This window comes from Anopheles ziemanni, chromosome 3 (genome assembly GCF_943734765.1).
Source record: "Anopheles ziemanni chromosome 3, idAnoZiCoDA_A2_x.2, whole genome shotgun sequence".
Classification (NCBI taxonomy): Eukaryota; Metazoa; Arthropoda; class Insecta; order Diptera; family Culicidae; genus Anopheles; species Anopheles ziemanni.
The window spans coordinates 75,241,374-75,299,400 of record NC_080706.1 but is presented as its reverse complement, the minus strand read 5'-3'; the positions used below and the strand labels follow the sequence as shown (position 1 = coordinate 75,299,400).

The 58,027-nt window shown below is 42.1% G+C and overlaps 1 protein-coding gene across 1 annotated transcript; it reads right to left on the bottom strand.

Annotated features, from left to right (window-relative positions):
• Positions 1-4,191: 4,191 nt before the first annotated feature.
• Positions 4,192-54,366, bottom strand: LOC131289186 (receptor-type guanylate cyclase Gyc76C-like). The gene is made up of 14 exons (XM_058318395.1): positions 54,288-54,366; positions 21,359-22,050; positions 19,785-19,853; positions 16,861-17,070; positions 16,145-16,299; positions 15,326-15,545; positions 14,228-14,405; positions 13,938-14,134; positions 12,051-12,344; positions 10,100-10,432; positions 9,866-10,031; positions 9,471-9,780; positions 8,991-9,384; positions 4,192-6,662 (listed from the first exon to the last, which is right to left on the bottom strand). The coding sequence occupies exons 2-14, from the start codon at positions 21,995-21,997 to the stop codon at positions 4,926-4,928; spliced, it is 4,902 nt and encodes a 1,633-aa protein (XP_058174378.1). The 5' UTR covers positions 21,998-22,050; positions 54,288-54,366; the 3' UTR covers positions 4,192-4,925.
• Between the last annotated feature and the right edge of the window lie 3,661 nt (positions 54,367-58,027).

Genomic DNA, 58,027 nt, shown 5'->3' with positions numbered 1-58,027 from the left:
TTCACGAACGGACGCTTCCAAGGACTGAACGTTCGTACACGATTATTACTACGTCGGTGGTACTAACCTGCGATTGAGTCATGCTGGCGCTGGTATCCTCTCCGTCACTTACTTACAATGTTAAACTTTACAATCTGCCACGGACGATGATAGTACGGAACACTTGACTCGGAAGGCCACACAAGATATCTGCGGGTGCTGCCGTATGTGTGCCTGTGTGTATGCGTGCCAGTGACAGCTGGTTTTATTTTCCTTCTGGGGTGGATCATCAGCTGCACTTGAAGCTGCACTAGCCCGGATTACAAACTGCATTAGCTGCAGCGACGGGGTTCAGTTTCACCCGCGGAAAAACGCGTCACACTGTGTGAGTGGAGGAAAAAAGCGACTTAAAAAAAATGGAAACTCCCAAGCCCGACCAGCCGGCAACCGAGCGGAAGGCAATCTGTTCCGTCGTCCGTCGCCGGCACACTCGATTGGCCGTGGCCAGGGTCGCCGAGGGCTGATTGGATGAACGTCGCGTTTTTTGTGTTATTACGCCCTCTCCGTCGTAGCCTTGTTGACTCCGATGGGTTCGAGCCCGTATGCAAATATCGCAATTATCTGCGCCATTGGGAGGACAGAGGGAGAGAGGGATAGAGGGAGGGGACGGCATAGGTTAACGCGTGGAGAGTAGGGGAACCATCTTCAACCCTCGGCCCGGTTCCATTTCGTACGCAGCGATTCAATCAAAGCCAATATCGTCGATAAGCAGCAATTGATTTTCTACCCGGCTCATTTTCACACCACGTTTTCCCTCGCATTATCGGAGGGGATGCGTTTGATTGCCGGTCATAACCTAGCATGAAAGGAAGAAGCGAAAGGCGCGGGGAAAGCAACGCAAATCAAAACAAATAGAGAAAGTTTGCTATGGGATTATCATTTTCATCGAGGAGAGATTTTGCATCGCTTTCAAGACGAGTAGAGCCGAGGGCGGTATTTGATAAACGGGCTTAAACATTATTGGTAATACACTCGTTATACTTGCTCGAGAATTGAATTACAAAGCATATAAAGCATTTAGAAACATAAACAAAAAAACGTAAGCTTATAGCTCTAACTTATTCGGATGGACTTTTCATTCGAAAAAGTAAAACACCAGGCGCCTCCATTTGGAAAGAGGAAACACCATGCGTCTCCATTCGAAAATTACCGTCAAATGCAATCAGAGCATGTGTGGAATATTTTTTTCGATTATTTCAAAACTGACTTATTGATATTTCTATTAGTTGATGTCCTTTGTTGTCATAATTAATGTATAAGCTCTTGTAGAGAGTAAATCATTACAGAAGTTCTTAAGCAGGTTCATCCAGTTTTTTTTTCTAGTTTTCATTGCATTTAAATGTTTATGATCATAGCAAACGCTTTCAATCTATGCAAATTGCCCCAGATAAATAAAATGACTCTCTAGTGAAGCAAATTTATAAGGTTGGCTAAAAATATAAAAATATTTCAACCGGTTCAACAACAAACTTGTCGTGAAAGGTTAAAATATTTTATTCAAAATGAAGCATTCTAGGAATGAAGAATTCCAATGAAAATCAATTTACACTTAACTGTGGCTTCCAAACGCAACCGCATATTGCATAACGCTAGTCGTGCGAATGATTAACTTTGCCCCTTTTTCCTGACACGCCACAAACACGCATTTGTGAGCTTTCGGTGGAAAAAGGTTGAGGTTTCACCCCACTGGTTGCATGCTTTACCGGACCGCGGGTCGTACGATAACAGCAGGTTTCGATGGTGAGTGAATTATGACACTGTTGATCAGATTTATGGCTCGTGCAATAGGGTATCCAGTCGCATATGAGGGATGAGGCGGAAACTCGGATATATAATGACGAAGCGTAAGAATTATTGCTTGGGTTGGCAAAGTACGGTGTATCGTAGTTCAACCAGCGATTTTGATATAACTTATAAACCTTTTAAAATAATTGACATTGGTTCGATTTCGTTCGTCGTAAAAAAAAGAAACTAACTGATAGTATCTCAAATACCATATTTTAGACTTTGTTTTTATTTTCAATAAATATACATTTTTTGTACCCTTACTGAAGGGCACACTCGTATAACGTCCATACACTCTGCTCTATACAATGAATGATTTGATAGTTTAAAACCCGTTCTATGTAGTAAAACATATGTCCTAACGATACTTGCATCCTACCGTCAGGTTCCTCTTGTTCTCCCCCATTTCTCATCTTCACATTTGGTCTTTTCCCAAAACAAAACTAAAACTCACTATCACTACCAAAGTTTTGCATATGTTCTGAAGTATGATGATGCGGGTGCAATCCGGTTGCGGGCGATGTCCGGTTGTTTGTTTTCCTTCCTAAAGCTTCGAGCTGTATCGAACTGTATATTGCCAGTGGGTAAAAGATCCCTGCTCAATAAAACTCGCGCATTTTCAGGACTTTTCGTCCGGTTTTTCTTTTTTGTTGCTTTTGCACTTGAAACGGAAACTTTTCAAACCGTGAGATTCGTGTACAATTTAAGGCCACCCATGCGCATTTTTCATTGGGTCGTTTATTTTGTTTGTGTTCCTTTTGGCGGGCAAACTGCTGGTTTCATGTTGTCTTTAAATTTGTGTTCGTTTTGTTGTCTCTTCGCCACACCGCCAACGAAATGAAGATGAAGCAGTTTCACTTACTCTTTTGAAATCCTTAACAACAAAAATTCATGTTTTATCCACTTTTGTTTTTCCTAACCCTCTCTTTTTCTGGTTCTCCTACGACGGCCCAGGCCATTGTTTGCGTGAGCGCGCGTTTGCTCCCGCGTGAGTTAATTCTTCTCCAACGCGGCTTCGCTGTAGTATAGTATAACATTCATAAAACATTAAATTCATTCTACTAACGACGGTAACTTTAGCTGTTTCACCACGGTTCCAACCATACGTAACTCGCAGTAAATCTATGCGCACTTTTAGCGGCGCAACCCGCGGCGTGCTTCCTCCCGAGGACGCACACACACCTTCTGTAGGATGCGATATTATATTTTCTTACAAACACAAACACACCCCTCCTGTGGATCGCTTCTTTCAGCGTGCGTTGTGTCGGTTTGCTTTAATTGGTTTCATCTTCTAGATTACTGTTACTTTTGTTTAATTCTCTATCCATTTTAATTTATTTTAGATTTGTTATCCTGACTACATGTGTTTGTGTTTGTGTGTGCAAATGGGTTCCCTTTTATTCGCTATTCAATTGTTTAGTTAGCTGTTTGACACATTTATATCCCGTAACATATTTGAAACGCCACTTTAAAGTACATTATGCACAATAGACACGTACACACACACCCTGTTACGCGTGCCATGCAGCCTACATTGATAAACGGTGCGCACATCGATACATTGATGGAAACAGTTTTAAAAAACATCTCTGTATACTACATGCCTAGAAGATCACGATCGGAAGGACGATCATAAGGGACCGCGACAGTCTGGCTGGCTCGATGTGCTCGTTCAGAACATCACACGTATATGTATATGTATTTTATAGATGTATTTTTGAAGACATATTTTTCAGTTGTAAACGACCGTTCAAGACAATCCGATCGCTCCACTAAATAGTACAAAACGTTTTTTTTTACGAAATTTCTCAAAACGTTCAACTGGTGAACTTGTTTGTGCAACACATCTCGCAGTAGGAGAGAGACGGAGTAAAGGTTGGTGAAATTGTTGGCTTGGTGTACAAACTGGCCAAAACTTGTCCATCCAGTAAAACGCTAGAAAAACACATTCGCCAGCGCTCATCCCTTCACTTGCTTTCTTCCAAACCATTTTCTCTCTCACACATCTCTTCACAACATAAAATTCCTTTTTACAAACACGATTCCACTTTGTTGCAGCCGTAGTGCAGCGCGCTCAGTTAGCGGAAGCCAGAGCGGAAAATATGAACATTCGTAAAGTTGATTAACATCTATTTTCACAGCCTAGTTATTTTTTTCGTTCTCTCCGCCCGCTTCGTTTACTGATTTTTTGTTTTCTATTTCTTGTTTTGTTGTCGGAACCACTTCGTTTCAACCAGCTTCCTTTTCACCATTTGAGTTAACTTTACATCTTTGCTGTGCGGTTTACTGTTTGTGGTGGTGTGTTGGTTTGTGGTTTATTGTGTGCTTTTATTGAACAACACTTGTTTTGTTTGTTTGTTTGTTTGTTTGTCCCTTTTTGGCTGTTGAATCTTCTGCATGTGTACCATTATTGTATATAGTTTGTCTCCCTTGCTATACCGAACTACATCTTATTGGTTGGTGCTATTAAAATATATTTCTAAAAGCATTTGACACTGCCTGTTGCATGTTTGGCCGTTTCGTTCGGTTCGAAAAAAAAAGTGTACCCGTGTCCACATCCAGGCAACACTTTTCCTTATTTTTATTGTGCATCGCTGCACTCGCCATTTTGCCCCGGGGCGGGAATACCGAGTGGGTACACAAATACGAAAAATTAAAAAAAAACCGATCATAATTCGCACTGAGAACACTTTGTCCACGGATGCGATCTTTGTCGGATTGGTTTCTTGTTGAACAGATCGGTCTCTTTTACGGACACTTTAATTGCGCACATAAAATAAAAAAAACAAGCATGGCACTCGGATTACAATCAGGCTACACGGAGAAGAAACTAAAATGAGGAAAGGATTTTTACAATTAAAAAAAAAACGGTTGTATAAATAAAAACCCGCGACGTCCTATGAAACGGGAAGGTTCTTGTTGGTATGCCGCCCGTTCCGTCGATTGCCAACGAAACACCGTTCGGGACGTTAAAATAAAACTTGCTACTCGTTGGTTTCGGTTGTGGGAAAAGGTTTGTGGTTCTAGCTTCTTGGTGACGGTGGTGGAGGTGGTGGTTGGTTGATTGGTGTCGAGGTTGCGGCCGGCAGTGGCAGACCGTTTCATACCATGCTTTCGTTTTCCTTCGACTGCAGCTCACCGAAGCCCGTTACGCCACCGACCGGCGCGGGCAGTACGCCGACCTTACGCAGCGAACTGTCGCTCGATTTGAACCCGTTGCCCTGGATGAACCCGAACAGCCAGGACTTGATGGAGCCGCGCGTGAGCGACTTCTTGCTGCAGGCGTCCTCGTCCCCGTCCGGCCCACCGACGTGCTCGAGTGAGTACCACCGTTTGCTGCCGCTGTTTGCGTTCGTGTGCAGCCCGCTGAGACAGTCCTCCGGCTGCGGCGTGGTGAGGGACGTTTGGCGCGTTAGCAGCGGACAGTTCGGTTGCTCCTGCTGCTCGGCGGAGTTGTTGCCACCGATCGAGCCGTTGCAGTTGTTGTTGTGCAGATACTTGCTGTACGCCTCGCAGGCCGCATGGCTGTTCGGTGGTGGTGGCGCTCCTTTCGGATGGTTCGAGTTGGTGAGGGCGAGCAGCTTCTGAGGTGAATAGTGTTCGGGCTGCTGCTGATGGTGGTGGTGCTGTTGGTGGTAGGAGTCGTCGTGATTGTTGATCGACTCGTGACTGATCGTCGCTACGGGAGCCGTTGCCATGAATGACTGAGATCCGGTTCGTGACGGTGTCGCCGCGTTACTCCGAACGATTCGTGGAGCGCGCTTCGTTAACACCTGGTCACCGCCAAGAAGTCGACTACTGGCGCTCTTTCGGCTCGGTTCGGTCGTGACCGGGAAGGGATCAAGCGATCGGCTCTCGCGGAGAACGGCCGCCTCGGAAGATCGTCCACCTCCACCGCCACCACTGCCACCACCACCACCATCATCACATCCACCTCCGTTCGAGGACATCCGACAAAGCTGCTTATAATCGTCGGTGGACGTGATTGAACGCAGTTTGTGACTCCAGCGGCGACCGGGACTGCTTCCACCGAGCAGGACGCGCTTAAGGTTCTCACTGGAGGCGATCTTGCCGAGCATACTGGTGCGCTGGTCGAGCGTGCTCTGCGAATCATCATCATCATCGTTCGTGCCCGCCAGCAGGTTCTCCAACCGGTGGCTCTGGGAGCGTGGTGAATCCGCCCTCGTCACCACCATCGGCCCAAACATCGATCCCTGCAGGCTGTAGCTGCTTTCGTGATCCGCCCCTCCGCCAACACCGACCCGGTACGCGCACGACTGTCTTCTGCTACCCGGCATGTAGCTTCCACCCATGCCCATCATCATGACACCCCCGCCCGGCAGTCCGATGATGCTGGGATGGCGCGAGTCGTACGTCATCTTGGGACTGCGCCGCGGCCGGCAGAACAGTGGCGGCGGCAGATCCCGAGCGTCGACCGGAATCTTCTGGATGGCCTGCTCGGTGGCCGCCTCGAGCCAGTACGTCATCACCTCGCCCTTGCCCTTCATCGCGATTAAGCCGCGCTCGACGATCACGTACCCTCCGAGCGTGTCCAGCGCGTCCTTGCACTGCTGCGAGATGTGGATCTTTAGCGCCTCGCCGTTCGATTCCATGCGGGACGCCGTGTTCACCGTGTCACCGAACAGACAGTACCGGGGCATGGTGAGCCCGACGACTCCCGCCACCACCGGCCCCGTATGGATGCCGATGCGAAGCTTCAGCGTTTCGTTAGGCCGGTGCGCGATCCGGTGACTCCGGACGGCCTGCAGAAGCTCCAGTGCCATCGAAGCGATCTCTCCGACGTGTCGGTTACCGTTCGTGATGGGAAGACCCGAAACCTGATCGAGGAAATAGCAACAGAAAAGGTTAATTCAGTTTAGCGACGTGTGTACTGAGTAAAAATGAGTGAGTAAGTTGAATCTTATTGCTGAATTGGGTCATTTAAACTCGCACGGATACTAATTGTAGCCCCTTTTTAAATCGAATCCTTAAAAAAGATGCTAGTGGCCTAAGCAATTGCTCAGCAATCAGGAATTCGAATCTCAAAAAGGGACTCGAACCTATCAGAGTAATTAACAGAGTAAATAAACTAAAGAGAATGTGTTAAAGATGTTCTTGCATTTGATGTGGATTCTTATCCCTGTTTATGATTAAATTCCTTGTTACGGATTCAAATCTCTGTGGTGCCTAGTAACTCTTTCACTCACTCATAGGATACGAATCCTCACTTGTGATTCGAATATGTACTTGGGATTCGAAACCCTTGTTCGGGATTCGAATCGTTGCGGAGACTAGCAACTGTTTTAATCATTCAGCCACTCTTGAGATTCGAGTTCATATCTCTGTGACGACTACCGTAGAAGCACCATACTTGGCGCGGGTCCAAACTTGGCGCACTTTCTAATATTTTGTTCGATATTAGACTATTTCCAAATCATTTCAGCCTAAAATAGGGAGTTAAATATTTGTTTATGTTTGTACAATACATCCGCATCAAAACATGTTAATGGTTTTTAGTTATTGAATGTATATATAATTAAATGAAAAATTCCATCTCACAAGTGCGCCAATTTTTACTCGCGTTAGCAACGCTGCTAAGGAGTGGGTTCAACTGTTTCCAATAATTTATACGCAAAGGAAAAATTATTGGGGATTTTATTTATCAGAAACTGTAAAAAAGTAAGTATTTTCAATGAATCGTGGTTAGATTTGGCGCTTTTTGAGATTATTATGCTAATTTTGAAGTGAACAATTTTGCGCCAAGTTTGGCTCACAGTGTTCCTAATTATTCACCGTGAAGAATATGACTGTTTGCGCTACTAGATATTTTTGAATCATAGAAGGCTTTGATGAATGAGATTATAAAAGTTAGTGATGAGATAGTTTTATTTTCACGAGAGAAGCCAAAGTCCGCTGCAAAAACAGCTAAATTGGTTTTTAAATTGCTGTTGAAAAGTGTTTCTATTGTTTTAAGTTGACTTTTGAATATAGCTGTTGAATTCAATTAACTACATCCATTTTGTTTTAAGTGCACCAAATTAGGAACACATCGCGCCAAATAAGGAACATTGCAAAAACCATGCGCCAAGTTAGGAACATAATGTGCCACACAGAGTTTTTGAAACTTGAAGAAATAAGAATTTAATTTTCTCACTTATTTTTCTTATATTCTATGGTAGTTAGGCTAGCACTGTGCAAAAAATGGTATGATTTGACCGAACATTGATTTTGTTATTCAACTTTTTATGCAGAATTTTCTTAACTGCGCCAAATATGGTACATCTGCGGTATTATCTTATTTTTCACGTTTTAAATCACAAAAGAGTAACTAAACGATTCGAAACATGATTGTTCAAGCTGATTCAAGTTCGGGTTTTGTCTTGTCGTAAATCTTGTAGTCAATGTGTTGCTGCACCAACGTTGTGCTCGAGTCGCATGTAGATTGCGGCTCATCAAACAAACCTAAATCAGAACCTTTCGGGACAAATTGTAAACCTTTCGGTATCAGGTGCGATCGTGTGCCCAAATAAACACATAAAACGAAAGGGACACGATGCACCGGAAACGAGACGTTTAGGCATGCGTGGCACGATTGCGGTCCCACGCATGAAGCGAACGAAGGAAAATAATTAAGCGACAATTGTCACACCAAGAGGACTAGGATAATGAGTCCTATTCCTATTCCAATAAGAACAATGCACGTTCAATGCGTGGGAATTATCCGTCCCACACATATTATCACAATCTATGTAAACATTACTCCATACCAGGAAGAAATTCTGGTATAAAAGGAGCTACATTTTCGAAATAAATTTAGTGTTAACTCAAACTCCGACTAGAGTAACCTCGTTGGTTTTTATCCGTTCTCACTCACTGCCATATCCGAAAGTTCGAAACGATCAACTCTCCCCATCTGTTGCATAGGCCTCCGTCATAAGCTTGAGGCAACTAGCTTGATGGTAATAGAGAGTCAGAGACTTTGACAATTAGCCGGCAGAAACTTAACTTCCCGTTGCACACCGATAATCAAGCAAGGAGGTCTTCCTTCGCGGGATCTACTTGGTTAGACGTGCCGTAACACAATGAATCAATAAACCGACTATCGTAACGATCAATTTACAACGAAATGTAGTTTCTTTGTAGTTTCTAGTAAAGATCACACTTACCACCATGTACGCGTCACCGATCGTCTCCACCTTGTACACGTCGTAGCCCTTGATGATGCGATCAAACACCGTGTACAGGTCGTTCAGGAAGTTGACGACCTGCAGCGGCGTACTCTCTGCCGACATCGCTGTAAAACCAACAATGTCGCTGAAGTAGATCGTCACCGAGTCGTACGACACCGGCTCGACGCCGAGCCCTTTGGTCAGCTTCTCCGCGACCGGCTGCGGCAGCATCCGGTGCAGCAGGTCCTCCGTCTTGCGCTTCTCCTCGCACAGCAGCCGCGTCCGGTCCTGCACGATCTCCTCCAGATTGTTCGCGTACTTCTCCATCATCTCCATCATCTGGTCCATGATGTTCTTCGACTTGCCACCGCGCATGCGTTTCAGCCGATTGCTGCATGGGGTAGGAGAAAAGGGAGGAATCGAATGGTTTTTAACCGAAATCCCGAAACAAACGGCTTCTTGAGCTTCCACACGTACCGAATGCTAGGAAAGTCTGGCCGTAGGTCGGCGTTCTCGTCCCAGCATTCCCGGATGCACGTGATCACGTAGTCGGACACCTCCTCGTTGTCGATCACGCTCTCGATGTCGGGCCGGAACGGTTCCTTGCCCGGCTCGGGCGGCGTCTTTACGCGCTCGATGATCTCCTTCGGTTCGAGCTCGGTGTAACCGAACGGACCTCGACGGCCAATGATCTCGAACAGGATGATCGCGAACGCGTACACGTCACCCTTCTGGCTGCCGTACACGCTGGGCTGACGCAAGAGTTCCGGTGACTTCCAGAAGAGATCTATCGGACAGAGACGAATCCAACGGGTGAGAATTGGTTCTATTTTGTCGAACCTCTGTTCGGATTGCTTTTGACTTCTACTTACTGCGATAGTGTTGATGTTCACCGATCGATTCGTTCTCGGCGCAGTGGCGCAGATCGTGCAGACCGAAGTCCGTCACCTGCAGCATCCACCGCGACGTCACGACGCAGTTCGATGACTTCAGATTACCGTGATAGTTTAAAGCTGAACTGTGAATGTAGATCATTGCCTGCGAATGGAATTAAGGGTATATTAGTTTCATTCCATCCAACCGAATTTTGACGAAGATGACGTTACCTTAATTAAATCATGCACCAGTGATGCAATAAATAAATCATCTAGCTTGATATCCTCGTTCTCGACGATATCGTACAGGCTTCCCTTGGCACAATAATCAGTGACTAGTAATATCCGCATCGGCTCCACGCAGGCCCCGATGAAGCTATTGATGTTATCGTGCCGCAGGTCGCGCAGCAGCCGCATCTCCTTCATGATCTCGCGCGAGATGTCCTTCCGGCGGGAGAACTTCAGCTCTTTAATGCGCACCACCACGTTGCGGAAGCGGGCGGTCGGTGTGAACACCTGGTTGGAGCAGCGTGACCCGAACGACTGGGCACTCGCCAAACTGAGCTGTGTTGGGAGAAGAAGTGTAAAAACGAATTAAAACATGTATACGTTAGAGGTGCATCCTGCACGCAACATTGCTTTATCAATCGAGTGAACATTAAAGTCAAACCGAGGGGAAATTGTTTCACATCAAGAGCATTTCAATGCGTCTCGTTTCGTTGTTAAAAGCGTATGAACCGTTCATAACGAAGGATTCAGTTTGAAAAACATCATCGCAATAAATGCGATTTTAATTTTGCAATAAAGTGCAATTGCATAAGCATATATGAACTATGCATACGATTTCTGTCGTTTAGCAATACTGTCACATAGTATACTATCTACTATTATCATGGCTTTAAATGATTTGTGTATAAAAATGTAATTTTATAGGAAATAGCAATTTAAGAAAATACAATTAGAAATAATGTATATGTTGTTTCATTCCAAACATAACAGGTTTTTATAACAAAAAAATTACTTGTTGCAAACGTAAAGTTTGTACAAATACAGTGTGTAGAAAATATAAATGTAGACCATAAGAAGTTTTAATTTTCAGTAAAAGTAATACCTATATTATTATATCATTTAATAAATATAATATTATCATCAATTATTATCAAAATTTTTCTAGATTCGTTTTTGAAGCATGACTTGGATTGAAAATTAAAAAATATCAAATACAAAAAACCAGAAAAATGATCTTACAAACATTTTCTGTCGTACATTCACTTATCGAAGAGAAAGCAGACCTTCATTTCTCGAACAACACACACGAACAACGTATAAACAACGATGTTTATAGGGCTGGAAAAAATTCTCCACAACGATCGCCATTCGTGCCATGTGGAACTTTAAATGTTCGTTTATTTAAATTATGGCATTCGAAATTGAATCGTTGCGTAGGAGTTATGAGATTGACAGGACCAAACGCTATTTTAGCATGATGCATGTAAATCTCTTCCCTCTTCCAACCCCCCCCGCCCCCCCCTCCCCCCATATCACCACAAACAGCTGCTATGCCTAGATGGAAACATAACATAAAACGGTCCTTCATGCGACCTACGATGGAAAGTAAATTGATTACGAACAAAAAGGACAAACGATTTTTCGGTTTTTTATTTGCAAACGATTGAAGTGAAACTCTTTCATGAGAGGCGGGGGATACGAATACGGGCTGGGAAATGAAAATATTACTCAAAAAAAAAAAGCAATGACGCCCACACCGATAGGTGGATGAATAAAAGGTCTCGAAAGGCTAATCGGAAATTCCGGCCCGACTCGTTAGCACCTGCTTGATGGTGGCACAAATGACGGGATTGATAGCCGAATCCCAAATGTCAACCAGGACGTTTGGCTCATGTTCAAGTGACAGCCGGTCTCGGGTCCGGGTGATTTTAACGGAGAACCTTTCAATGAGGCGGCGTTGTGGAGGTGGTACGGTTTCCAACGAGAGGTTTTTGAGTGAGAGAGAGTGAACGGTTGGTATTTTATTATTAGACGTTCAAGTTCGTGAGGGTTCAGATTGCAATTTAATTTCTGTCACCCTTAAAACGAATAATTATATCTACTTTTAGGAAATTCAAACCCAACCGAGTACAACTCGACTGCCACAGCGTTCCGTCAGCCCCCCGGCGCTTACCTTACTCGGCGAGGAGACTATTTCCGTGTTGAAGTAGCCCTTGATGTCGTTCGGGTCGATCTTCCACAGCAGGCCCTCGATCTCCAGCTCGATTTTCCATTTGCGGTAGATGCTCATCGTGATGACGCCGGCACAGAACAGTATCAGCGCCAGGACGCCGGCTATCACCATCGACATGACGTGGGTGTCGTCCTTCATGCAGTGCTCGTTGGCGAAGCCACAGGACGGCTCGTCCATCGGCCGGTCCGTGCCGGCCCAATCGATCGTGCTGCCTACCTTGACAAGCTTAAACTCCTGCGGACGAGCGGGTGGAAAGTGGAATATTTTTATTTATTAGGTTCCTATTCTCGCCATACAATGGGGGATTCGTTTAGAGGGACCGGCTAGTGATTGAGTTAAAAACAGAGCGCGGGTGCTGGTTTGCCCGGAATAAAAAAGTTCACATCGTCCGTATTGGTTATTCCATGAGAAGATTTTATTTTAAATCAAATCAAATCAAAACAAACCAGAAAAAAGTTCAAAGCCCCCAAACACTGTGCCATGAGGATATGAAAAAAGTTCAATTTCTGCAATCGTTTTTCCAGTTAATCTTGTCGTCCGTATGGATTTCAGCTCGTCAACAAGTGTATGAATTCAGTTATTCTTTTTTCTGCCTCCATGTGCGGTTAAAAATTGTCCACCCACCAAACACAAAAGGACCTTTCGATTGCACGTGACGGATGACAATGCTGGGCTTAAGTACCATTGACGGTAACGCAGAGCGCGAATACATTTCCACTCCCGAGAGGAGCGCGGGTGAATGATGTGAAAAAATAATTGATAATCCTCCCGTGCACGTAGCACAGAGGGATCTCACTGTAGACTCGCTGCTGGGCAGAAGTTATGAGCAATCATTCACATGCATACTGGTTTTGGGACGCATCTTTCTGGGCAGCTTTTTACTACTAGTCCCGCCGGTCACTACTAGAAGCTTATGATTCTCGTTTTCGATCTTTCTTTTCGTTTTCGTTTTGGGCAATACAAAGATGAAAAAAAGTATGTTTGAGGGTTGGATTTGATGGTCTTTTGATCAACGAGTTTTGCCATTCATTTTTGATCTTTTTTTAGCATAAACCTGTGGTAATATTCTACCTGTTCTTTTCAGTGCGATGTTTTACAGATTTCAAGCTGTACGGTTATTCTGGTTATTGTGACTTTTAAGCTTTCATGTGAAAAGGAAGGTAAGATAATTGCATAGCCACATTACCATAGATTGTAGCGTTTCATAGGATGCAAACTTAATTATCTCTTTAATGTACAACTCTCTCCAGTGTCCTTGGTACCGAGTTTATCAAACCATATCAAATATTAAGTGCACCTTTAAATATCGAATAAAGTGTTTAATTTCAGACGTAGTGCAATTTACATGAGCAATTCAATTTCAAAAAACATGAGCAATTCAAGCCACAAAAAAAAAACGAAATGTGCTGCAGCTGGTAACCGTTTCCCTATGTACAATTTCATTAGTAGAGTTCGACGTTCTTAATTTGACGGATGTAATGGGGGTAGATAAAACAGAGCCGGAGCTTAGTTGCAACAAAAGTCTATTAGATGTGAAACAAAGTTTTTAATTGCAATGTACCAATGCAGGAGAACCAGAATGCATTTCATTCCGATTTTAATTTAAAACACAAAAAATACAACAAACAATAACAAACTTTCCTCCTATCCGTGTAGGTTCATCATGAACTGTTTTAGATGGTCTGCATGTGAGCAAAGATTCATATAGCTTTAGCATGTTTGTGTCCGGTGTCTCACCGGGCTCTTCTCGTTAGGTGGTTAACATTGAAAAAAAGAAGGGAAGCAAAGACAAACGAAATACGGAAACAACAATCACGACTCACTCACTGGAATTTCATCATTTCGATGCTGGCTGGTACCGTTGAGATTCTGTGGCTGGCGCATCTGGAAGTGTGCGACCGGGTGCAGCTGATACTCGCACGAAAAGTTGTCCTCGTTGTAGTTCTCCTTCTTGAGCGCCAGCACCGAGAAGTTACCCTCCGAGTCGCCATAGTCGTCGATTTTGATCGTCGCACCGGCAACGCCTGTGTCGAAGAAGAGAAACGAAAAGCAAGAAGGATTGATACGTCACAGAGTCACTCGTTGTTCTTCACGCCCTTGGGCAGAGCTGCACTCACTGTGATAGGTTCGATTGCTGATGATAGTATGGATGATTTTGGTGCCATTGCTGGCCACGTCCCGGATCACGTCGCTCGTTAGCGGTCGGTGTTGTTGTTCCTCCTTCAGCAGCTTATCCAGCGCCCAGGCGTACAGCTTCACCGAGTCGTACAGATAGGCCGCGTAGATCGATACGTACTGCAACACAATCAGAAAAATAACACAGATATAAAAAACGATTGTCATATCACAATAACGAAACGAAAGACATATCACAGCAAGTTATGTAAATTTTCAGAAAAGCTTCGGAAGCGAAACAATTATTACGTTGACGGTTACCAAGTAGAGGCTAAAGGAGCATAAACGAACGAATGTCACGGACTGCAACTCTTTGATCTAGGTAAGCTTTCAAACGGCTTTCGCTTCGTAAACATTACTTCATATTCGTTGAAGAATTGTCACAAGATGGAAGCTTCGTTGAAAAGAATCGTTCCGATGATTTTGTCGAGTTTTGATCTTTGTAATTGGGATAACAAAGTATAAGAAATTGGAAAAAAAATACTCGAAATAAACTAGAAAAATTGCCTTAATAATGATTACTCTCAAATCGAATACATAGTTCAAATAGATATCATTTCTTCCGTTTTTTCTATATTTACATTAAGCTCATCATGCAAAGTGTTTCCAGTCTACTGCCCTCAGACCGTATACACGCTATGTGAATTTGATATCAACAACCTGTTCAGACTTTCGTTGAATCTACTACGCAACTACATTTTATTTCATGTACATAAACGCATCGAGGCACCACCTTCGAGGAAGAATTTTACGGTTTATACTTCGACGTACGATTGTATAGTATTTTTTTCGTTTTCTTCAAAACACTTCAAATGTTAGTTTAGGAACGAACGAGCACGAACCGCAACAGTAGATTTTCTTTGCTGTTTAATTTCCACTTTTCATTGTTCAAACGTCAACCATTTGTCTAACCGAATCATAGAATGATTTTTCTTGCGATCCCCCGTGCACAGACGACTTATATTCTTCAAACATAACCACAATGAGTTGCCTACAACACGGTTGATTTACTACGAAGCAGGCGGACGTAGGCAAAGTACCTTAACGAACTGGTTGAACAGTATTGGCTGCTTGAAGAAGAACGGTTCCTTCGAGGTGTACTCGCGCACTTTGTGCGTGAAGTTCTCGAACGTAGACAGCGGCTCGGACGCGACGACAACCAGCAAGCTTTTGCTGCGCTTCACGAAGTTCCCCGGCAGATCCTTGCAGTCCTTGACGTTGGCCGGCTTCTCCGCACGCCACAGGTACTTTTGAGACAGCCTAGAAGAGAAAAAAGGACACGAAAAGGAAGCATGTTACCACGGTTCGAATTGCATTTGGTTTGTCTTCGGGACAAAGAAACATTACGCCTAAGTCAAATAGGATGGAAACTTTTAGTTGAAAAATAAATTGGCGGGTCATTTTGTTCCGTCAAACATCAGTTCAATTAACATTGCATTCTTCTTTCTGGTGTTTGCCAACGAAGACTCATACTCAGTAACAGAACGGAACCGAAGGACACTCACTGATTCTGAAATTAGCGTTCAAGAGCTAAAGAGATGAAAAAGGACACGGCAAGGAAGTGTGTTTGTCCACCCGTATCGAGTGGAGCTAAAATTCAATTCACTAGCTACTTAACCGGCACTCCTAGAACCGGCTAAAAAAGGCACACAAACCACTGGAAACGAAGTTATACGCTTTTCCGTGCCGGTCAAGATCATTTGATGGTTAGAAAAGGTTAAAAAAGGAGAAAGAACCTTTATTGGCGCTTTATTACATCACTACATGAGAAAAAAACCCAATGTAGGACTATTTGGATACGGATGAAACGTTTTCTATTCCATTCTATAGATAAGTGGTAGGGTTTCGCGATTACTTACCTCGCCGAGAACGTCATCATGTCGGCGGAAATGACCAAATATTCGCCTTTGGCAAACAGCTGCATGCCATCCATGGTGGTCATCATGTCGACCAGCTGGTTGCTGCTGCCGAGAAACACGTAGATTCTGGTCCGGTTCAACGTTTTCTGTATGACCTGCCGAGGGTGGAAGGAGGAAAAATAAAACAGTGAATTAAACCGAACGCTGATTGCTAGCAGGCAACAACAAAGCGACACGAAAATTGTGGACGAACAAATTGATGGAGCTGAAAATATCCATGCAGTGGAGAGCTTGAATCTACTGTTTCAACTTATTGTAGTAAAGGATGGAGGCGAGAAAAAAGAACATTTTTAGATGAACTGTTTCTTGAAAACTTTAAATGAAATCATGCTACACTAGGTACCAATAATGGCTTCATTAAATGGTTGAAGTTTGTTTTTACTCTGAAAACCTCTGCAATACTCTCTATTATTTTTATCTCAAATCGCATGAACAAAGACCCTTTTCAAATTTCGCCCTACAAGATGGGTTGGGACACAATTTTCTCAAAACATAACACAAACATGCGCGATATCTTGTGTTTATGGCCGTCGCAACAATGGGGAGGGACAAAAAGCGATAACAAATGAACACGAAACGCGCACAACACGCAAAAACAAAACCAAAACTCATTCTGTTCTAGACAACATTTAGTTATTTATGTAATAATATAATACCGTGTACCAATATCCACTACGGCAGCAGTCCATGTCTTCCTGGCAGCATTTGTAGTTGTCGAACACCATCTCGACGTGGTTCACCTGCAGGTCGTTGCTGATGGCCTGCGCCTCGAGCGAGAGGGCCACGTTCTTCCACAGCTGCTCGTGGATGATGGAAAACTTGCGCCACCCGTAGTACTGCAGCAGCGAGATGATGGACTTGATAACCTGTGTGGGGGAAAGAGAGAAGTGCGGGGTGGACGTTAGGAAGTTAGTCCCGTGTCGACGCAATCAAAACAATGTTCTAAATAGTGAAAAGGGTTGCAACGATCTAACACTGCGGGAAGGGGGAAGGATGTTCGACCGAGCAGAAAAGATAAACGAAATTTACTCTCGACAAATTGTATTTCCACCCTCCTATATCCATCCTTTTTGAGGCAGATTTTTGTTTTGTTATCATCGGACGGATTGCTGTCAGCTCAAACCACCGTATCCCATAGGAAGACGGAACGTGTTGGACATGTTTATCCGTTTTTGGACCGCAACACGGATGGTATGGCAAAGATAATCCTTACGGCAAACACGAGGCATTGCGGTTAACAGATTGAAATGCCATTGGAAGCGTCAGGAAGGGAATCTTTTTCAACGACGGTAAGACAACTTGGGCCAACGCAAGACACAAGGAGAAAGAAAGTTGTGACTGAATAAAATGATGCCGGTTAGTTGGGCCACTGGAAAGCTTCTCACGAGCTGATGAAAACAAAATATCCAACACAAACAGTCTAACGCCGCAGGAAAATATGGATAAAAACATGTCCTTACCGTAGTATAAATAATATTTAAATTTATGCATCACATTAATCTAAAACGCATCTTCGCCACCTTCTATCAAGTTCAGTACAGTGCATGATTGTCATATCCAACACGCCACATGTTTTGCTCAAAATTAGAACTTTTTAAAATTGGAACTTGCTTACTTTTTTTTTAAATAACAACTACCTTACTTGGATATAGTTTAATATTTTCTTCATTTAATATAATTTCCTAAAAGTAATAAAAGTAGTGTAAAAACCTTTAATCTACTGCTAGAGTTAACACGAAAGCTTCCCAACAAATGGTTTAGAAACCGATAACAGACGTATGTTTTTCTAACCATCGTTGAGGTGATCAATTTTCTTCTAGCGAAAATGTTTTACATGATTCTATTTATTTTTTTGCACAAAAATGTATAGGCATTTCCAGCCTATTTTCTTCAAAAAGTAATAAAAAAAAGCGCAAATGTTTCGACACACACGGTTAGCTATTACGTTTATCGTAGAAATAATACATTTTTTGGACACAACTTTTGTGAAGCACAAATAATTTGCTTGCGGAATTTTATTATGGTCTTTCCTTTTTGCTGTCAAAAAGTGTAAGTATTTGGTTTAATTGTGCTAGATTTAGTGTTAAGTACGCAAGAGAGTCAATTCCATACGAAGAAAACAAACTTTCCTCGCATCTCGCGATGCCAATAGTGCACAAGATGTTTTGCATGTCTCTCTTTTTCTATTCCATGGATATTTTATTTATTGTATGTCTCTATGTTTGTATTCCATGGTAGGAAGAGTTAAATCTTTTCTCTCAATAAATATTTATAGTGTGAATGAAAAAAACTGCTTACTGCTGAAGAAGCAATTCATTTTAAAAAAATCCTTAAGGTAGACGGGGAGTGAAAATATTAAAAACAAAATTAAAATAAATGCATTCCACTGTCGCTGCAACATGATTAGCTGATACGATAAAGTGTCTGGAACAGGAGACAGTACAAAGGGGAAATACAGTCGGGCCGCCTAAAAGTGGCGCGTGTTTCCGCCTTTTATGCACCCGACACCTGAACGACGATGGAGCATGCTGACTAAATACAAAAAAGGGAAAAAGGGCGATCATACCCAACAGCGAAACATAGAAAAAGCGACCACGGCGTGCACGCGCCCGCCCAACCGACTTGGTGGTTTCCCGGTGTCAGTTTTCCGGTAGGTATTTTTTTATTTTTCAAGCTAGTCAAACAATACGCTGATCTCTTGTTACCACACAGGAGTAAATTAAGCGCGTTGCAAATACCACAGGTTTGGTCAACATTTTTTGAATGTTTTAACTCCGCACCGTAACTTGCTTGCATCAGTACTTCCGATTCGGTTGGTTTGGGAGTGTTTTTCTTCGATTTGTGGCTCGCTTGCCCTCTGCGGTGTCAGTTTTCCGGCGAACGAAATGCAATCCGGAAGTGAACGCGAAAAATGATGGGATGCACAAATTAACACCGATTGTTTGCATTTTTTGTTTGTTTCGAATTTGTTGGCAAATTCTTCACCGATGGCAGAATTGGAACTGGCCGGTGGTCGGAGAAGATATTTTTGGAGACAGAGATCTCAGGGGGGGGTGGCCGGTGGGTAATTTTGAAAGCGCTGATATTGACGGATTTGTGTTGATTTTACGCACGGCGATTTTTTCATTTTGATTCCTTTACGTTCTTTTCCTCAAGACATCCATTTCTCGACCGTCAGCGAAATTGGATGCTCTTTTCCTACGGAAATGTTTTTGGTCGTGGAAGTTCCTTCAAAGCGAAACCAATCGGTACGGTGTACAGGAAACTAAAAAGATGGAGAAGATGGCATGAATGACTTGGCAGATTTTTTATAATTTCTTTTTGCGACCATCATTATTATTCCTATTAACATTTAACCCTGCAATGCACATTCCTTGACGAAGAAACATACCAGAACGGTTTATGCTAATGAGATCGTCTGCTTAACATGACAAGACTCAGTACGGACAGCTTTTTACATTTCACGAAGCTTACGGGGGAAAGTTTGATGTATATTTTCGTGACGAATTTGACTGATTGAATGTAAGATTGTTTCCGGAACGGAACGGATCCAACGAAGGTCGAAATGACGAGCGCATACCTGAGTGTCTGGCGGTTCCGTTCGCGCAAAGGTAGGAATCGGAGAACTACGCTGCAACTCCGAACATCTCTGGAATGAAAATGGAAATACAGAGTTAATAAAAAAAGGTGAATTTTCAAAGAAAGCAGTTCTGCAAAAAAATACAACATATTAGAAAATCCTGCCTATGTTAACTAGCAATCTGAGCAATGGAGCGGTTCATTACGCAAAGGAAATCGAAATGTTTGCACATTTCCCAGATAATTATCATCGCATCCAATCAATTACTAGCGCCGCCTTACGCCCTGTTGACTTTACAGTCATCCATTAGCGCCACCGAGCAGAGAAGAGCAAGGAGTGTAATTATGCAAGGACGCGTTCCTTACGGAGCGACTTCGTGGCAGCTAGTTAACAGCTTCATTCTTTCCAACCGGTTGCACACAGGATCAAATGTCAAGTCGTTGTAATGGATCGCAGGCGCGAGAGCACGCTCGACCGCCGACCGTATTTCCTTACACCTCATCGACGTTGCACTTTTTTATTAGCTCCCTGAGCTGGTTGTACTTTCCGTTCAATATTTGCATCTTTCATCTTTCCTATGCTACGCTAGCATAGATTTTTTTTAAAGTTCCAATTGTTAGTGTTGCATAAAGACCTGCCCCTGGTGCTTCGAACGAACCAACGTGCAGCGGACGGATGTAGGTTATTTTTAGAACTACATTATGCATTTTCAACGGTGCATTCAGGTCGGCAGCGATCAACGGTCGAGGGAAGACGATGTGGGATGCAAAAATTGAGCCAGCACGATGACGAGGAAATTGAGTATTTGTCACGTCTCCACGCAGAAAAGCTTCCCCGTTGAATCAAAGCATCTCGAGTCGATGTTGGCGTGCACCAGAAGCGCGTGCAAAAAACGTGTTTCCACTCGAGACCACACGATGATGGAAAACACATTATTGGTTGGTTCAGAGTAATGTCAATCAGATCTGACAGCATCTTCAATGAATTTTAAATTGAACTAACAATTTTGATGAATCAATTAAACTTTGTTCAACAGAAACCATCACGGAATAGTTGTAAGGAATTTAACAAAGTTGTCAAAAAAGAAGGAAAATGTGAAATTGTAAGCTCGATGTAATTGAAACAAACTTCTGAACTAAATACAAAAAGCCGTCATTTGATAACTTAAAAGTTGGTGATGTATGTAGGAGTATATAAATAAATAAATAGTCCAACTATCATAGCCAAATTTATCCTATTTATTCAGTTTTAAGGCAATTGGCAGATATTACTGAGGTGTAGTAATAGGAAAGTAATGTTATGCAAGCAAAACTACAGTATATTTCGGAGATGTACACAACAAAATCTTAAATTTTCTTTTGTGCTAAGTTTTAAATTAACAAGACGAAAACTATACATTCGAGCATGGGAGAATTAATTAAAGGAATAGTGAACACATCTGAACTATCAAAACCATACCATTGATGCCGTGTTTTATGTTTTAAAATTAAAATATGCAACTATTAATATTAAAAATGATATTAATGGATATTTTCGGAATTTTTCCTGAGCAGATTTAAATTGTCGACACTCACATAGGAGATCATTGGTATGTTGCGGCTTTGCGAGACGATGGCCTCGGTCTGGCAGGTACCCTCGGGGCCGAAGAAGGCGGCCACACCGTCGCAGATCATCTCGGTGATGACGCGGGTCGCGACGACGGTCTCCCCGCGGGTATCGTTCCAGCGCAGGGCGAGCGTCACGTTCGGCAGCAGGTCCGGGTCGTTGTTGATCTCGTCCAGCGCCATCGTGAGCGCGCCGGAGATCGTGAGGCCCTGCTTCTCCAGCAGGTTACCCTTGATCGCGGTCAGGTAGCCGAGCGTCAGCACCGTGCGGTTGTTGCGGAACTTCTGGTGCGGGGAGTCGACCGGCGCCTTCGTGATGTACGAGCCGGACGAGTGCTGCAGTTGCTGCTGCTGCTGCTGGTTCTGCTGCTGACTTTGTTGCTGCTGCTGCTGCTGAGGCGACGGGTTGAAGAGATCAGGGTAGGGCGGCAGTGCCGAGGGCGACGTCCCAGCCGTGCCCGATCCACCCGGGGACGCACTAGCCCCGCTCGAGCCGGCGCCGGCAGCCGAACCGCCACCATTGTAGCCGGCGTTCAGGCCGACCGTGGCCGGAACATGGTCGAGCGTCGCCGTGAGCAGTGCGAGCAGGAGGACGGGCCAACGCGTCATGGCCCCCTCGAATGGGGCCGATCAGCGCGACTCCAACCGATTTCGAACACCGGCTGCAAAAGAGAGAAGAAAAACGAGACAGTTCTTAGACATTGGTATCAAGTGTTGGAGCTGCTTATACTATCTGTTTAAACTATATTGAACTTGGCGGGGATGGTTCAGAAAAACGATCCAATCCAATCCGAATTCTTGCTGTGTTACGTAACACATGACAAGATCTCAAGGGATCTGAATCCGAATACTAGATCTGACATCGCAATCCAAATCTGAATCCCAATCTTGTATTTGAATTCTGAGGATTCGGGATTTTGGAGAAATCCGGATACCTCCACTTCAACAGGGATAAGCAGGGGAGGTCTGGAGGATAAAAAACTAATTCTCCAACAAAAATAGACAAAACGGCTCCGACCAACTCCAGAATCCCAATCTAGAATTCGATTTTCAACTCGGGATTTATTAATTGACGGGAAATTATTAATTGATTTTACACGTTTCTTTTTTCGTTTTTCATCTTTTTCATAAATGCAGAAGGTCGTTAAAGAGAAAATAGAAAAAAAAAAACCAATAGTTCAGAAAAAACGCAATGTGGCACTTAACATGGTGGCGACGAGGTACGGAACGTGTTAAGGTTCTCACAGGATATAGCTTAGCCTCGTCATCCTGTTGAATGTCAAACGGATCACTGTCAACATTGCTCATCAATCTCTTGAGCTTAACTATCGATCCATGGATAGCTTGTCCATACGTTTGGCAATGTCGCTTGCCACACACATTAAGTAATCATGTACGATTACGGTAAACGTCAATAATGACGAGAAAGTTTGCTTTAGTTTAGCGGAACTTATTCACTCTTTTGGGATTCGAATCCCTTAAGAGCTAAGAATTCAAATCTCTGTGACGACCACTAACTCATTCGTCACGTTTAAAATCACAAAAGAGTAACTAAACGATTTGAATCATTATTTATTCAATCTGATTCAAATCTCTGAATGAGTTGCTATTATCATCACTACTTAAAACTAACGGCTCCGGAGCAGGCTTCAAACTAAATATGGTAATGTGAACTTGAACTAAATTTGTAGAACTAAGGGGCAGTTCAAATAAAATCCTACTAACCGTTAATCACCATTGACCAGACGAGTATACTCAGCGAGTTAAGAAGATGTTAAGAAAACCAAAAGCTATTCACTTGAAGCCTCATTACTCGTCAAACGAGACATAAATGAAAAAAAAAAAACAGAAGAAACCCAGAACCAACCATAAGAGACGGGCATCCGGATCCGCACGAAAGACAAGCGACCACTAACGACTTTAAATCGAATTGTATCAAAACGAACCACTCAACCTGATACAACAACAAACCTAACGAAGCTGCCGGTTTTCCTTTCGATTGTCACCAGGGAAAGCACCAAGCCAAATAGACTCGCTGGGATGTCCTTGATTTACATCATGTACGCGTGATGGCTTACGGTTGGCTTTGTTTTCCACAATTTTGTCAAACGGAAAGACCGGCAACCATGGCTACCATCTGCGTACTCGAGACGCAGACAAATCTCTCGGTTCCGCAGATTGTCACAACGGTCGATTGCAAGTATTGTTTCAAGTCGGGTTTAGAATGCACGTTCCGGTTCTAGGATTTGTAAACTCGAGACAGCAGGTAGAAACTAGCCACAAACTAATCATAAAGAGCTGGAGAGGGTACAGTTTCACGTCCAGCAGGGCTGATTTGACTCTGCTCACTCATGCATCTAATTATCATGTTAGTCACCTTACTAATCTGCTACAGCTATTCGCATAGTGGCGGCATCCAGAGCGAGGTGGCAAAAGGAAGCCGTGGGACCAACGTTCTGGAAGGGATCTTAATTAACCATGTCCCTGGTAATGTTCCACTTATTAAACATAAGCTCCACGAACCTGAACATGGATTGAAAAGGGCATGTAACAAGACATGCAAACATTTACAATAACCACAAAAACGAACGAAGATGTGAATGATCTCAAACATTTATTTGTAATGATCTTATAATAATCCCTCAGTAATCAATAAATTCAAAAAGGCAATGGGTCATGTATTTTTATAAAATCAACAGGCATACTCGTCAAGTTTAAAAGCACTTAAAGGGTGTCCCAGAAAGTATAAGCACGATTTCTAAATTACGTTTCTGGAAAACGGATGACGCCAAACAGTTGATTCTTCGGGTGTTTGATTGTTTACATTCAAACCTACTAGATAGTGCATCCAAACTATTTTTTCAACCGTTTCTGTTAAAATGCGAGGCATTTCCGTCAAAAAGCGCAAAAGCGTTCTGCACAAATGGTGTTCGACTCCTTACATTTCGCTAAGGAAATTGGCAAAATCGGTAGGTGTGAGTATCGGAGCCGTACAAACCGCCATCCAAAAGTTTCGGGAGGAGTTCAGCTTCGAGGATACGCTTAAAAGTGGTCAAAAACCTGGTCCTATCGACCAACAGTTGAACCGGGAAAGAGCAAAAGCAATCAAGCAAAAATAGGAAAGTTCCATTCGCGATGTGGCTCAACAAATGGGTACGTTAAAAAGTAACGTCCAATGAGACAAGGCAAGATTGAATTTAAAATCGTACAAAATCCAAAAGAAATCGAAACGGACTGCAAATTAGGCTGCATGCATTAAACATCGGGCCCGGAAACTGTACGACAAGCTGCTGTGTGGTCAACCCTCATGCATCAGTTCGACGAAGAGTCGACCAAGACCAGACCAATTGAGATATTTTGGGCGCTAACGAAGGGACACTTGAGAAAACATGTTAAAGCTACGGAAAACATCAACAGTTTTCAAAAAAAGTGTAAAACTGTTCAAAAGTGTCGAAAACCGTTCACGACAAGTATGTGCTGAGCCATATCGGAGGCGACAGATCAAAAGTGCGGTCATTAGAATACGATTAAATTTTAAAAATTTTTATCTTTCGCAAATAGTCCAGAACAGAACCCAAACACAATTTATGAAACAAAAATTCAGTTTCTGGAACAGGTTTTATTTTTTACCTAATTTTGAAATCGTGCTTATACTTTCTGGGACACCCTTTATTAATTTAAAACATTCAAAACATGATACAAAGAGTAAAAATGAAGGTGAACAAAGAACAAACTAAAGAAACCATTAATAAGTGAACGATAAACAACATAAAATCCGAAATGGCGAAATAGAATTTTCTACACTTTTCCTGCCACTGAGTTCACTTATCAATGTTTCAGGGGGAATACACAATAAATGCACACTCGGACCGCCTGGCAAATGTAAAAGTGCACCCCAAAGCATCCTTAATTGCTCCACCGACTAAATGGTTTCGCATTCGTGTGTCTGTGTGTGTGGGGCAGGGAGTCGGTGTGTCGATGCAGGTCAGTTTCAACCGAAAAGGGGCCCGCCACTCGTAAGTCTGCTAACAGCATATCGCTGTCGTTGAAAGGGATGGTGTGGTGCGGGGTTCGGTTCCGGTCACGTGTTCGGTGATTATGCCGGCTCTCCGCTGGACGTGTGGTGAAGCACACGCACGCACGCATTAGGATTATGTGCGGCTGTCTCTTGGCGCACTCGGACCGAACGAACGAACGAACCAGAACGAGCTTGCACAAATCTCGGATGCTGAGTAGTAGAGTATTCCATTAGCGATGCAATGTGATGCACTGTTTCTGCGGATAACCGATTCCGAGAACGTTTAGGTTTATCTTGGTCGTTAGTCATCACACACATCGAGACGCTTCTTACTTATTCAAATTAAAAATATTCCAAACACTGTCAGTAATAAGTTTTAAACGAAAATGTTAAATAAAATTACATCATCTTTTTTATACTACTCTATCTATCTATCTATCTGTAAAATATAAAGCAATGTACAGTTGTATGGGGTTGTAAAAGGTTGTACAATCTCAAGTTGCAAGCAAGAATACTTTGCCTACTACAGGATAAATAAAAAACTCATCACAACCAACATCATCGCAACATTAGAAAATATTTAACATCTTCATGCTCTGCTATGAAACATTTTGTTTTGTGTTTCCAATCGCTTACTTGCCGATGATGATCGGTCTTTCAATTTTCTCCAGAACAATGAAACATGCATAAAATTACTGAAAACATACACTTTAAGAAAACATGTTTCAACAGCTTTCGCAATGGATTGCTATAGCAATTAACAAATATAAAGAAAATGGAAGGATACTTTAATTACAAAATTTTTATTTGTAACGAATCACATGCAAATAGCAAGAGCTACAGTCAAGTAAACAATAAGTTCTACACAGTTCTACGGATAATTCGACACATATACAAAAGCAAGACACACCAGAACATAAACAAAAGTAGTTTCAAATTTCCTTAATTTTTGCGGTTGGACTACCGGGAGACATTTATTCCTAACTGAACTAGAAAACAAAGATGAATGAATTTTAAATTTGATTTATGTTCTACATTTCTATAAACATGCATCGTGCAGCCCGTGTAACCGGAAGCATAAGCTAGTATGTATATAGTGTAACAAGTGTAAAACATCAAGTGGGAAAACGTGTCAGAAGTTTCTCTCAAACCATGTTTTTTTTTCTAAATACTGATATTTTATTCTTAATTACATTTAAGTAAAAGTCCAACTAATTATAATTAAAAGTTTTCCGAATAGAGGCCGAAGAGTTCAAATGCAAAACGATGAATTGCGAACGGCCAAATAGAATAAACTTCCCCATAATGCTAAGCGCTCCCGCACACCAATCAAAACTTTTGATGACCGCGAGTCCAGCGCTTTTCCCTGGTAGATCAACATTGTAAAACATCTAGATCCCAAATCGATTATCAAACTTTGCGAAAAGTTCGGGGCTATGATAGCGGCAAAATGTGTTTTCTTCTTTTAACGCCTTTGCTATGAAAAGACGCGCGTTAACAAGCGAACTCTATGTGACAACGGAGGAGGAACAATTAAAAGAGCTTTTTTTAATTTTGGCATCCCTCACAACCGATTAAAGGTCACGTTTACATTTCCAAAGGGAGCGGGAAAAAAAAGTGAGCAACGTAACATTGATTTAATTAAAAGCTTTGTTGAGTGTTTTAAAGTTCCGTCCGCTGAAGTTATCCCTTTTTAATTAACCGTTTGTAACTAGCAAAAACCATGATCTAGACTAGAGCAGGATTCGGTAACCGGTAAATAAACAGCGTGAAGAAAAATATTTACACGCTGCTTGTCGAAGATAAATGAAGTGTTTCGCTTTCCGGTGATCCAGAACGTTCCGATGATCCTTTTCGTTGATTCGTTTTAACCGACGGAAGAACGCCCCGGAACGACGCCTCCATCTCGTCTCGGTAACCCTCCGAGGCGGACCGAGCTCAATGCTGATAATTAATGATGGGTTCAATTAAGAGTGATAAGATTACGCCCCCAATGGTAAAACGCAGGAAGTGGGCGCCATGGGGGGGTAGACAGACACAGTTTGCAAACGGCTACAACCCAGACTGGAGTCGTGGGAGTACTTGGGAAACGTGTAGACACGCTTCAAACAGTGTGGTTTGGCGAACACCCAGCACGCGCTGCGGCGAAAGGATATTTGTTTACCTTAGTGATTAATTTTTCATGCTTTTAGCTTGAAAACAAGTCTCTTACCACAGTGCCGACAGTTGTTTTCTCTTTTTTTCTACTTCATTTAATGCTATTCATTTCGTGAAACTTTGTGATCAACTGAGGCTTGCCGTGATTAAGGAAAGAAATTTAATGAGACATGCATAAACAGACACCGGAATTTTCGCGAACTAAAATGCGATAATCTAAACGAGCGACCCTAAATCAACCTGATGTGGAACAGAGGTTACACTCGTTACAAATTGCAGGCTTATTTGTTTAAAACACACCGAGCAAACAATAATCGGATCAGTGAAAACAAACAAACGGAACTCCGGGGTCCGCGTCGCTGCGAGTCGAAAACCAAACTGTGCAATACAGATTCAGATTTATCTCCTCCCGCCGGCTGAGCGGGGGGAGCAGATTTACGAATTGGAATAACAAACTGTGCGCTGCAAGATTCGCCGAAACCGTGCCGCTTCTGGCATGCTGCCAGGCACACCCGAACACGGCTTCTGAGGTTAGATCGGGATTAGTGAAGAAAGCGAAGAAGCAACAGTTCTTCGCTCAAAACAGTAGGACAGTTTTTGCACATCGTGCCGAATTTAAGGAGGGAACTAAAAAACAAACCGACAGGTATCGAATGACAAAGTCGATTTGGGACATTTCTTGGAAGGTGTCCCCGGGGCGCTAAGAAAGCGTAGAAAGAGAGTGTCACCTTTGAAAAATAGGGAAGAAACATGTTTTGCTTTGACGTCAGGCCTTTGAAACTTTTTTCATTTTTCTATTGTATCGATAACTTAACGTGCCGTATTTCAGACAGAACAACGACAGTTGGAAACACGACAATTGTAATGTACAACGGAAGGAAGTGCATGCATTTTGTTATTTGTTAATTTTACGTTAACTTTTATGTCACTTTGCTTACATATTATGAGTTGAAAAGAGGAATTTTATGGCGAATTCACTAATCCAGTGAGATCACGAAGAATATTATAGATTTTGTATGTAAGAATATAAATGGATTTTGTTTGTACTAAAGTTTACAAACGTTCTTCATTCAAAGATCATTGAAAAAGATCGTTTTTTTTATAAATCAATCATCAACGAAACAAAAATATTCATTAGTTATAAAACAACAAACAATAATAATAATAAAATAATAAGTATAATAATAATAATAAAAAACAAAATTTCTTCATTGGAATAAAAAACAAATTTGCCAATTTTCCGATCTGCACTGTAAAGTTTATTGCTTTTCGCGAAGCATGCAGCCGCATTCAGCCAATCCGTGCGTTCACACCGGCCGGATTGCCGTGACCACGAAAAACGCATGCGAAAGATCGGGGGGAACATAAAAAACGCCAAAATATAAATATCGACAATGACCCCAAAAATCAAAACCCATTCGAGCGTGTGTAAAAAAAACACAAGGAAAATGAGAAGGAAGGCGTCCGGCAAGGGTCCTTTCCGATGGTCAGACGGGAAGAAAGGCAACGACGACGACGGCGGCGGCGGACAGTGACGATAACATCGTGACGTGAGGCGAAAACGCGCAAACAGATGAAACCGGATTTTTAAAAATAACCATCCCTCCGCCATGAACGCGCCCCAACCGAAACCCATTCGTTTGTTCTCCCTTTGCTTTGCGTTGACAGTCTTCACCCTTTTTGGGGCGTGTTGGATGTGTTACTCTTTGTTGGGGGGAATTTTTACTTTTCGCTTACGATTGAAACCTAAGGGAAGCGATATCTGATGCTGTGCGTAGGTTGGAGTCAAAGGAGTGCGTGAGTTCTTGCATAAGTTGTAGCACAAAGTAGTAAAAGCGTTTACTGACAAAATGAATCAGGTTTTGGATTAACAAGCTATGGAATAATCTCAAGAAAAAACTAAAAGAAGATAAATATTGTATCACCGCGTAAATATCTTTATAATAACCGTGTATCAATCTGTTAAATTGATCAAATCTTTCAGTGTTTAACTTCCGTTCGGTTGTTTCATATACTGTCTCTGCTTTCTCTTCGTTCTCCGGCAGATTCTTCTGAATGTGTTTTTCCACCCAATTTTATAATTAACCCCCATCACCGCGCGAACGAGAGTCCAAATCCGCGCTTCCTAATGGCATCTGGCGATCGCTTACACCATATTTTGAGGGAGGTTTTCGCGTCCGCCATTGCCTTTTAATCTGAACGTTGACGTCAACGGCTGCGCTTTGCTCGGGCGCAGAACGCGCGCAGTTTCGTTACGTCACTCACCCGGCGGTGCTCTCCCGGAAGGTAATTAGCTAATGTCGGTGTTTGGCCAGGTCGGAGTGGAAAATGGTTTCCGTGTACCGAAACTGCAATTATTTGCCTATTACAACAAGACAGTCCATCTTGCCGAACGATTCGACCAGTTTCTTTCAGCCGATTGTCAAACGGTTGGAGTTTGTTGTTTTGTTCGGAGTGGAATTTATGCTAATCCACAGCACATCGCACTTTCCACATCCTGCACGCCTTTACCTTTATCTCTTCTTTCAACAGGCTTGTTTGTGTGTTACTTCTCGCCCCGAACAGATGATCGGGGAGCCAGGCACGTCTTCGACGAAGCCGCCACCATTTACCTTCAGCCGGTCAGTATTGTGACGTTTTCTCCGCACGTCTGCTCTCATTTGAGGTAAAACTGTTTCGATTTCACTACACAGGTTATGCATCTAACGTTTCGTGTTTGTTTACAAAAACGTTCAATAAACTGTGTTTGAAATGGTTCAATTTTGTTGGTGAATTTTCTGTATTTAAGTGTTATTGCCACAACGATTGATCAATTTTTCATTATATTACGTGTTTAATGTCCTCCAATTGTGTAGGAGTTTTTTTATTGCATTAAATGTAACTCACTTTCTAATTAAATACTCCATTTACAGGCTCTTTACATAAATTCGAAAATATGTTTATGCCAGGCTTCATTCAATGAGAAAATTATACGTGACTCTAATGAATTAGTGAATTGTTTTCAACCTTTTTTCTAGCTTCCCCAACCCGTGGTTTGTTTTGTACTTCAATTGAAATTGTTATTCAATAAACCCAGCAAGAAATAGAAAATTATTTGCTTAGTCAGCTTTTGTGTTGCGTTGGCTTTTATTTTATCTTTTAGGTCCACTTTAAAGTAAGCGTTTGTAAAACAACTCGTTTGTTTTGTAGTTCAATTGAAATTTCCATTTGATAAACCAAGCGAGAAATGAAAATAATCTCTACATCGATTCTGATCCTGTGTTTGATTTTTCTCTCTTACAAATAGTACAGAATCTCATAAGCCCCTGAAACCCACAGTAGGTTTTTATAAATTACTTTCTTAGCCAGCTTTTGCATTGTTTTGGCTTTTATTTTATCTTTTAGGTCCATTTTAAAGTAAGTGTTTGTTAAACAACTCGTTTATTTTGTACTTCAGTTGAAATTTTCATTTGATAAACCCAGTGAGAAATTAAAATAATCTCTACATCGATTCTGATCCTGTGTTTGATTTTTCTCTCTTACAAATAATACAGAATCTCATAAGCCCCTGAAGCCCACAGTAGGTTTTTATAAATTACTTTCTTAGCCAGCTTTTGCATTGTTTTGGCTTTTATTTTATCTTTTAGGTCCATTTTAAAGTAAGTGTTTGTTAAACAACTCGTTTATTTTGTACTTCAATTGAAATTTTCATTTGATAAACCCAGTGAGAAATTAAAATAATCTCTACATCGATTCTGATCCTGTGTTTGATTTTTCTCTCTTACAAATAGTACAGAATCTCATAAGCCCCTGAAACCCACAGTAGGTTTTTATAAATTACTTTCTTAGCCAGCTTTTGCGTTGTTTTGGCTTTTATTTTATCGTTTAGATCCACTTTAAAGTAAGTGTAAGTAAAACAATTTGTGTTTAGATACTTTACATCAACAAATATCTTTCTTTTATTCTACTTTCCCAAGCGCAAAATCAGTGCTAGGCGAAAAGCATCTTTTGAAATCATCCTGTTTGCATCACAGACGGTGCACTACTTTCGTGTCGAAGCCGTTTGATTTATTCTCCCCTATTTCAACCTTCATTCCAACTAAGCTGCCTGGACACGGGCGTGTCCTAGAAAACGTTTGACACATGGTTTGCATTAAATTGACGAAGCAACCAAACAAAAACCAGCGCTCACATGTGTACGTCGCACGCATACCAAAGCGGTGCCCAACAAAAACATTATTCCCATCGTAATGTTAATCATCGGCGGACTGACTCGGGGGGACTGAAATGGAAAAAAAAAAACAGGAAAAGCTGCCTTTGCGCGCCGGACAGTCATGGATGGATGGAGGATGCGTAAGCCACGGTTCCCCTCCTCGGCAATGCAACCTCCGGCTCGGGACGAGGGGTGTACGGGAGGGCGCGCAAGGGCTCGGCCACAGACAGTGTATCAGTAAATAAATAAATAAATATTGTTCCTTCTGGTTCTAAAAATAGCCCACCGAAACCGCGGGTCGTGACTGGCTGATCAACCGGTCTGATGGATGGAACGAGATCGACGACTACGACGACTTTTGTCTGCGCTATATCTTCTCTCCTTACTCTAACTGTCACACACACACGCACATATATATATTTTTCCCTGTTTTGCCGGTTAAATCTCATCGACGTCCGTAACAAGTTAACGATCGTCAAGAGCCCCACACACTTCAGTTTCATTTTTCACCCTCTCCGGTCCTTCACAGAAATGATTACGCACACACACACACACACACACACACACAGACGCCCCTGGAATGTGGCCCTCGAAGGGCTCCGGGGAATCGATCGAGCGATCTCTCGTTTGGCATCCGCGTTCGCGAGGGAATTCGCTTCGCACGTGGACCGCGGAACACTTTGATGAGTTGTTTTCATTCTTTCCGATGGATTCATGCGCGTGTGTGTGTGATCGAGTGTGCTCTATCGATGGCGACCAAAAGGGGCATCGCTGCACGTCCACGGTGTGACATTTTCTTCGCTTTCGCCGGTCGATTCGTAAACTGAACTGAAGCAATCTTGCTTGGGAAAATGTTTGATGCGACCAACGAAAACACCCCATGCAATTGTACTTCAATTTTCCCACAGGAAACTAAGAACGAACCCGTTCAAAACTACCATTGCTCACAATATTCAATGCTTCCGTTATCAAACAACGTTTTTTTCCTCCCCCCCCCCCTTTCCGGCGGTGAATGTACGCAAACAGCCATGTTTATTTTTAATTCCACACGAAACGGTACCTTGGGGCTTGCTATAAATAAACAGATGGGCGTAAACAGAAGTACCGATAAGCACATATCCGACGGAAAGTGCAAGGAAATATCAAATTCTTATCTTTTCGTACTGTTTCAGCGCAACGGCGTTTAATTTGGTTTGCTTTTTGCTTTTGCGAACCCTTGCCGGCTCTATTTTCGGAACATGATACCACGGAGGGAAAAGGTTTGGTTTTCTCCTGCGGGAAAGAATTGTACATACGACAGTTGTGCATTGTTCGCTCTAACCGAGAAGCGCACAGTTACAGTTTACTTTTGGTTAATTTTCGACCGAACTTAAGATGCGCAATATGGCTTTTTGTAATTCGCATCGATGACGGAATGGTTCCCAAAAAAGAGGATGAAACCATACCACCTAAGGTTAACCATTTATTTTAGCACCATCAATTCAAGCCACCAATTATTATGATCCAATATCTGAGGAAAACGATTTCTCAATTTCTCGTCTAGCTCTTTCGGTTTCACTGTGCGCAGTTGACGTTCTCTAATACTCCTCGAACAGAACGTAGAGAAAAGAAGCAGAACTGGCTTCCGTTAGCAGCAGCACCAGCTCCATTTCTACCAAGTGGACACGCCATGTCGCCCCTCCCCCTTCTTCACCCTTTGCCGACGCGACTCTACTCAACTGGAAAAGCTGGAGTCTGGTGGAGGAACGCGAAGGGCGAGGTGGTAGAACGAGCTCTGGTACGGGGGAGGCAGACCGGTGGTGGGAAGGGACGAGAAAAGAAGATAATTTATTAAAAGTGAGGCTATTTTTAGACCGACGATATCGTATAAATAACTGGCCTTGGACTGGCGGGCTGCGAGCCGGTCGAAGGCACGGATTCCGAACGTCGCACCATACGATCGTTTTTTGCTGGAAAACGACCACAACGGCGACGACGACGATCGCTGAATAAGACTTCTAGTTTTATATTCCTTTCTTTTAGTTCGACGCCGTTCTCGCTCACTCCCAGCGCCGTCAGTGCACCGTTATTGAATGAGTCGCTGGGATGCAGTGAGTGCATATGGCTGCATCGTACCCGACCGGGGTGTGATAGATCAGGTTCTTGCTTGTCGCCGGTTGAAGCGGAAAGATCAGTTTATTTTAGAATACGATTACGTTTATTACTCATATTACTTATTTGCAGTCAACCTGCTAACAATCAATAAAACTAACTGTGTTAAAGAGATGTTAATAAAGATTTGATAAAGGGTAAACCGGTTTAGAAATTATTTTGGAAAAACAGAGATTACCAAAACGATGTAGAAACCCAAGAAACAATAGTAGAAAACCTAAATTGTCTATTGTAGAGGGCTCAGCAACAACCAATAGTGAATACATGATGCATCAAAACATAACCAAACCAACTTTTCATTTCAACTGATCTGAGAACCGGTTTGAAACCCCTACTGTGCGAGTGACATGACGTGATTGATTGAACCGGCAGCAATTTCCTTCAGAGTTGAAGGGAAGCTGATGTTGTTTCAATTTCAGCTAATTTGTTCAACTGTTTTTCGTTTCTCATCGTTCAATTCCAGAAAGATGCAGATATCACCCCTCGCTACGCTTTTGTTTGTTTGTTACCGATTGTATTACTCATTTCGCAATGGGGCATATAAAGATACGGTCATACTTCAAGTAGTATAAGAAGCAAATTACAACAGCATCGTGTAAACACTTTCAAGTCTTTCAAGCGTTTTGAAACATTTTTTTAGTACAATTCTTTTAGTTGCACCTTTGAAAAAACTTGATTAGAAAACAAATGCTGATAAATGTTTTTGAACTAGTAAAAAATAGACAGAACTTTCCTAAGGCTAACAACTACTACAACCTACTACAACCTACTAAGTGTTAACACTTTGTCTGTCAAGCTTTTTTAGAACATGTTTTAGTAAACTCATTTTTGATAAAATGGTTTACGAAACAAGACTTTTAAATAAATAACAAATAGACTAAGCTTTCCTAAGTATTAATGTGTATATTTACCACAACTTACCACTATATTAGTGCAATAGTGTATTAGCTTCAGGGGGTTAAATATTACATAATAATATATTACTTAATATGGCATTTGAATCTTACCCATTATGTAAGTCTTTGGCAGACAAGGTGTTAGCTAATGAATTTAATTAAAAAGCGCGTGGAAGAACCCGAATGCTTCACTTCTAAAATATCCTAGTTCAAACATGGTCCCTAACTGAAATTATTTGATTGGTGTCAACAAATCAAACATTTATCGGTTGGTATCCGGAGCCTAGAGCTTTGTCGTTATTGGTCGTGCCAGAAGCAAATTGCATGTACTCTTTTCAAGCCGTTAATAACTGACGGACGCAACATCTCTCGATCCAGGTTCATGCTGTACGCCATTAAATTGACCCTTCTTTGATTGCTCCAAATGCATGCTGAACATCCACGGGTTTGACCCGAACATCAAACGATACCGATTGCGAAGCAATCAGGGCAACCAGCTTCCATTGCGAGGGATAGAAAACCGCTGGCACAATCGGGGGAGAGGAGTATTCAAAATTAAATTGTCCGTCGAGACGAGCTGCTAAATTGAGCCGGGCAGCTTCTAGCTGATACTAATTGTCCCCCCGGGTACGGAAGGAACTCGTCAACCGTTTGCCGAGAAGAATTCGAACTCTCCCCGGAATGACCGAGTGGAGGGAAAGGAAACCGAACCGAACCATCGACAAATAAAATCACTCAAGCCTTCGTCCGGGTGGTTAAAGCGGACGTTGACGGCAACTCAGCTCGATCAATCAGCGGATGATACGACCCGATACACGACCGCCGGCATCGACGCCCGGCCATCGGGTCTCGTCTACCGAAACCTGATGATGAGCGCAAATTAATCAATGAAACACTCTCGATCCAACGGAAGTCACCGGAGATTTCGGTATCGCATGATGGGAGACGGTCTTGGGGTGGGGAGGGATGCGGGGCTATAGTGAAAAATAAATTGCGCCCTCCTCCCACGGGAAGGGGAACATTCGATTCGATCGATGGATCAAATTTGCATCGCCACTGTACCTCTCCTCGGGCGAACGTAAACACCGTTGCGGAAAGCGACCTGTTGCTGTACAGAGGGTGACATTTTTTGTCTGCACTTCAAAAGATGCGAAAAAGATTTTTTGGATTTTTTTGTTTTGTTTTAAACAACATTAAAAAAACAAGTTGAGGTTTTTAATCAAGTTTTATAAAAATTACATCTGCAAGTACACTCTCTATAAATTATTATGTAGTCAAGACATTGTCAATTGTCAAATTCCCATATAAAAGGAGCATTTTTATGCTTTAAAACAAATGACTTTTAATATCTCTCTGGCTATTAATAAGCGCTTGTTTAATATGATGGAAAAATGATCGTACTGTACCTCTATTTATAAAAAAAGACACAAATAAAGTCAAATATGATCCCAAGGAATAAACAAAACTACAAATCGGATGCAATAGTTTCTACATGAAAAAAAATTGTTAACTGATTGTTGTAGGTTTGAAACGTGAAAATAAATGATGGCAACTTTTATCGATTGGTAGCTTACACCCATCTTTGTTGCACTGGACTAAAAAGTTCTAAACTCGATTTCGTCACATTACGCTGCAATTTAACTCAAACTCACTAAAATGTAATCTAATTAAATTAGATATGACAGAATATTAATAATATAACGCAATACAAGGTTCTGAGTTTCAGAAAGCGTTTGCAAATCAACAATAACTGAAAGTTGAAATCGGGTTTAACATATTGACTGCCAAGCGTTTTTACCACATTTTTTTAATACAATCATTTTTACTTAAATTTGTTTATAACATTTATTAAATCGACGTTTTTAAAAAGCCAACCAAAGATTTATCTCCCCAAAGAACTTGTTTTCGATGTTACTATAATTTAATGTTGCTTTTCCATTTATTTATGGGTCAACAACTTTTTAACACGTTGACTGCCAAGCCTTTTTGAGCGCAATTCACCGTCAGGCCAAGGTTGCTGATTACTGATTACTGCTGTCACCCACTTCTGGGTGACATGGCAGTCAACGTGTTAAGAAGGAAAACTCCTCGCATCGTCAAGGAAATTTTTTCCAAGTCATTTGATGATCCTGTATTTTCCGAAAGCTTCCAAAAGTTGATCTTCATATCTTATCCTAATAAACAACCCAAAAATCATAATTATACAAAAACCAGTAATGTATCGCGTCGATCTTTTGGGAGACGCACTGTAAGAATCGCGTACGCATTTCATTCCGTTCCACATTCAACGTCATTCGTTCGTTCGCCTCGATAGAATCGGAAGTCCAGCGGAACCGATTCGGCAGCTCACGGACGGAAACCTGTTGCACGTTGAGGCTTGAAATGTGTCTCTGCACATGAATGATTGTAACTGAATTGATGCACGGTATGCAGATGTAAAAGTTATTAGAATTCATATTTATCCTCTACTAGAAACCGAATTTGACCCTGCTTCTACCATACACATTCGTTCGTGGAAATGGTGGACAGTCCCTAAAACATTGGCAGGCAAATTGAACCACTTTGTGAATGCGACAGTTGCGCAATATAATCACCAATATGAAGGCACATTGCAAGCGTTACTCGAAACGTTTCGCGATGCATGATATTTATTGTATATTGCTTAAGAAAAATATATTATTGCTGTCGGAACAGGTATGTTCCAGCTGGATGATGCGGACGGTTATCCAACATGCTCTCCGAACAGATTGCAGAAACCAATCTTATACTTCCATCCTGTACGTTCTGGAAGATGGTTGAAATGGCAATTCTGTAACTTTTTCAATTCACCCTGCGAATGCGCATCGGTTAGTAATCAGAGAGAAGTTATTACTCCTCCCGGATCAACCGTACGAACACCGTTCGTGCGCCGTTTTCGTAAGGTTGGTACAGTTATGGTCAAAAATAAGGCACATCCGTAAAAATTCATAAAATAAATAAAAAAGAACAATGATTGAGAAATTTAGCTTATTTTGGAGTTTCACAAAAGATTTATTTTGTGAAAAAGTAGCAAAATTTTTTTAAAGTTTCAAAATCGTGTGCATTTTTCTTTCACACACTAAACGCGCCATCAGGACTCTGATCCAAAAAGGGATGCAGGCAAAGTGTAAAGCTGGGATTCCTACTCCACGGGCGGCCAAAGACCGTGATCACTCTTCAATTTGAATAGAATTCATTAAGCTCGACGAGCAGAGTTGCATCCTTGGTTGCGAAGGTTGATGGATTTCAATTTGACCGCTTCTTTCTGAAAAAGCGGGATTTCTGCTTCCGTTTCCCGACGGTTGGTGCGATTAGTTTCTTTTTTATATTTCTGATCAATCTTTGTGAAGGAAGTTCATTCGTTCCAGGTTTGTTCGCATGATACATTTTTCCACATGTCTAAACTTTGTTCTATAACAAACACCCATTTTTGAAGGTTGAGGTTGAAAAACGAAATTCAAATTCATCGTTGAAAGACTGATAGAATATAATGTTCCGGTTTTAGAGTGCATAAACCTACGGTACTGCTGAGTGCCATAGAGGCGATGGTCGGTTTCATTAATTAAGTAATAACTGTGAAAATACCACCCTCTACATTTTCCTCCTTCTGACCCTACCCCAATGGTCACAACTTTACCCGGGAAATTCCCAGCGCCGTAGATTTTCTTTTTTTATTGGTTTCTCTACTACCGCAAACAGGACCACACTTGACTTCTTCCGCCCGGTCGATGGCTTTACACGTTGAAGTCCTTTTCCCCTTCCGCCCGTTGGAGGCAGGTGGTGGAAAAGTGCAACCAGCGGTGGTCCGGGCGAATTAAAACCAGTCCTGCCCTTTAGATCCCATTACAATAAGCTCGTCAATTCTGCTTCGCTCCAGCGTTTTGCATCCTTCTTTCCGGCTCTTGCTGTCCTGTTTTCTTTTTTTTTTGCCACGTCGAACGGTCTACATAGTCTCTTATCGCAGGTCGAGGAGCCGCGAGCGGGAGGATGAAACGAAGCGGAATCGGCGACGCATTAATTTATGCATGAGCATAATCGACGGACCATCAACTAGCCCCCGCGGGATGTGTGCGATTGCCTTCTGCTGAACCTATTGGTTTGAGCCGCATTGAAAAGTTTAAGCAATGACAAGCATTGCTCGCGGGAAGCAAATGCAAAAGCAAAAGAATATAAAACGAAAAGAATGTCTTTAGATATGTTCAATAACAAAAACAGAAAACTAGACAACTCATAACACGAAAGACAATTTGGCAAAAACTTGTGACAAAATGTGTAAAGACATGCTTTATATGGTGCCATTGAACAAAATATTATAAAATAAATGAATAATTTAACCTTGTGTATGTTTTACAAAGTCTGCAAAATCACTTTGACGGGCGTTATACGTCACAATTGCCAATGAGTTAACAGAGTTGTCAATAAATTAATGAAATGTATATTCTCAACTGTTGTAAGTGTAACGGTTGTATAAAAAGTGGTGTTACAGATGGTTTGTAGAAACCCTGTAACGATAGCAGCTTAACGTAACGGGCTGAGTACCAACGGATTATTTTGCCCGTGGAACTCACGGGCAAAAGGATATAAAGGGGGGCCACAGACGTGGCAGACTCAGTGTGAAAAAATCCAATACAAATAAAGGACTAATTTTTTAGTTTATTCCACTAGCGAAATTCTTAAAGAATTCCTTTGTTTTTCTCACTCACGTTGCATTTCCAACAATAGGAATTGTAAACGACGTTTTGTTTTCAAGTTTAAATTAACCAAACTTCTGCACTCAATAAAAAAATTATGAAGATTTCTACCTGAAATCTTTATTACAGAAAAATAGGTTAAACTCGCGAGAAAACGGTATTTTATATGAACAAAGTTTTTTTTTCATTTGAATGAGTTTCAACTGATTTCTTCTAAAAATCAAATATCTTAAATGTATCGAGTGAGAACACATTTCCTTTCCTTTCTTGTTCCATAAGGCTACAGGTTTCACCTAAGGAACTTATCAACGTAACACTTCCAACTTCATTTACAACGCTCGATCGATACGACTCCCCGCCAATAGGTGGTCAAGTTCAAACCGATCAGCATCTAGCGCGGCCCAGGCCGGGCCCTGGAGCTCCGGTCGCGGCCAGACCCCGGGGAACCGTAATGTTAAACGCCGTCGGAACGTTTGTCGAAACCAGCTTTCCCCTTCCGCAGCTATGTGTCCTTTGCATCCGCGCTTTCCGTCACAAAGACCACCCTGTTTCCCCGGCTGTTGCTGCGGGGTAGCAAAGTGGGCAATTTTGCAACATTGTCAGCGATGTCTTGATTCTCCCGGCGAATAAGCACGTCCCTGCGAAGGGTGGACGATATCTTGTGCTGCTTGCCCCGCTGGTTTTAGTCAAAATTAATTGATTCACGATTCCGGCCTCGCCGAGGTGTGCCACAGTCAGCATGAACGGTGAACTCGAGGGATGATGATAAGATCGAAAGAGGAAGAACAAGCGAGAGAAAGAAAAGTCGCTCAAAGTAGCTGCAGAAGCATGTTCTGTCGATGATCGATCGGGGCCGGGGCTGCCACAGATATTTCATGGTCACCCAGCGCCGTCATCTTCTGATCGGTCGTTCGGTCAGCTGGAAGGACGAAGAGAAGCACAACGGAATACCGGGCGAACTGTAGAAAAAGAGACACCCAACCGGAAATCGTACGCCAACGCCGGGCTGATGGGGGAAGAAGCGAGAGATACAGTTCGATCTCGATTCACTTCAATTTCTTCATCGCGCAGAGAAAAAAAAACCGTCGCACGCCGTCATCGTGGATGATGGATGCGATTGGTTTTACTTTACGACGGCCTGGTCCGTCGTTCCGTGGGTGGAATACGGATGACACGGAAGCAACAGACATTCGATCAAGTACCGACCTGTGGAAAATGTTGACCGATTTACTTCTAGGGCAGGGATTCCTTTTATTTTATTTTCAAACTGGCCAATACACCAATCTTAATTCTTTCCTAACGAAAAATCATGCTTTTGTGATTTTATGGTTCGTTTTCAGACAATTGTAGAAAGTAAAACTGAAAATTCATTAAAATACCGGAATCACCTCGTCGTTAAATATTAGTTTTCTGAGCTGAGCCTTAATTAACACGTTCCGTACCGCGCCACCCAAATATGGGTGACAGCAGTTCTAGTTCTAAAAAGTTGTTGACCCAAAAATAAATGAAAATGCAATAAAAAAATATTGTATTTTATATAATTTTTTTTGGGTAGCCAAGTTTTTGCTTGGCCTTCGGAAACAATCGGTTTAAGAAATTTTATAAACAAATTGTAATTTAAAAAATTGTACTAAAAATTGTGCTAAAACGCTTGGTACGCAACGTGTCAAATAATCGATGAAACGATCAACAAACATTTTAAAAAATCGGTTTAGCATGCATATGCAAGAAAAAAGAAATATGAAAAACAATTCCAAATCGAAAGAAAAGAGCACAGCTTATATAATACTCAGTACATATTCGGCACATATTCAGTACAAACAGTTTAAATGATTTCCTATAGTTCTTCGACGGTCCTGTACACCTCGCTTAATAATCCTTTGGAATTAACTCAAAACAAAACATAATAATGAACAAAATATATGAAAATTACAAAACATTATTGTTATAGTAATCAGTATTGTTACGCTACTGATAAAATTTGCACGCAACATTTGTTTTCTGCAAGACCAATATTAATATATGTCGATTGTTTTATGTTTTGCTGATGATAGCACAAGCTAGTTTATAGCGAAAAATAACAGTTATTGCATTTGTGTTCATCTGCTCGTCATTTTTAACTTAGATGAGAACAATCTGCCAACGAAGTTTACGTTTGTTTAAAATTGGCAGTGCGTCTCACGTTAAAAACATAACACCCAATGCACAATTTTTTCGATGAACAACAAATCGATAAATAAAACAACAAAATCTCTGTTTGATTTCGATTCGAAACCATTCCCACGTTCATAAATCGGACATAACACAAAACTCTCATCATGGGAAAAACGCTGCTTCGTTGCTGTACGACACATGTTATGTTTCCGTTTCAGTTCGCAAGGGAGCAAAAAAAAAATATTTTCTTTTGCATTCCGAGCGTGTGCCAGCAACAAGTATAACCCCAAACACGCTGTCCCGATCTGATTGCCTTTACGCTCTACGCCGCTCCAGTTGGTCGGACTTCCTTGACCGTGCGGGAGAGCAACAGTAAAACAAAACACAAAAACAGAGCAAAAGAGAAAGAAAAATTCCCAACGCCGAGATGTCCGCAAACACATTACCACTCCGCTGCAGCTGACAGCATGCAGTGCATTAATGCATCATGTGGCCATGAAAATGAATGGGGGGGTTGAACAGCGGGAGACACACTTGTCATGCTGGCCTGCAGGAGAAGAAAACTTTTTTGCTCCTCTCGACCCTTGTTTTCCGGTGCTCTCGGTAGTCTAGCCTCCGGGCGGGCGCTTCCACTAGTCCACTACTGAACGGGTAGGAAAGCATAAAGCATAACGCAATGTGAGAACGTATCCTGCGAAAGGACGACAGCTGTCGGAAACTAGCTGAACCACAGGTTTCCTTTTTTTAAAGCTGAATAAAAAAAGAAACGTAAACGAGATTTCTCCTCTCCTGATGCTGTCATCGGGCCGGGCGAGCCGGCGGTCCGGTGTTATCTTTCCGAGCAGAAGCGAAAAAACTAAAATCAAACATTCCCTGCAAACATCGCCCCTAACCTCTAACTCACGCCGGGCGTAATCGACCAGATGTACTAACCCCTTTTTTTTCTCTAAATCTATTTATGTCTTCATAATCTCCGCCACATTATCACCGGAAACTGCACCGCATTAGTGGGAGCAGAATGAAGGTAGTAGAAGGGCGTAAAGCTAGGCCATCCGAGGCAGTTTCTTATCCGCATCTTCCAGAGTCGGCCAATAAAGAAGAGAAACATCTATTTGCACAACATCTTGAAACGAAGCCGGAGCCATAAATTCTGCATAATTCTAATTAATTAAAGCCACCCTGCAGTCGCTCGATGCTTGCAGAAAGGCCCGGGGAAGAGTATTTGCTAGCGTAAACTCTTTCCTCCCAAGTATGAAAACAATCTCACCGGGAGCGTCATGTTTTCCTATGTTGCCAAGCGCGGGTCAATAATAAAATTGCTATCATTTAGAATCAATACAAATTAAGTTTAGCTCTGGTGCAATTTAAAATTTTCTATGATCAGTGAAACATTATCACTTTAACTAAAAAGATAATAAAATAAAAGAAATAACTAAAGAGGTTAAGAATAAAAAGAGAAAACTGGAATTAAAATTAATTCGTCCAACTTCCGACTAAAAGTTTGCTCGCCCCAAAGTGCAGCAGAAAGTTTGATATAGAAATCTGATAAAATAATTTAAAAACTGTACATTGTTATTTAAATTGATACGTTCAGGTGGGAGAAAGACTCATGAGATGTAGATAACGTTTTCCGAAATTTTACACCTTGATAATGTGCTTAGTTGCATAGCTCGAGGTGTATGTGGATGTAACATTTTCTACAACAATTGAAAGACTTTAAAATATATCTGTAGAAATCAAGCTGTTTTCGAATGGGGAGCGCTAAAAGTCCTTAAATTAAACTTAATTAGATGACTTTTGTTTATGCACTAAACCAAACAAGTCAACTAAACTCAAATAAACTTTAATTCCCAATGTCCAATACCTCCAATGGGAAACTGCACAAATGAAGAGAGCACTTTAAAGCTTTCGTGAAGTTTATTCGAGAAAAAAGCATCATCACAGTCAAGTACAAGTTGGAAACCACTACCGTTGCAGCAGTTGCACAGCAGTTTCATTGACCTCAGCCTCGGACGACGGAGATGCACAGGCTCCCACCAAGGCAGATGACATCTCGACCGAGAGTGTCGCCGGTATCGCGTCACCCCGGACGTACCTGAAACACTTCCCGCCTTCTCCCTCCACCCCTCCCTCGCCCGGGGTGCTCCTGCCGGGACAGGGCCGGGGGTTCGGGTTTCTTGACGGTTCGGGCTTTAGAGTCGTTTGGCCAGTCTAACCTGTTTGGCGGAACCGGCAGCCGAGTCCAAGGTGGTCTCCATCCCGAGAGCCCGGGTTGTTCCGAGCGGCTATATATCCTCCACCCATCCTAACCCTCTTCTTCTCTCTCTCGCCTGTTCCACTGCCTCCCCACGGTTGGCTCGACGAACCGGGAAACCGCCAACGGGTTTGCGCGCGGTGGGCGATTAATTTCTGGATGCATTCGTCTGCATTTTGTGCCATGCAGACCGCGCCGGACCCGTGCCCGGGCCCTCGTGTGCGCCGGTCCAAACGGAAAGCCTCATTAGGTGGTTGAGGTTTTGGAAGTGCGGCGAAGCCGGAAAGGGCCGCACACGACACGGCGGGCGATGAGTAATCGCCAACAGCTCTTTAGTAGCCGCGCTCCAGTGCGAAAAACCAACCGTATGTTCAACGGGCGACAGATTTGGGAAGAGTGGGAAAATGAACTGCTCAACCCCTTGGCTCGGGTAGTGGCGCTTCGTGGCTCGAAACTTTTCCATCCCAACTAGTGATGTGCGTACTGAACGGAGTGAAAACGTTTGAGTGAATAGAATCCTACCAAAGATTTAAATGATTTGAATCAACACTGATAGCATTAGTAACTCTTAGCTGATTCGAATCCCATACAAGGATTCCAAGTCGTTGCCACCTATCTTTGCCTCAAACCCATGGTTGAAATCTATAACGCATCTGAGTTCTCGCATCTCTAACTCATCAGTTTTTGTTTAGCGTGCAAATGCACGTTCAGTTTTGTCTTCTAATTTCAACTTTGTCCCTATCTAAAATTTTGATTAGGCTGGTGTCAATGCTTTACCGCGTCATGTTTTGACAGGCAAAAATGTGTGGTTCTTTGACAGCTGCAGGCTGGCGTGCGATTTTATCTGTCAAAAAAGTTGGATTTTCTAAATCGGGAATCGAGGCATCCAGCAAACATAAAATAATTTGTTTAGCTTTTAGAATAGAATTTTGAAAAAATAAAGCAACATTGGCGGATCTGACATCCGATAAAATATCGTACGACAAAGCACTGACACCAGACTTACTTGGAATTAATGCAAATATAGATTATTGTTTTTACTAAAAAATCAATTATAACGCTTCCTACAAAAAGGAAATAAGGCAAAATCATTAAAAAATTAAATGGTTTCTAATTTACAGCATCAGACAAAAGCTGATAAGTTAAAGACAAACTCATATGCGTAACTTATAAACATAAGCTGATGAGCTATTACAAAACATGGTGCCTTAGAGACATATCCACCTGCTTTAGATATAAAGTTTAGTGGAACCGACCGTAGATTGGGTCAGATTTGAATGAAAATGAAGAATTCATCACTCTGTGGATACTAACACGTTTACTGCCATGTCACCCAAAAGTGGGTGACAGCAAAACTCAGTTCTAAAAAGTTTTTGACCCATAAATAATTGAAAATGCACATAAAAACTATAGTAATATTTTATATCAACTCTTTGAGATGCTATCGTTGATTTAATAAATGTTACAAACAAATTATATTAAAAAAGACTAATCTAAATAAGTGTACTAAAAACGCTTGGCAGTCAACGTGTTAATAACTAATTTTGTGTTTTTCATATCACAAATTCACTCTAACCCTTTGACTACCAAGAGTTTTTAGAACACTTTTTTAGTACAATAATTTTTGACAAATTTTGTCCATAGAACTTGTGAAATCAATGGTTTTAGGACACCAAGCAAATACTAACCTTCCCAAAGAATTATTTTTTGTCAGTTGTATAGATTTGATGTTGCATTTTAATATATTTATGGGAACACACTATTTAGAACATATGAAAGCTGGCTGTTTGAAAAAGATAGACATGGCAGATGCGTGTCAAAAGCATCGAAAGTCATGAGTTCAAATCCCTAAAAAGAGATATCGTTTCTCTTCATTCATTCCAATGTCTTTTTGATGTATAAAACATGCTTCCATTCTCGAGTATGTTGAAGTTTTCATCTATCATTTTTTCGATTCCTTATTTCCTAAGTTCAGCAACTAAAGCTATGAGACAAACATGTGGCCATTTGAGGTTCTTTTCCATAAAACAGAATCAGCCATTTAGTTTTTTCATCAGATACATCCAAAGAAGGCAAATAAACCAAAGCAACTCAATTCAAATACAATCCAACCGAGTACACAGGCCCGTCCTTTCCTTTGATGCGTTTGCTCTTTTTTTGAGAAAAAAGTTCTACATCGCAGATTACTGCTACTACCTACCTGGCGTTACTACCGAGCAACAGCATTTCGTTTCATCTAACCCCTTTCAATTCTGCCGGTCCCATATTTTCCATTACTATCGCGGTTACTAATTGAGCTGCCACTTATCGTATGGATACAGTTTACCGGCCGCAACCAACCAACCATCATTGTTGGCAACAGGTTGGTCAAGCTAACCAAGGGAAACAACAGTAACACACACCCAAGGTAGTGCACATGGAAATAGGACGGTCAGATTTTCCACTCTGCAACAGTGTGACTACAAAGGAAAGGTAGTTCCAGTTTTCCATAGACGATCGACTGCGCAACTTTTGCCTCAAATGAGGAAGCCAATAAACCCAAGCACGTGAAAGGGAAGCAAATCGTCCCTATAGCTGAAAAACTACACCAGTTCGACACCGGCGCGACGCAATAACCAATTCGCAGCCGACGGAAACGAGTGCGCCGGAGCTTTTAGAGATATTTATCTCCGCCGGTCCGCGCGCCTGTCGAATGAGTTAATTAAATATTTACCCTCGTCCATCACGATAAATTATCACATTCGGGGAACAAACCACCAAACACCGGACCGGGGCTCCATGCTGCCCTCCCCCGGGTATGGGTGGGGGGAACGAAAATGAGGCCAGTGGGATTAGAGAGTGATGGGGAGAGAGGGGGGAGGGGGTGGTTTCCCTCATTTGGGAACATCGCAGTTGGAAATTTTGGTAATATGATTTTTTTTCCTCCTGGACGCATTTATTTTTTACCCATCAAAAACTTACCGGTTTACGATGCGCGGAAATGAAACGAACATCAAAAAAGGCGAGTTATGAATACATATTTCACAAAGGCACCCACCCACCCCACCACATACGGAAGCAGCCACACGACCGATAAGCGGATGTGCGAGGATGATGTGCAACGCGTCAGCTTCACGCCACGAGATGGAACATCGCGCTATCACGTGCTGATAGTACTTTGCTAACGACGTAGTCGAAGCGGCCCGTTGTCCGTCTGTGCACGGTGAAGGACTTTTTCCCTGCCCGACTGCCAGACAACTTTGCGCCGATTAGATGAATAAACACAAGGCGGGAGGGAGCGAAAAGTATGAAGACATTTAAAATATGTTACCATCGCATTTTGGTGTTGTTACCAAATATCATTTCCAGACGATTGGCATGTGCTGAAATTATTTCCGGCATATTTAAAATTTGAACAGTCCCGAATACAATTCTTTTGCAATTTGCAACTTCAAATGTTTCTTCTTCTATTAATGAATATGATCGTAAAAGTTTCAGTTCATTGCAACAATTTTAGTTACTATGTATAAATGTTTTCTGTAAAAAAGCCAAAAATACAAGTTGAGTTTTACGAATGTTTTTAATGATCAAACCCACATTTTTGTTTCCCTTTTACGATCGTTTTATTCATTTTGTGTGAAACTTCAATAAACGTTTGCACAACAATAAACAACATGATTTTGAAGTTGTTAATTTACTTTACCACATTGACTGCCATGTCACCGAAAAGTGGGTGACAGCAGTTTTTAGTACTAAAAAATGTTTGACCCATAAATAAATGAAAATGCCACATACAAACTATAGTAATGTTAAAAATAAGTTACTTGGGTACCCAAATCTTTGCTTCGCCTTTGAAAACGGTCGGTTTGATAAATGTTATAACCAAATTTTATCGAAAAGGATTGTGCTAAACACTTGTTCTAAAAACACTTAGCAGTCAACGTGTTAATTTCAGTTTTCTGAGTTCTATGACTACGCGAAGAGAAAGTCTGACCTAATCAGCATTGCCTGTTCCTAAACGTATCAAGTAAATATTTTTGAAAATTAGAACTAATCTAACATTTTTGTACAAAACCTTAAGAATCGAAAAATAAAACCGTTGTGCAATGAAAGTTTCAAACATTGTTTAAATACATTAAATAAACATAGTTTACAAATAGAAGAATATTACGCGTTTAGACTAGCTTTGTTTTTACACCCTTTTTTCGTACAATCTTTTTTAATCAAATTTGTTTAAAACATTCATTAAACAGACGGTTTTTGAATGCTAAGCCAAATTTTAGCTTTCCAAAGAATTGGTATTACATAAAACTATAATTTTTATGTTGCATTTTCGTCGATTTATGGGACACAAACTTTTTAAAACTAATGACAGCTACGATATGGTAGTCAACGAGTTAAAATGTATAAATAACAGTAAAAATAAACATTCCTTCTTTTGCTCCTTGCAATTCATTATTATCATTTGAAATTTCACATCTCATTAAAACTTTCTTATCATGCATTCTGGCCATACAGGGCAAAACTTGTACTTGTGATATATGTTCATTGATTTGATAGTCAAGTCCCATAGTAAATGAATATGTAAATCATTACTAATGTAGATAAGACAGGTACTATATTCCAAATCGACCGTTTTCCCCCGCGATCCTTCGCGATGAATAATTCAATCAATTCAGTTTCGACCTTTACAATTACCTTAAAGTTCACGTTCACAGCCAGGTCAAATACAGATGATATTGGTTCTGGGATTGCGGTGGAATCCCACCATTCATCGGGGTTTTCGTCCAAATTTAGCCCGCGTTAACCCAACTCTAATTAGGGTCGCAGCCGGAAGAGACCTCTTCATGATGTATGAGTTAGTTTATGGAAAGGTCTACCAAAAGCTGGAAGCACCGTTTGTGGCTGGAGTAACGCTTGCGATTGACGTTCTCGTAATTTGGAATGGGGGAAAATTTTCATTAATGAACGTTAGTGAAACGTCCTTACGGTGCGAGATCCTGCATTGAACTTTTGCACGCTAGTTGGGCTCGCGGGTATGAGCGAGTGAATTTTCGGAGGAAAACTTCCCACCCACCTTCGTTGATGCGTCTCGCTTTGGGCAAACAGGACGACGTATGGTAAATTTATGGCGCTCATCTGCAAGTTAAAAAGCATTCTGTCCGGCCGGATGTCTTGTGCGCCAGCGGGAATGAGGTGGGAGCCGTGGGGTGGGGCGTGCAAAAACATGAAAATCAATATTGGCCCATTGCTGAAAATTGGACGAAAGCAGTGGGCACGGAACGACCGACGAAAGAAAGTAGCGCCGGGCACGTAAAGTATAAGCATCAACACGCGCAGCCAGATGTGTTTGTTTATGTCCGGATCGTCGGCAAAAATGCTCTACCGTGTAGCGATGTTTTATTTACACTCTCCCACTCGTCCACTGGCGCTCTCTTCCACACTCTCTCGTTCCGTCTCCTTTTTTTCCCTCCCCGAAGGACCTTTTTTGAACATCATCAAGAAACAACGGCCTCCGGGCGGGACTGCCGTAACTTGTACCGTATCCTGACAGTTTCTTCGTTGGGCTTCGCTTTCGACCCCGCCGGCGTTGACGCCTTCGGCAACAGGACGAACGCCCACCGGGGCCAGCGGCGACCGATAAAACCAACAATTAGCCATTAATTTATGCCACCGACCGGCTGACAGTTATGTTGTATGCTCAACGCCGATCAGCGCCAAGCCTTCTTGCCAACTAGCAACGAAAAAGGCCAGAAGGGCGAGCAAAGAAAAGCGGCACAGGAAGCCACACCGTGTTGACCGTGCTCGATCGTTCGATTTCGAACGACGCCTCCCGAAGGAAGTCCGCTAGGTTGGTGAGTGTATGGGTCGACTGTTTTTGCCCTTCTTCCACAACGGATGAGCTTTCGCCCTTTTGCGAAGCCCACGATATTACGATGCGTTCCTTCTCGGTGCTTCGAAAAGTTAGTTACCAAACGCCGACGTGTTGGTCGTTTGGACTGCTTTCAACGTGTTTGTGTGCGGCAGAAAAGCATAATCCGCCACCACTCTCACTCATCTTCGCTTAATTAATCCCTTCGGTCTAAACGGTGCCAATAATTTCGCTACCGCGTGCTTATCGGTTTACTTTCCAACCCCCTCCCCGTTTCCGCGGCGATGTTTTCATAAATGAAAATATTGTTATAATCCAATTTGTATCAAAGTTGCGGGCGCTAGGATCAACAGGTATCTTCTAGAAGCCTTTCCGAGTTTATTTAATGTGGGCATACCAACGTGCCACCTGTTGCTTGCTTTATCCGCCTGTTGCCGGCCGAAAATGCGGAGGATTTTTCGTTGTTTTGCGGATTGATCCGATTTCAGTGTTGATAAATCTATGGTCTCAATAAATTAGCCGCTACGCCCAACTAAATAGCAATGCGTTTGCACGTTGACCGCAATATCACCCTATTTAAGGAGGTTAGCAATAATCCACATCAGCCCTTTACACTAACAAAGTAGTCCAATTTTGTGGTAGTAGGCTATAGTAAATACCAAAACAAATCATTTGCTTGGTTTAATGAATTCCACAACAAAATTTGGTTAAAAATGTTTTACTAAAAAAAATGCGTAGGGTTAGTTCATATGGAGCGATTTGATAGATAAACATAGCGCCATATTGGAATTTATGATAACTAAAACAATTATTCGTAATGAATTCGTAATGAGAAGTTTGAATTCAATTCTGTAACAAAACACAGTTAAAACTGGATGTAAAAACATGAATAAATCTAAATGTAAAAACATTAATAAATGTAACTCTATTTGTTTGGAATTTTAAGGAAAACTTCTATCTGTGCATCTACAGCATCCGGCAATTCTAACCTCAAAATTGGTTCATTTTAGTAATGAGTATCATCAAAATAAAGAGACATAAAAAGCTATGGTGATCCAACCTGTAGCTACAGTAATCTTGATCTAGTCTCGAAACTCGTATAGTACAACACTAATATAGTAGTAGGCTATAGTATTTGCAATAATTTATCGCCTAAGAAGCTTAGTCTATTTGTCAAATGTTCTTAAACAACTTTTAGTATTTGTTTTATGAACAAATGTTATCAGACATAATTTTTGTAAAAACTATAATAGAAACGGCTTGGCTTTAATGTTTTTAAAAACAAATACACTACAGGAGAGTAAACGTGTCTCAGTTAAACAAGGTAGACTCAGCCAAGGTAAAAAATTATCTGTGATCATTATTTACAATAAAAACAAGTGATAACAAATCCTTCGAAAACCACAAAACTAATATGTAACCTAAAAAATAATGTATTAATTTTATTGCACAGTAGCAAACAATTAGTGGTAAACAGTAAAATGATTATTTCTTAACAATACAAAACAGAAGTCAAAAACGGTTAACCAAACCAAACAAACAAAGTCATCACAGTCAAGTCAGCACGTACAAACAATGTATGTACAATTCCGATAAACGTACAACTTCTGTTCATCAAAACAAATTTAAATAAAATCAAATAAACTCATCATAGAGTTCAAGTTATGATGTTTCAAAACCAAAAGTTGGCCTCAAACAAAACGTAATTTTATTCTAGGAAAGTGTGAAACATGCCTTCCTATCTGCAGAGACAACTTTATTGACAATCACTGCCAAGCATTTTCTCCCTTTTGTGTGTCATGAGAAAACATTATCTCGGCCAATGTTGTGCCGAACCATCGGCATACAGCCGCACCCGGCGACACGGCTGTAGACATTTTCCGCTACATTTTCCGGTGAATTTCCCCACGAACGTGTGGCCACGTCGCATGTTTGAACTAAGATGTTCGGCACACGTGAGCCATTTTTCAAATAGCTTACCTTGAGACTTGCCGGATACATTTACCGCGACGAGAGGGTTTGAGTCAAAAAAAACTCGAACACGCACCCATCAAGCCCCAGGGAGTTTTCCCGACCGAGCCGACAGAAGTTCATGTGAAGCTTTCAGCACGAGATTCTGTATCGTTCAACAGTGAAACTATTCTGCAGTCTACTCTTCCTTTCATACTGTTTCTCATTTGACGTCTTTGAAACCGTCTGCAAACGGCGCACGAAGGAGCAGAAGCCGTAAAAACTTTACTTTGAGCATAACTTTACCCCCTAAGCTGTGGGGGAGCAAAACCGGGAAGGAATTTCAGGCACGCTTTGAAGAGGTTTCCTTCCGCTAAGCGGAGAGAGAGTACAGCGAACCCACCAACGCCACGAGCGGTAAGGAAAAGTGTGAAAATCACTTGCAACGCCGTGTTCTTTCCTTGCCCCGGGGAGAAGTTGTCTGTAGCCATGTTTAATTTCATTCCGGTCCAAGGTTGTCCTTTACACGCCTCGCTGCACAAATCACTGCACTAATGGCTTTGAAGGAGAGAAGAAAAAAAACATGCCCATAGGTCGGTTGCCTTTCCCACTTTTGTTTGTGTGATTTAATTTTCACCTTCCACCTCCACAGACCATCCCTAGGGAAGGTATTTTTAGCATCCAGTGACCTGCTGGAGTCGTTTTCCGGCTGCCGGCAGCAACAGGCTTGGACGAGTAGCTTCCGGAGTAGGACGTACACTTCAACAGGCAGACAAATAATAAGCTTCAATCACCGGAACAACAAATCGCATCTACGATGCACAGCTTTAAACCGGTACGACTTTTCGTTATCGAACAGAGGGTATTACATTTTCCTTGCCCTGGTACCTCATTGTTTTTTCCAAGGGGATTCAGTTCCTCTTTATAACAAACAATCATTTTTAAACATAAATAAAATACATCGGAATTTTTATTTCTCATTAAATTTATGTAAAAACAATCGAAGTGCAGGTATTTATTAAAAGTGAGCTATAGAAACGTATTCTTAAGAGCCACAATGTTATGCTGAAAGCAGAATCCCAATATTGGGCAGCACACCCGCAACAAAAGCGGAATCTTTTTCCGGGTTGAAATAAATGACTTTTTTGAAAAACCATTCAAATCAACCAAACAATGCGTAACCAAGCGGGCACTCGAAAATGGCTGACCAAAAGTTTGCAGTTACATAAAACCGACCCGCTCGGCAAGGGGGGACACCATGGAAACGATTTACAAAGTACCGGGCGGCTCCATTGTTGAAAAGAATGGAATTGAGAGAGTAAAACCTCCCCCTTTCGCAACGAAACCAACGCAACACTGAGAATCAAAAGCCGCTATCAAAACGTAACGAGCCCCGTCCACAAACTACAGTGCTATACCAATAAAATCTGTTCCTGGTATGATAGTTCAAACGACGCGAAGGTAGCAGGGAAGGCGAATCCTAGTTATTTTTTCCTATGTAGAATCAAATTGGTCCCCAAAGTTCAGCAGGTTTTCCCTGTTGCATCAACGTGTGCTAGAGAATGAAAATAGAGAGGAAGTGTATTTTCAATGTTGACCTCTTCGTAACGCTTGAAATAAACACCAAAGGGAACACCATCACCACTGCACACCAAAAAAGCGACGCCAGAGCAACGACCAACACGCTGTTGTTTGATGATGGCCATCCGTTTCATCAGAAAATCAACAATCAATTCTGTTGCTGGCAGGTATGAAAATGATCGTATTGCAAAAATACATATCAGACGAATAGGGTTCTTGGGCTTCATTGAAGGTAGTTTACCTTTCAAACAAAATACCTTTTACATTCAATACAATACAAAAATTAGTACTTTAGATAAGCATCGAGTTGATTTAATACAAGATGAGAAAATGTGTTTATAATTTTCTGAGCAATAACAGAAGATAGGACAACTAAAATACAAATAGAATAATAGAATTATGCATAATTTACTACCATATTCAAGTAACTCTGAATAATCACAAAAGATAGAACAACTAACATAAAAATAAAAATATCATTATGCATTATTTAACACCATATTCAAGAATTAAATTATCTTGAAAAACAACAAAATATTTGAAAAACATTTAAAATGTAGTACAAAATGTCCGTTGATTTCTGACGTAGGGATCTTCATTCTTCATTGAACGATAAAACTGTACGCCAGGTAAAAATAAACCATTTTAATTGTCCCAACGGTTTGCCCGGACCACAACACAAGGCAACCATCTCCTGCAAGGTAGTAAAACTATTTCAAACGAACGACGGCGTAAATACAAATAATCGCACACACGAGCTGGTCGATCGGGCAAAAACCCATTGCACGTCGTGTCGAGTACACGGCAGCGCACAAACTTTGCCAAACAGTACCGTGCCGCCGCAAAAATATAAACAGACCACCGTTCCCCGCGCGTGTCAAAGATCGTAGTGTTAAATGCTGCTGCACGAGTTAAAAATATCCTGTGTCTCTCCCTCCCTCCCTCGCAGCAGCAGAGATCTACTTCCCAAACGGGGGTATACTTACCATGTGTTCGAAGGCCGAACTTAGAATAGTTTCGCGGTTCGCCTTGAACGTGAAATCGTAGTGGCCGTCACCGCCGTCGTTGGGTCGTTGGTTGAGAAAACAAACGGCGATAGGGGGAGGGAAAACCCCAACACCACGGTATCTGCTGCTCCCGGCAAACACTTTTCTTTCCGACTGCTACACTTCACACTCCACCCGGACCGTTTTGTTTTCGGTCCTGTTTTTTTCTTCCTTCCTCTTGTTTTCTACTTTTCGCCGAACTCCTTGCGGGAGCCGATAAGCGGTTGGCGAGGCTGGTTTGCTGTGGTTTCGCACCGAACCGTTTGCCAACTCGGCATCAGCAGCGGGAGACGTTCGATCAGCAGGAGGTCTCTCTTCCAAGCGAGTCGTTGTTTCTTTTTTCTTTCTTTTAATTTTTCAAATTTAAACACCCAACGCGAAAGGGGTTTTGCATAATTTGGTGTGTAACGGTCGTTTTACTTAAATTTTACGTTCAATTTGCTTCTTGAAAAAGTGTGCAGTAATTAGATTTGAATGACCTATTCTTTATTTTTTGGCGAACAAAAAATTGCACTTCTTTTGCACGACACTGTAACCAACAGGCGAACGGTTGTTTTTCCACACTATTCTTTTTATTTAAATTCTGGTATATCTAGAATCGAACACACACACGTATCATTTTACGAGACAATGATGTTTTCACTTTTTCAAACACGACACAATACACACACAGGGGGGTATTCGTATTATTTCACCTTTTCGAACACTCTGCGACACCAGTTTAAAAATTAGTTAACGCCACTCCGCGAAACAACTCTTCCGATTTCTTGCACCACCCACTTCACCGTAAAGACTGCCAAACGAAACCAGTACCAGGGATGACTACGGAGAGAAAGGAGAGAAAGAATAAAGGGGGTAAAGTTAGTTAGCAGTTAACAGGTCCTCCGAGATCCGAGCCCCGAGCCCCGGGAGTAAATGAAATAAGGTTGCCTGCTGCGCGTTGATTAATTTGCAGCGACGGGGATTAAGAGATAACGATCGCGATCCGAGGCGTCCGATTAGGAGGCTGAGGAGCGCAACTTTCTTGGCGGTTGCATCTGCTGCATGCGCCGAGGTTCTGTGAGCGAAACCGTTGGAGATCCCCGTCTCCAATTAGATCCTCCAATTATGCGCTCTAATCAGAGGTAAAGTACGGTGGGGTTATTCTTCGGTGGTGAAAAGTTAATCCTCTGAAGATGCAGGGTTTGGGGGAAGTTGCCTTAAGAGTTTTTCTTTCGCGTGGGAAAACCACCTTGGATGTTTGCGTTTACTACACGTTTCCTCCCGGGTTTTGGGTTATAAATTGCTCGTTTATGTGATGGTAAGAACAGCAACAATCTCCCCCTGAAAAATCCCACTGAATCATCAACCCCTCCAAGCGTTGTGTTTACGCTTTTCTTTATTCACTCTTTTCTGGGATTGACTTTTTTTGCGCCTCAGGAAAAGGAATCGAGGATCTCGCACACCGGAAGATTCAAAAAGCACAATACAGTACAAACACACACCTATACAAACACACCACTTAGTGGTCCACTCCGCACACACTGTGTTCGTTGGTCAGAATTTGGTGACGCTTATGCACACTTGCATCACACCAATGAGGGTGACATGGGGATGACCCGGGACGTGGGGGGAGGGGAGCCCACACAAATAGACGATCGAAACGATCCGTTGCCCACGAGCGACGCGTTGCTTCTGAGGAGCGCGAATATGCCGTGCGCTCCTTGCGCCAAAGATGATGTTCTTCGCGTCGGAACGCGAGAGAGAGAGAGCGGGAGGCGAAAGGGAGATGGCGCCCAAAACCGATGCCGCCATTGTGGAGTGTTCGTCTGTGACGAGGCTCAACACATCCCGACGGATGGAGGTTTCTCTGGATCGTTTGATTTGATCCTTTATTTTTGCTCGCAAATAAAAGATGATGGAAAATACAAACTGATCAACTCAGATTAAAATTCAAACCAACAACAACAAGGAAAAAAGTGAAAAACAATTAAAGCACAGAGAGAGCACAAGAGAGTCCGCGAGCTGACGAAGATCGTTCGTCGTACTTATACCCACACACACACATATCGCGAACTGAAGGGTGATAAACCAGCCGCGCAAGATGCTGGCCGCTAGCCACCACAGCCAAGAACGCACGTGTGAGACACGCACGCACACGAAGCCACTCGAAAGGAAAAATGCCCCGAACGCCCTTTACACTTTCTCTCTCGTTTTCCGTTCCGCAGCCTCTGCGCCCCGCGAGCGAGCGCCAAACGCCGTGGCACCCAAGTCCTTCCCACTCCCAACACAACACACCTTCCGCTTTCCAGCCCGCTTCAGAAGCGTCCCGTTCGGTTGCGGGTTCTAAAAATAAACACCACGGTTTTGCAGAAAACCCGGAGGGAAGCGAAATAATAAAATAATAATCTTAAGCCGAGCCCAACACACAGATCGGATGACGGTGACGCGGCGGGGCTTGGACGACGACGACGACGACCGGGAACACGACCGGGATGATCAGCAGCTAATGGGATGCTCGTTGTGGATGGAAGTATCCGTGATCTCGCGTGTCTGTGAGCGACCGGTTGTTGTATTTTGTTTTACGTTTGGTTGCCTTGATGATAAGAAACGATGGTCGTGTTTGTTTGTTTTTTTTTTTTGTTGTTCCGGCGCAAAAGAGGGCATGTGTGAATGTTGGAGTGTGTTTTTGCTTGTTCACAGTAACAGCAACGGTGGCGCGGAGGACAGTAACAGCATCCGTATATCGAGGGCAGGAACGGGTCCCGAGTAAAGTCAAATAGGCGGCGGAATTGCATCCGTTCTTCTGACGCGCAAAGTTCTACACCAGGATCGCCTGTGTATGTGCTAGTGAGAAGTACAAACAATCGGTTTTTATTTGTAACATTTCTAGGTTAAGAGGAAGATAAAAACGAGTACTTGAGTACTGCAAGTGGTTTGGGGATCACCCGAAATGAATTCCAATGTTGTGGCTCTATAAAAGTAATAGCAATACGCAATTTGAACGACACAAAATAGCGCAACGCCGATGATAAATAACGCTGATAAAAAGCGCGTTTTGAAAGAAACCTAATCTATTACATTCTTCAGTTCTTGAGTTCTGTTCATGTGTTCAGAAGATTATAAAAGATTCTTCCTAACGTCGTCAAACACATCTATTACACTTGACCCAAGGATGTTGCAGACCCTTACCAAACCCATCACCTTAGAGAATTTCACAAAACCTTACGGTTTGCCATTTCTGACGATATTACATAGTGAAAACAGTAGATGCAGCATCTTCTAAACACGTCCAGGCCTTGGACAATATATAAAAAACATTGCGACATAGAGAACGCAAACCAGAATTTAGTTCTTAGAGTATTCAAAACCTTTTTTATCTAAAGAAAACCTTCCTCTAAAGGAAGCAGAAAAGGTACTGGAATTTAAATAATCAACTCAAAAAGGTTATTCCTAACAGAAAATTTCAATTTACGGTAGGTTTGGCTATATCTTGAATGAACATACTGAGATTTCATGAGTTGAGAATGACTCTGCTTAGTTTTACAGTATGAAATCATAACAACGAATTTTTCGTTGTTACATATTGATTCATTAATCTTTCAGTGAGAGATTCATGAATCCCATAGATTCAATAATGTTAGAAGAACAGAAAAGTACAGCCAAAAAATGAGAAAAAAAGGCACCTGCTTTTTTTTTGG

Bases quoted from the DNA above. Each gene is read 5' to 3' on its own strand.
- LOC131289186 (XM_058318395.1), bottom strand. From the start codon at position 21,997: ATGACGCGTTGGCCCGTCCTCCTGCTCGCACTGCTCACGGCGACGCTC. The intron at 12,345-13,937 runs GTGAGTGAGTCG...GCTCGTCCGCAG, and splicing joins ATCGAAATGATGAAATTCCA to GAGTTTAAGCTTGTCAAGGT. The intron at 9,385-9,470 runs GTACGTGTGGAA...TACCCCATGCAG, and splicing joins CCAGACTTTCCTAGCATTCG to CAATCGGCTGAAACGCATGC.